The sequence below is a fragment of the Gymnoscopelus microlampas genome (genome assembly GCF_963454915.1).
Source record: "Gymnoscopelus microlampas genome assembly, chromosome: 2".
Lineage (NCBI taxonomy): Eukaryota > Metazoa > Chordata > Actinopteri > Myctophiformes > Myctophidae > Gymnoscopelus > Gymnoscopelus microlampas.
The window spans coordinates 47,104,866-47,166,008 of NC_139939.1; the positions used below are offsets into that span (position 1 = coordinate 47,104,866).

At 42.3% G+C, this 61,143-nt stretch overlaps 1 protein-coding gene across 4 annotated transcripts; it reads left to right on the top strand.

Annotated features, from left to right (window-relative positions):
* Nucleotides 1–2,140: 2,140 nt before the first annotated feature.
* Nucleotides 2,141–51,119, top strand: LOC311058284 (uncharacterized protein). 4 transcript variants are annotated; one of them, XM_084075684.1, is made up of 12 exons: nt 2,141–2,293; nt 2,868–3,074; nt 11,063–11,150; nt 12,153–12,218; nt 12,338–12,454; nt 15,314–15,671; nt 16,333–16,965; nt 29,916–30,092; nt 34,091–34,280; nt 40,591–40,664; nt 43,821–43,949; nt 48,393–51,119. In XM_084075684.1, exons 4-12 carry the CDS (start codon nt 12,210–12,212, stop codon nt 48,512–48,514), a joined length of 1,809 nt encoding a protein of 602 aa, XP_083931810.1. In that variant the 5' UTR covers nt 2,141–2,293; nt 2,868–3,074; nt 11,063–11,150; nt 12,153–12,209; the 3' UTR covers nt 48,515–51,119. The 4 variants fall into 4 exon arrangements, with proteins under 4 accessions (XP_083931810.1, XP_083931813.1, XP_083931811.1 ...); XM_084075687.1 differs by having other exon boundaries at nt 16,339–16,965; XM_084075685.1 differs by lacking the exon at nt 2,141–2,293 and having other exon boundaries at nt 2,824–3,074.
* The last annotated feature ends 10,024 nt before the right edge of the window (nt 51,120–61,143 follow it).

Consider the following 61,143-nt stretch of genomic DNA (forward strand, 5'->3'; position numbering starts at 1 on the left):
TACCTACATATTCATGAATGAGATACATGAACATCCAAAAGCAAATGACTGGGATGGAGAGGGTTGATGCAGGGGAGGTCACGTTAATGATCATCATCCATCGAATTGAACACCGGCCAAATATCAGAACAGTTGAGCACAGGCTTGCTTGTTATAGTGTGTAGTTTGGTGGTGCGCTATGATTCAAAACTGTATCTGTATACCACCATCATCAGTTAAGACCAACGAATACCTCTGATGAAAGAGAACACTAATAGGATATATCAGTGGTTCTCAAACGTTTTCATGCCAAGGACCCCCAAATAGCCAAATTGATGAATATTTGGCCACGGACCCCCCCACCAGAAAATGGTTCGTGCCGGGGACCCCCAGAAGAGAAGATTTGTGTTAAAAAAAAAATGATTCAACATTTTCAAACTTTTAAGATTTTTCCAAAATGTTCAAAAATAGCTGATATACAAGCTCGCGCTGAGAGCTTGTATATCAGCTATTTTCGAAAAGCCAACATATAAATGGATAAAGGGCTTAAAATTAAAACATTTTGCTAGGGACCCCCTGCTGGAACCCCCTCAAGGACCCCTGGGGGTCCCCGGACCCCACTTTGAGAACCATTTGCTATAGCACTATTTAACTTGAATTTACTTTTAAGAAAAAAGCGAGCATCAGCGTGGCTTTGAATGCAATATCTGCGCTTTAAAAGAAATACATGCATGCTAGTTAAAATGACAGTGAAAATCAAAAATGATACGTGCCTAATACTGCTTATATTATAATAGGCCTATAGTGACCTAGTGAGAAATTGTGGTGTGGCCCTTTAAGCATTAGTGACCACGCTTTGACCTATATTCCCATTTTAAATACGTGAATGACAAATTCGTTGTCTTTTGAGCGATTCGAGGGTGTACAATATCCCCTTATGGCATTGAATATATCCTCATAATGGCACGCACACGCACACACACGCATGCATAACTTGTGTGTGTCATAAAACAAACATACATCTAATTAAAAAAGAACTACGTGCCATTGTGCATAGCCTACTGTATACTCAACCTATTTCCCTGCACTTTATAATTTGAGATATGAGGTCTGCTTATTCTAATTGTTTTAATTCGTTTATTTAATCCAGTGGTTCACAACCAGTGGTCCCGGGACCACCACCAGTGGTCCTTGAGGGGGGTTTCCAGGTGGTTCCCAGCAAAAAAACAATGGACCCAATAGGTCTTTTACACTTGAGAGCATAAAATGAAACCAAATGGACCCTCACGGGTCCATTTGGTTTCATTTTACGCTCTCAAGAGTTAAATTATTGTTAAACATCTGCATTACTTTTATTAATTAATTTACAAGAAGTCTACACAATTGGAGAATGTAGAAGAATTATTATTTTTGATCAACGTTTGCCTGTTAACTCTATTTAGTACCAAATTACATCAATACAGCATGGAATTGTGGACAAAATATTCCAAAAGTCTTGGGTCTTATAGAGTCTAAATCTCATCAAACGGTGGTTCCGTGGCTCAAATGCCTAATAAATAATGGACCTAGATACGAAAAGGGTTCAAAAACACTGATTTAACGGGGTAGTAATATAGAAAATAACATAAAAGTGAATAATAATCGGGGTCTATACTGTAATGCGCCTCGTGAGGTTGGTTCAGCGGGTTCACATTCTCCGAAAGCCTAGAAATGTATGCTCCGTCGCGCGAGGGTGTCGCGCGGCTCCCCCCGAGCCCGAGGAGGAGGAAAATAGCAGATCTACAAGCTCTCGGTTTGGTTTACGGTAACCACGCTGTGAGCTTGTAGCTTTGCTTATTTTCCTTCCTCCTCGGGGCGCGCGGCGCGCGCGACACCGCCACTCGGAGCAGTATGAAGCGGGCTTCTCATTCTTCCACTGTGTCCTTAAAGACGGGTCACGTGAACCCGCCCCGTCCTCATGACGTAGCACTACACGCTACACGCTACACACACTACACACACTACACACACACACACACACACACACACACACACACACACACACACACACACACACACACACACACACACACACACACACACACACACACACACACACACACACACACACACACACACACACACACACACACACACGCGGCCATATCCGTTTTCACTGGAATTAGAACGAAGCGCCGTCCCGAGGCTCGTGAACTCATATGCCCCCACCGTCCATCCGTCAGTCCGTCTGTCTGTCTGTCCGTCCGTCACTCTGTCTGTCTGTCCGTCCAATCCATTCCATGCAGCGACGACTGACACAGTTCTGATGATTCAGGTCAGTTTTTAACTCACCAACTCACCAAACTCCATCTTTTATTTATTTAAAAAAAAAAGACAAAAAGAGAAGAATAGAAGCTTATTAGTCTAGATGAGAAGGAGCTGTTGCTCGTTTGCATTTCAGAGACGGTTACAGTGTAGCCACTGAGACACAGATGGAACAAGTGCGCCACAACACGGATACAAAATAACAACAAAGCATCCATTGGCGGGTCCACGCCCTCTCTCTCTCTCTCTCTCTCTCTCTCTCTCTCTCTCTCTCTCTCTCTCTCTTTCTTTCTGTCTCTCTCTCTCTCTCTCTCTCTCTCTGTCTCTCTCTCTCTCTCTCTCTCTCTCTCTCTCTCTCCCCCTCTGTGTGTGTGTGTGTGTCTCTCTCTCTCTCTCTCTCTCTCCCCCTCTCTGTGTCTCTCTCTCTCTCTCTCTCTCTCTCTCTCTCTTTCTGTGTCTCTCTCTCTCTCTCTCCCCCCCCCCTCTCTCTCTCTCTCTCACACACACACACACACACACAGACAGACTCATACTCACTCACTCTCTCTCTCCCTTCTCCCCCCCATCTCTCTCTCTGTCCAAAGAAACGAAAAGAAAAGTGTGATATCGCCTTTATGCTAACGGAAACAACACTACAGTGCTTTTGGGAGAGAGTCATGCGGACGGCACATGTCTACTATCAGAGGGGCCTGTAGTTGTTGTAGAAAGTTTACCAAATGGAATAAAACAACAGGATAAAGATGAGGAGTGCTGCTCCACTAGCCGACGCATCTGGTCTCATCTCCAACACGGTAGGAAGAGGCTTTATATGGGACAATTTACCTTTGTTTTACCTCCCTATAGATACATAGACTATAGTCATTAGTCCCCCCCTTTGTTTGTCCCTTTTATTATCCTCCATAGGCCGTCTGTCTGTGTGGATGGGATGGGATAGATAGCCTACCAGCTGTTCATTAAACACAACTATTAGACAGGCTAATAGGCCTATCCTATGCATATATATATTTGATGTCGCTGTTCGTCTCCTTTAATGTCCGTGGTCAGATCTGGAGGGACCTGGGGGCCGACATTTTATACACTTGTCCACCGTTGTGCTGTGTGTGTGAGTCTGAGTGTGTGTGTATTGTGTTGTGTGTATATAAGGTATAGATAGATTGGGGCTGTGTGTGAGTTGTGTGAGTTGTTTTTGTGTAGGTAGGAGGATGGTTTCATCTAAGGGGACAAGCGACAACACCTAATAAGGTATAGCTGTAGCCTGTACATACGGCCATATCATCACAGCTCTAACAGGCTGCACAAAGCTATCATTTTATAGGATACTTTGTGTCGCTTGCCGAAAACAAAATATCCATGCAGATCCACAAGCTAACGCGTCGCTAGCGAGTATATAGTGTTGTATCTGTTGTTCTTTTCGGCCAGCGACGCCGCTGTACGACGGATTACAAATGAGGCTTAAGTTTGTTCTATTGAGGCTATTTCTTTTCTTTTCTTTTTTTTTACACCACGTGCTTGTTGGACAAAACTCTGTAATTGTATGTAGTGTTGTGTTAGTGGTTGCATGGATGATGTTAAGGCTACAGAAGTGGTGCTACAAGGCTGTTCCTAAACACTTTCATTGGAGTGGGTGGGTGGGTAGCACCTGCAGCTGGAGCAAGGACAGAGGGTTCATGGTGGGTTGGTCGTGGGGTACCGTATAACTTCGTTTAGCAGCGGATTATATACCATGATATTCCTCTCAATAAGTTAGATTTAGGGGGCAAGTAATCATTATGTGATGTAAAAGCTTTTAGGCAGGGTGCATTTACGTTTAAAAAGTCGATCGATGCCTCTCTCTCCAGAATCCGCACGCTATCATCAGATCTGCCTTTCTCGTATGGAGAGGCTATACGGCGTGCCGTATTAACAATTAATATTGGACATCCGGTGGCACTGCCAACTGCGCCCCATTTTTGTCTGTCTGTGTGTGTGCGCTTTAAAAAAGGATTCCCGTTGATTCGGGCTGGAGATCAAAGCGGAACGGTGAGAGTTATATGCATTTTTCCCATTATTTTGGGCAGCATTTTTTGATCGGATGGTGTAATAATAGTATAGTAGAATATGTGAAAGTGTGTTGTATAGGTGCCTTTTTTCCTCTCGCTTTTTTGCATGCATGCCATGCGGGGGGAGTGAGTGAGTCGGTCGGGACACGCTGCCATGGCACCTATAGCCTACCTCATTATCTTTGTTGTGCCATGATCCAGCTGTGCATGGCAGAACCAGACCACCGTTTTACGGTGGTCTGGTTCTGCATGCACAGCTTGATCATGGCACAATATATAGTCTATACAGTATATAGTATGCCATAGTGCAGCCAGCCAGGGTCCCAACTAGACGTGGTTTGTTGCAACGGTCCACTATAGGCTACTACTCGGTTTGTAATCTGTTCGGGAATCATTTATTATTTTGGGGGACGCACGTATAGAGGATCGGATCGGTGCGTGGGAGATCTTCTATACTTTGTTTTCTCTTGTCACATCAGCATCGAAAAGGAGGGAGGGAGGAACACAGAATCCACAAGGACACAGTCAGGAGGAGAGGAGAGGAGAAGGAGAAGGACACATGAGAGGAGAGAGGACGAGGAGGGGGCATCGGGTTCATTTTAGGTATTAAAAGGCTAGCGGTCCTCTCTCTCTCTCTCTCTCTCTCCTAATAATAATGGCTCTCTAGTAGTGTTTCAAGTTCCTGCTGAGGACAAGAAAAAAGGTGTGTTTTCTGTGCAAGGCAGTGCTTTTGTCCTCCTTCCATGATCGGATCTTAATTTGGTAAATTGGCCTCCCAGACAGCCAGCCGCCCCCCCCTCAGTCAGCCCCCCGGTGGTGGTGGGTTCCCGTCTCGGTCGGCTCGCCACGCGCGACGATTCCACGCTGCTGCTGCTGCTGCGTGCTGCTCTAGTGCTATGATGATGATCATCAGTCACACAGTCTGTGGCTGTGCCAGAATACGCGTGTGTGTAATGTGTGTATGCGCGTGATTTTATTTTTATTTTTTTATCCCATTAAGACCTCAGGCACGATTCTATAAATGTCTTCTAAATCAGTTTTCTGAAAAACTAAAGATTTGCACAAATGTTCATGTTTCTTTTTTTTTTAATAGCAGATCTACAAGCTCCATAGCATAGTACGAAGTGACGCACTGTGAGCGTGTATATCTGCTATTTTTGAAAACATCTTTCTATAAAAATCATTCTATAAGTGTCTTCTAAATCAGTTTTCTGAAAAACTATAAAGATTTGCACAAATTGTCATGATTTTCCCCCAAAAATAGCAGATCTACAATCTCATAGCGTGGCACGAAGTGACGAGCTGTGAGCTTGTATATCTGCTATTTTTGAAAAAAAACATTCTATAAAAATCATTCTATAAATCTCTTCTAAATCAGTCACTAAAGATTTGCACAAATTTTCATGATTTTTCAAAAATAGCAGATCTACAAGCCCATAGCACAGCGAGCTTGCATATCTGCTATTTTTGAATAGCCAACCCAATGTGCTATATATGTAAAGCCAAAATCTAACACAGATGCTTTCCCGGTCTTATTGGGTTAAAGAAAGGTGCACTTTTCGGAGAGATTTATAGAACGTGTTGGTTTCGGTGCATGGAGCAACAGAGGGGATTAATGCGCGCGTAACCGTCGTCCCCATCCCTCCATCCCTCCTTCCTTCCTTCCTTTGCAGGCAAGCCTTCCATCCTTTCTAATGTTTTACATTACATTGCATAATGAGGCCTGTGGTGTGTGTGTGTGTGTGTGTGTGTGTGTGTGTGTGTGGTATAGTGCGCAGGGTTCGTTGTTTGGTCTAACTGCTCATGTTTATAGAATGTTGTCAAGTATGTAACTCGATTCATCAGCCGACGCTTACTTAGCCTATTTATAAAGGAGTAACCCATGGGAAGGTGCAATTCCAAACTCTAAATTGTATACTGTATATATGCTCGTCTATGGTCTTTCTCTACGCTGTGTCATTGATGCTGTTTTCGTTGCACACCTATCAGGTTATTTAAGATGTCTACACTTCAAATTGACACTTTATTACTTAATTATTAGTACTTCTAGTACCCTTTTATTATAACTTTTAGTACCATACTTGTATTATACCTTGTTTTTATACCGTATGTTGGACATTCAGTCTGGCAGAGTCTGGTACAACAACCTTTAACTGCAAAGGCATTATATGAGCATTATTTGACAAATACAATCTCTTCCATCTTGATTTCAAATGAAAAATCACATTTCTTGTTCATTATTGGTGTTTAAACTATTGCACAGTTTCAATTATACACATTCAGGTGCCCTCCCTGCTATATACATTTATGGCATATACTTCACTGTGGTCATTTAACTCTTTAAGACCGGGAACGAATCTGTGTGTCATTTTTAGATTTCTTTGGCTATTCAAAAATAGCAGATATACAAGCTCATAGCGTGGCACCGAGTGCCGCGCTATGAGCTTGTAGATCTACTATTTTTGAATAAGTGTGAAAATGTGTGCAAATCTTTGAAGATATATATTTTTAAAGCGAACATTTTTAACTCAAATCTTTGTTTCTGGGGGATTCTACAAATGTCTTCTAAATTCTAACAGTTTTTTTTAAAAGAACTTATGTCGCCATTATATCAGTGGTTATTTTTTCATGTCAAGGACCCCCAAAATGACATATATTTGGCCGTGGGCCACCATCTCAAAATATGTTGTTCCAGGGACACCCCAGAAGCAAAGATTTGAGTTACAAATGTTCGCATAAAAGAAAATCCATATTCAAATATTTGCCCAAATGTTCAAGATTTTTCAAAAATAGCAGATCAGTGCCTGTATGAGCTTGTATATCTGCTATTTTTGAATAGCCCAAAGTATAAAATAATGGTTAAAGTGGTTACACAGATGCGTTCCCGGTCTAAATGAGTTAATGGACACACCGTGGCGTGAACGTGGTCTTTATGCTGTATTTTCCTGTGCTCAGCCTATACGTTTTTTCACGATGCTTCCCATATGTCCCATCAACATGTCGAGCTCAGCGAGTTAGGTGTAAGTTATAGCTGGAATGAGGCTTATTCAACTATAAAGCTCATTTCACATGGAATCTCTTAAGAGCACCTCTGGCCGGGGGCCTTATTTGGCAGCATGTGCTCAGTGTACACAGTAGGCTAACTAGAAAAGTTGCACGCTCATTAAACTTGACAGCGCACTGTGTATGGACCTCCAAAATAAGGAAAACGTGTGTGTGTGTGTGTGTGTGGGGTCACATGCAAGCCCACACGTTTTGCTTTCATGAAATGTACATAGTAGAATTGACTAGCACTATATATACCCTAATCAGTGGTTCTCAAACGTTTTCATGTCAAGGACCCCCAACATTATATGTATTTGGCCACGGACCCCCATCTCAAAATATTTTGGTCCAGGGACCATCAGAAGCAAAGATTTGAGTTGACAAATGTTCACTTTAAAAAAAGTATATATTCAAAGGTTAACACAAATGTTCACGATTTTTCATAAAAATAGCAGCTCTACAAGCTCATAGTGCGGCACTTGGTGCCACACTATGAGCTTGTACATCTGCTATTTTTGAATAGCCAAAGTATAAAAGGTTAAAGTGGTTAAAATTATTGTGATGCTATATCAACACATTTTGCTGGGGACCCCCTGGTACCCCCCCAAGGAACCCTGGGGGTCCCCAGACCCCACTTTGAGAACCAATGCCCTATATACTTCGTCGTTCCCGAATGGCGACAGATTGTGAGCTTATAGATAGTCTATGATCACTATTTCTTTTAAATATTTTTGAAAGTTCTTCAGGATTTTCTCCTTTAATGTCATGCCCAAGATAGGGATACCATGGGTTAAAGTGGCTTTAAGTAAGCTACAGTTGTGCTGATGTCAAGAGGCCATCAGGTTCTTTGCTGGTAGCAGTGGTGTAAAGTAACTAAGTACATTTACATTTGACTTTAGTGAAGTATTTCCAATTGTCTATACTTTTACTTCTACTCCACTACATCTCAGAGGCAAATATTGTACTTTTACTCCACTACAATTATTTGAAAACTTAAGTTACTGGTTACTTTGCAGATATAAATGATTACATTATAAAACATACATTAACCACTTTAGCCCTATTTTATACCTAGGCTATTTGAAAATAGCCGATCCACAAGACGCGTTGTGAGCTTGTAGATCTGCTGTTTTCAAACATTTTAGTGCTTTTACTTTTGGTACTTTAAGTACATTTTGAGTACGGAGTACTTCTACATTGTGGTATTGATACTTTTACTTAAGTAAAACATTTGAGTACTTTTCCCACCACTGGCTGGTAGTTAGCTGAATATAGACCTGATGCTGATGGCTACAGTTCCAGGTGCTTATTAAAGAAGGCCTGGTGGAGGTGATGATGCCACTTGCATTACTCTGACTTTGTTGACCTGCAGTGGAATCCTACTTGAAGGCTGTGTTTATGGCCACAGTGGCCTGGCCATGCACTGACCTTTGGAATGAGGCTATGTTGAATCAACATCCAATAAATGATTGCTAGGTTGTTTTTTTTAATACACAACTGATTGGCTATATGGATAGCATTTTACTAACACCCGTAGCCAAAAAAAGAAGTAGAGATTTGCAATGGACAGAAATGCAACGGACCTCAGATAAACAACCACTTGACTTTACTTAAAACCTAACTAAGCGCTATACAGAAACGATGGTCATACGTTGAAGGGATATATGGATGAGAGCAGGTATAGTACAGTATATGTCTTGTCTTAAATTATCCGTTTTTTTGTTTTGTGTTGCTGCTTTTTGTGCCAGTAAAACACAATGTCACCTTATCTAGTTTGATAACTGACAGAGTGAAAGAATGAAAGAAACTCCTCAGGGAGAGCACATAATGTCTCAGAACCTTTTCCCTTTTAAGAAATATGCCACTTCTGTCTGAGGAGACAGAGGCTGTTGTTTGTCCTTTCTAAACATCGAGTGAGGAAAGACATTTGTATTATCTCGACGTCGTTGACGTATTGTGTCACTATGGCTATCGGTAACAACGACGACAGCAAAGCCCTGTATGTCGGCTCTTGTTTACGGTTTATGCGTGTTGTAGGATGCAAGCCATTTTCCCTCGTAGCATGCCAAGGAGGTGCCATAACCTCTCAGCCCGATTCCCATTTCCTCATTCTTGTGTGCCTGAGGTCACTGCGCCACAGACATTGTATAGCACTGTTCTCTCAGTCCACACTGAACCAGGTTCAGTTTGAGTCGCTTCCTCCTACATTCACATAGAGGTGTATTGTTGTGGTCTGCGGAGACTTGGGATCAGCCAGAGTGTGTGTGTGTGTGTGTGAGAGTGTGTATTTATATTGCTTTGTGTTTCATCATCTCAGGCTCAGAGGAGTGCCTCGAGCATAGAAGCCATGGGGCCTGCATCGCTGTTCTTCTTCTCTCCATGCTGTCCCTGTGTCAAAACAGGGACAAATATATGTTGTGACATATATTGATCAATTAGCATGGTTTATAGCTGTGATAAAAATGGAAAAAATCGATACGCCAATCTATCATATCGTACTCATTGCCGATGCGCGTATCGACAGAGGAAACTGTATCGATGCGGCAGGAAATGCTGTGTGTGATGTTTTCACCAATTGTGTGTGTGTGTGTGTGTGTGTGTGTGTGTGTGTGTGTGTGTGTGTGTGTGTGTGTGTGTGTGTGAGACTCAGACTGTCAGACATGAGTTTATTGCAACATTGTTGTTGTAACAAAACACGAAAGATACAAGAGACAACAGAAAAGGGCATTTAAAGTAAAAACAAAAGAGAGTATTTTATTTGCCCAGAAATGTAAGTGTTTTAATTTGTGCCATCCTACTTAATGCGTTGCCTTTGCTGTTATGCAGAATAGTAAAGGAGAGCTCTTGTTGCCAATTCTATTAGGGCATGGTCGTTATTGGTGGTCATGGTCAACACGTATCGCGACACGTATTGTGTCACGTTCTACGTATCGAGATGCTGTATCATATCGTGAGGTTGTAGGCAGTACCCTACAACTTTACAAACTGAACTGTCAGTACCCTCGACTTTACGAACTGAATGGTAAACCCTGGTAGGGCTTGACCATTCAGTTCGTAAAGTTGACGCAGGAACCAGGTGTTGGACACCGCACAAAGCATTCACGCTCATCACATCATGTCACGTTATGTAAAGAATCTCACGCAGTGTATAATACTCGTAGATACTCGCAGATCCACGGCCGGCACGCTGTGAGCTTGTAGATTGGCCATTTTTGCTATTTTTGTACACCACCATTGTACAATGAAGTATAATACTGGGTTGAGTGATTAATCAGATTAATAGATTTAGTTGATTATAAAAGAATCTGGATAATTTTTTTGTGTCGATTCGTTGTTATATAAGAAAAGACCTGAAAAACGTCTTCTTGATTATTCGATTAACCTACAGTACATGAACAAGATGAAGTCTTTCTGTCTCTATCGTCTCTGTCAGGTGGAAACCTCATTAGGTCCAAAACTGTTACTTTTCAGGATTCAAATTCAGAAGTAGCAAAAGTAGCAGATCTACAAGCTCGAAACGCGTCGCTTCGTGCCACGTTTCGAGCTTGCAGTTCTGCTGCTTTTGATGCTTTTGTGTGACGCTGTGGCATGATCAAGCAGATACAAAAATATGCCCGACAGCGATGATTATGTTTGGATATATTTTTGGTTAACTGCCCATGGCCCTAATCTGACTTCTTCTTCTTCCCCTCCAGCTGCTGGGGAGGCTGAGAGCTGCAGGAACGAGTCATGTGAAGAGGACTTAAAAGTTGAACCTCCCCAACTCGAACCACGTCACCTTAGGTAAGTGACTGCTTCCCTCTTCACTCCCCTCTGGCCTCCATCCATCCACCTCCCACTCCTCTGGTCCTCTGCCACAAAGCTGCAATCCATAGCCTTTCTTTAGTGAACGAAACATTGTTTTAATCATTCTGTATCCATTCGGTACCTATTCAACCTGGGAACGCATCTGTGTCATTTTAGATTTCTTTGGCTATTCAAAAGTAGCAGATATACAAGCTCATAGTGCGGCACCGAGTGCCGCACTATGAGCTTGTAGATCTGATATTTTTGAAAAATCTTAAAGTTGTGCAAATCTTTGAACATATATTCTTTAAAGCGAACATTTGTAAAATATTTAGTTCCAGGGACACCAGAAACAAATAGTTACAAATGTTTGGTTTAAAAAACGATTTGCAACGAATTTCCAAGATTTTTCCAAAAATAGCAGATCTACAAGCTCATAGCACGGCACTCGGTGCCGTGCTATGAGCTTGTTGATCTGCTATTTTTGAATAGCCCAAATAAATCTCAAGATGACACAGATGCGTTCCCGGTCTTAATGGGTTAATACGATGTAACTAACACAACTGCGGCGGTTGTAGTTGGTCTACCAGCTCTTCCATTGAGAAATGTACTGCCTATCATGTGGTCACGTATAGGACCACTACTGGTTGACAGGTGATATAGCACGGAAGCTCAAAATGCAATATATCCTCCTCCGCTCAAACTGGATTTCTGCGCTAGCTCAGCAGTAGAAATTTCGGTGTTCGCGTGAGGGATCTGGGTTCTAATCACGGGTAGAATACAAAAGTTATGGATTACAGCTTTAATCCTGTACCATACTTAACTGCCCGTGGGTGTCACGCATTGAAAATAGCCGATCGACAAGCTGTGACGCGTCGAGTGGGCTTGTAGATCTGCTAATTTCGGTGCACAACACCGCCGCACTAACTAACAAATCGGGCTTTATTCCTCTGCTTGTTTCCGTGGAGCTGATCTTTGTGGTTTGTTTGTACGTTGCAGCTGAACACACACACCATTAGCACTGTGACCGCGCCCTGACACCCACCTGCCTCGGGCATGCCTCAGGTAAAACACACCCCGATGACACTTAATAATACCTAATAATGCTGGTCTGAATGGGCTTTCACTGGATTCCACTGTGTGTGTGTGTGTGTGTGTGTTTGTGTTCTCTTCTACTCCTCCAGCCGGGCATGAATGGGATGGAGCCTGCTTTTGGCGAGGCCTACGGGGGCCACAGGGGCCTGCTGAGCCCCTACCCTCTGGCCATGTCGCCACTAGGGGGCAGGACCGAGTACGACCAGGTGAGGCCCCCCCACGCACACAGTATGCAGACAGACAGAGTCAGATCAGTCACTTGGCTTCGGTTCAAATTGCTCATATATACGCAGGTTCATTCTGTAAACAATAACACAGCTGGCCTATCGGTTACAACCTTTGTGAACTTCCTGTTTGTAACCGTTGCCCTGGGAAATCATATAAAAGGAGGATATGAACCGTCAGAGATAGAGCTGTTTGATATATGAGTTTTATTTGGTTTTATTGAATTGCTTACAAGCGTCACGCACAGAAGGTTAGAAGAAAACACAGTAAAGTCATCGACTTATTTCCACTGTGGTCCCCATTACACATAATCGAAAAACATAGACATACATAATTCAAACAGAACACGTACATTCTTTGTTCAAACAATAGCCTAAAATAAATACAATAGCCTAAAATAAACGCACTAAAGCCGAATTTATTATTAGCCTAAATGGATTATTATCAGTAGTGGTGTTAGTTTTAAACTTGCTTGGGTTGCAGACCCTGTGTAAGACATATGAGACTATATATAAGAGCTAAACAAACAGATGTGATTTGACTTGTAAACAGCTGACAGGATGTTGACAAAGGTTTCACATGTGCAACAATAGAATGTTGAAACCATCATAATACCATAGCATATACATTCAGCACAGTACACGTCCGGTGTCATCATAACTCTTACACCATAATAACGGTATGGCTTTGCTCTAAAAATACATACATTGTTGCAGCGATTGTTGCAGTTATACAGTAGGTGTCCAAATAATATCACAACTCTCTTTTTAAATTTAGCTGCTTTGTCGTTACAGTTTTTTAAAAATTGGTATTTCATTCATTTCTGGAATTAAAATTTCACGTTTATTATTCAGTATTCACTTTCCTGCCAGTGAATTGCTTTCTTATTCTAAATCAGTTCATATTGAATACTAATGGTAGGGTACGTGTTGTTAAAATGTGTGTTAAATAGCTCTATATTCTGAAAGTACTCATTGCTGAATAGAGTGTTTGTTCAGTAACAGGAGTCTCCATGTCTCTCCAGCTCTTTATTGAACGGAAAATGCATTTTCAGATCGGGATACTAATTTGATCCAATCAGGAAAGAAAACTCAGACAGGATACAGATTAAACATAGCCTCGTTCCCCAGCCTTACTCATCTGCGAAGAGAAAAGCCTGGTCACGACCTAATGCAGAGAGTGTCTATAGGGAAGGGACACTCTCAAGAGTTAAAGGGTTATTGTTTAACATCTGCATTACTTAACACATTGATTGCCTAGATCGAGTTAATTCGTTTTTCAAATCCATCGCTTGCGTGCCGCAATTCTGAAGAACGAGTTAACTCGTTCTTTGGAATTTTCATTGTTTAATCTGTGATCGCGCTATTCTGTTTATTTTTCATCATAGGTTTTGTTTTCCACTTACTTCACACACACCGGGATCCGGTTTCATGACGCAGATTCCGTTTCCGGTTCTCATTTTTTCCCCCCGGTCATTTTCGTCCAGAATAGGGAAAAACACGGGTTTTCACACGGCAACGGAGGGCTCCACTTCTATTTCTTTAGTCATCGTCGTGTATCACATCGTTTTAAGGCCGATCAGGGATTGTCGAAAACGTCACATCCGGTTATGACGTATTGACTGTTTGAGCCTGTATGGGGGGGGGGGGGGGGGGGGGGGGGGCGAGCGAGTCAGCGAGGTGATTAAGGTGTCTATGTGCTGCTCTCTGCTGGTAGAACTGTCGTATGTGTTTAAAACCGCAGTCAGACAATTTATTTGAATGAAAAATGACAAAATAAAAAATAAAAAAAACACGCAAATCGCTGGCACAGGCGTGAGTACATTATGAATAAACTCTAGCAGTCAATGTGTTAACACATTGGGTGCCAAAACCATATATATACGGTTTTGGCAATACAACCATGGAGTGCCAAAACCGTATATTATATAGTTTTTTGAACGTTTTTTTTCCTTCATAGCAACAGGAGATATCATTTTTCGAAGATTTAGACTTGAATCCACTTCCTGGTTAACTTATGACTTCAAAAGCCTGTATCTCTGCTCCTGTGTACTTTTTTTTTTTACAATGTTAATTTGACTATTTTCAACTGGCTGCAACTATGCGAACGGATTACCGAATGTTTTACATTTTTCCCCTCCGATTGTACGCCTCTATCTGTGTAATGACTGAAAATATTTTGTGACTACTTGAAAAAGGTTAAAAAATGGTTAAAAATCCCGGCACTCAACGTACATTTTTTTATTAAACCTCTGGCACCTCAAGTGTTAAGACCTGAGGCCGATTTAAAAAAAAAATCGAAATCCTAACAGTTTTTTAGAAAATAATGCTAATAATCCTGGGCGCTACACTCCCTCTGCCAGCCTAGGGAGAGCCCAGAGCCGAGCTCATGCCTCCTTCAATGCATGAGAGCTAACGAGCCTTAAAAAAACAAAACAAAAGAAAGAATAACCATATACTTTTTTTTTTTAAATCAAGGATCCCCATGACTCTGAGACTCTGAGTGTAGTGCAGTGGTTTTCAACCTTTTTCATACCAAGATCCATTATTTATTCGGCATTTGAGCCACGTCACGGAACCACCGTTTGATGACATTTAGACTCTCAGACCCCAAGACCAAGAATGTTTTATTATCGTTGGATACGATTTTGTCCACAATTCCATGCTGCATTGATGTTGGTACCAATAGGAGAGATAACAGGCAAATGTTGATCAAAAGAAAGAAATGTAATTGTGTAGACTTCTTGTAAATTAATGGGTAAAAAAAAAAAGTATATGTTTTTTCTAACAATATTTGTTTGCATGAATAACGTTGTGCTGTTGTGTTCTACCTTCGACCAGAGCGTGCTCCTGATGCTGGGCTCTCCGGCGACGCCGCGCAAGCGTCCCTTCGAGCTCCTGAGCGACCTGGTGGACGACGGGGGGACCTTCGGCGAGGACCTGCACCCGGAGCGCTGGGACGTGTCGGCCCTGGACGAGATGACCCGCTACACCAAGCTGGGCCTGGGCGTGGGCGCGGGGGGGGAGCCGGCCTCCGCCTCCGAGGAGGAGACCACCGTACTCATGGGCCGCTGGGAGGGCCGCAGCTGGGAGGAGGAGGAGGAGGAGAAGACGAGGAGGAGGGCGAGGAGCGAGGAGGCTGCCGGCCAGCCACGGCAACAGCAGCAACCGGCGGGATCGGGAGGAGGAGGAGGTGGAGGTAGGCCTGTCGCAATTATTACGTAATCGTCTAATCGCTATTATTTGAGATAATCACAATTATTTTTGCGTAATGTTGAAAAATGTTCATACGTAAATGCAGAAATAGCTGATCTACAAGCTTACAACGCATCACAAGCTTACGACGCATTGTAAGGTTGTGACGCGTTGTAATCTTGTCGATCAGCTATTTCTGCATCATCATTGCAAAATGATTAAATATATCTATATATATATAGATTAAATATTGTCACATTCCTAAGCCAATCATTTCATGAGCGGTTCTGGTAGACAAAGGAGACTCTTTATGTCTCCTTCCGGAACCGCTGCCTACCGGTCCGCTGGACATCAACTTATTGGCTTAGGAATGCGACAAAAACAAAAATATCCATGAATTCAAGTCATCCATTGGGTGACTAATCGATAGAAAAAACGGGTGGGGTGAAGAAAAAAAAAACGGGGATACTATCCCTAGGGGAACTATCCCTTTAAAGTTATTTATCGTATCTGCCCTGTGCAATGTTTGATTTACGAAGCCTAAAAGGCGAACAGAATTAGTTTTATTCATACGTTCCAATGTTCAATGTCAAACACACAATTAAATCGTTAAATCGCAATTATTTGAGTGACAATTAATCGTCATCTATTTGTAATGGTGACAGCCCTAGGAGGAGGACAGCTCGCCACCACCGCCGCGGAGAGGGCGAGCGTTTCTGTCAGCGCCGCCGCCGCGGAGAAAGGAGCTAGCAGTGGAGGGTTGGGAGCAGCAGGAGGGGTGGGGCAGAACGGGGCGATGATGAGGAGAGGACACATGGTGGAGGTGTACCAGGTGGCGCAGGAGGAAGAAGAGGCGGCGGCAGCAGCGGCGGCTGCGGCAGCAGCACTGGCGGCCAGAGCCGCCAGCGCTCTGGGCTTGGCCCTGGAGCACTGCAGCAGCGAGGAGCACAACTACTCCCTCTGCCAGGGAGGAGCAGGAGGAGAGCCGGGGGTGGACGCCCCCCATCCACACCACCATCACCACCACCACAACCTCCCCCAGACTGAGGAGGAGGAGGAAGAGGAAGAGGAGGAGGAGGGGCTGGCGGAGGACGCCACACCGCGGTCGCACAAAGACAGGGTCGAGGAGGAGAGCCCACCGCGTAAAGGGGATATATCGGAGCTGGAGGAGGAGGAGGAGGTAGAGGACGATGATGAGGAACAGGAGGAGGAGGAGGAGGATGAGGATGAAGGAGAGGAAGGGGCGGAGGAGACCACGGTGGAGGCTGAGGACTCCAGCTCGTCTGAGACAGAAGGCGGTGAGTTCCCCGTTGTGACGGCCAGGGTTGCCAGATCTGCTTATTATAATTTCCCTGCAAGATTTTATTTGAAAATAGCCGATCTACAAGCTCACAACGCGTCGCAGCGCGACGCGTTGTGAGCTTGTAGATCAAATCAAATCTTGGAAAAACATTTTGAACACAAATCTTGTCTTATGGGGGGTCATAAGTCTGACATCCCACTACTCTGACTACGTGGCTTCCGCGTGCGGTTAGGGATAGGGTTAGTAATGTCGGAACAATGACATGTCGGAACAATGACATGTAACCCTTATGGGGGTCCCTGGCACAAAACCTTTTAGGATGGGGCTCCACATTGATTGATTGATTGATTGATTGATTGATTGAATACTTCATTAACAGTTTGCAAAGACAATCACAGGGAAGTTCAGTTCAATGCTAGGTCCGTTAAGAGGATTTTAAACCCAAGAAGGCACTATGGCTTGTTTCCATTGGGTACCTTTGTACTCAATTCATCGAAATAACAGCCAAATCCATTTCAGTTTGGGGGTCCTTGACATGAAAACGTTTGCCAGCACAACACTGGCTGGTATCCAGTAGGCACATGGTACTGCCTACACTGAAACCCTGGTAGTAACTCCAGTAGTAACCTCAAAACTCACCAGCATGGCTCAGCTGGCATGTCAGAATCCAGCTGCTTGTGTGTTTTTTGGGTATTGACTGTTATGTTTCCAACAATGATAGACATGGATGGCACTGTCAGTTAGTTGGTCCGTCTGTTCTGTTTGTCCATCCGTCCACTACTGGCTGACATGGAATTTGCTTTACGCCTTCAAAGTTTTATCTCGAAAACAAGATGTCTCAAAATGTGATTGATGTGCAGATTAACTTGAGACTTCAACTTGCTGAGTGTGTTCATGCTCCCTAGAACATTGGTTCTCAAAGTGGGGTCCGGGGACCCCCAGGGGTCCTTGAGGGAGTTCCAGGGGGTCCCCAGCTAAATGATATATTAGGAACCAAATGGACCCTTATGGGTCTGTAACTCTGAGAGTGTACAAATGGAACCAAATGGACCCGTTAGGGTCAATTTGGTTCCATTTTTAACTCTCAGAGTTAAAATAACATAGATTTTACAATATAAATTGGGGTCCAAGAGATAGAAATGCCATTAAATGGGGGTCTGTAGCCTAATGCATGTCAAACTGAGGGTCCTTGAAATTAAAATAGTTGAGAATCACTGCTAGAGCCGTAAAAATCTTCTCTTATGGGGGTCCCTGGCATATCTTTTCAAATGGGGGTCCGTGGGCTAATAAGTGTCAATTTGGGGGTCCTTGACATGAAAGAGTTTGAGAACCACTGCCCTAGAAGATGAACCATACTAGTTTTGGTGACCCCACATGGCCTTTCCTGCACCCTTAGGACATGTTTATAGCTTGGCTCTGTCACGGTGCGTGTCAGGTGTGGACACAGTGGCAGAACAAGGCAGGCAGGCCAAGTCCAGTATTTATTAACACACAACAGGCTTACAGCAGGACATACACAGGCAGGCACACACAGTAACATTGACTTGGATCTGGCGAGCAGAATGAGTCCAGTCTTATCCACAAGGTTCCTAGGGCGTTGTGGGCATCACTTCCTGTCGATTTGATCCCTGATACCTGATCAAATCAACAGGAAGTGATGCCTACAACAACGCCCTAGGAAACTTGTGGATAGGCTGCAGGCTGATTAGTGAAGTGTACACGGGTGAGTATTGTCAGGCAACTGCATGGCTAATGAGAGAATTGACGATATTCACACAGCGGCCATTTTGCTCACATCATAATTGCCACAATAATGCCACCCGGGGTGGCATTATTTCATTAACTTAAAGGTAGGGTAAGTGATATGTTTTGGTTAAAACAAAAAGTATTTTGTTAAAAGGTTAAATCACTATATTCTGATAGTAATCATTGCTATAGAGTGTTTGTTCAGTAACAGGAGTCTCCCTGTCTCTCCAGCTCTTTAATAAACAGAAAATACATTTTCCGGTAGGTGTCAAAATCTCAGCCAATCAGGAGAAAGTACCCATTTTTAAGCTTCATTTTTATAGTGTTCCAGTTCCAGTGCTCATTTCTTAGTGTCATCACTTCCAATTTAACTTGTTTAATCTGTATCCTGATTGATTTATCTATCCTGATTGGATAAAATTGGAAATTAAACTGAAACTGAAACGAAAATGCATTTTCTGTTTCATAAAGAGCTGGAGAGACAAGGAGACTCCTTTTACTGAACAAACACTCTATAGCAATGAGTACTATCAGACTATAGAGCTATTTACTTATTTTAACACATTGGGTGCCTGGATTTTTTAATAAAAACTTACCGTGGGTGTCAGCATTCTCCCCATTGACTGCGCTTTGCTGTTTAAAGCTCTAGACTCCACGACGAGCAAATCCACGTAAAAAAAAACATCCATTCATGTAGCGCGATGACCCTGGCTACTAGTGATGAGCGGGTCGACCCGTAACCCGCGGGACCCGCGGGTCAACCCGCGGCGCGGGTGGGTTGAGACAGAATTTCAGAGGCAATTATGCGGGCTGTGGGTGAGCGGGTCAGCCGCTCTCACACGCAAAAAAAATTAAAATGATCTCATGCTCTTGTTTTGTCTGTATTCCTAATAAGAATAAGAATAATAACAATAAAACAGTTTGAATATACTTGGGGATTCTTTTCTGACCATGATTTTACAGAATTAAAAAAAAAATCGCGGGTCGCGGGGCGGGTTGAGCCATAGATTTATATATGGGTTCGCGGGGCGGGTTGAGGCGGGTTGGGTTCCGTCGCGGGGCGGGGCGGGTCATGAAAAAACCCGACCCGCTCATCACTACTGGCTACATCCTGGAACAATAACATTTCACTCGCGAGTTACAACGGGGGGGGGGGATCGCGCATCGCGCATGACTGGTTTTCCCCACCGGAAACAGATTCGGAGATACAGAGGTTTTAAAGAAGGAAATAGACAGGAAGCGGATGGGGAGCCATGTTTTTTTTTTTCGGTGATCCATCTGGCCTATCCTTCTGAGGTTCACAATGGGTACTCCCAGAGCTGCTCTAGCCCCTCCCGTGTGGAAAAAAAACAAAAATACTTTTTGCACCTTTTGCAAAACCGTATATATACGGTTTTGGCACCGCATGTGTTAACCAAAGAAAATCACTTACCCTACCTTTAATAGCAAAATGGCCGCCATGGGAATGTGGTGAATTGAGACAGGTGTGTAACTGGGAATGAGGTGAGATTGCAATGTGGGAGTGGCCAGAGTAGAAAGACAGAGACAGACACAGAGAGAGAGAAATAGACAGGTGGAGAGACAGATCGTGACAGGCTCTGCTGGTGGCTAACCGTCTATGAGAGGGCCGGTCTGTCTGTGTGATTGTCTGGAGGTATATGCTACTCATACGCCAATCTGGGAACCCATCGCCAAATGAAAAGGAAAAACAGCGCCCTCTGCTGTTTTTTACTATCTCACTTGGCTCTGGGAGGAAGTCGACGTAGCACACGTACGCAAGGAAACCGGGGTTTTGGTCTGCCTTCAGCCTTTCACTTCCGGTGGTGCGACTATGTTTTCATTCCCACTAACAATATTTCTACACGGAACACTAACACCACTTCTCCCAGAGAACATGGATCGTTTTGGTTATAAGCCCACTTGTTTCTATGATGAAAGAGCAAGTTAAAATGTGAATATCTTTACGTGGTTTTGTCTTCTCCGAGGACGCTATTGTTAAATGAGTTTCGGTTTGTTTCTAGTGGGGAAGGATCGGCAGACACGTAAATCCCAGCCACTACATTTGATTGGGTAAAGCGCGGCCTGCATCCTGATCTGAAGGCACGCCCACTTGTAGGCCAGTGCGTACGCGATATGACGAACCCCCCCGACAGATTCAAAAGCAGAGCAGAATCTGTTCTTGAGAGATTACTCATACGCTGACTGAGCCCGGGATCGAACCCCATGACCTTGTACAGCTCTACCGACTGAGCTACCCGAACATTTACATCATACCTATGTCATAGATGGCTGAAGTCACAGGCTGGCCACATGAAATCCGAGATCAACATTGGAGCCACACTGTTCCCATGTGGATCCACGAGATCCACATGAAATCGATTTTCACTTGTATACAAGATACGCCATATTAACAGATGTCATGTGGATATATACCCTTTTCTAATTAGTGTTTATAATTAGCGCCCTTAAGGCTTTGTTCCAGTGAATGGAAATCTTAATGCTACAGCTATGACATTCTGGACAACTGTGTGCCTCCAATTTAGCTGAAGGTCGTTTTCGTTTCTGTTTCAGAATGACAATCCCCCCCCGTCCCCCGTCCTCCAAACGCTCTATTGTCATCTCCCCCTTTCCAAATGCGAGCCAGGCCTAAGTGCCCAACATCATTGTCTGACCTCATTAATCCATGAAGACCGGGAACGCATCCGTGTGTCATGTTTAGATTTCGTTGGGCTATTCAAAAATAGCAGCCGTGCTATGGGCTTGTAGATCTGCCTTTAAAACATATTTTTATCATGAAACTTTGTGCAAAGCTTTGAATATATGTTTTTAAAGCGACATTTTTTAACTCAAATCTTTGCTTCTGGGGGATTCTACAAATGTCTTCTAAATCCTAACAGTTTTTTTTTGGAAAAAACGTATGTTGCTATAATATCAGTGGTTCTCAAACCTTTTCATGTCAAGGACCAACAAAATGATTTGTATTTAGCCGAGGACCCCCCCCATCTCAAAATGTCTTGTTCCAGGGACCCCCCCAGAAGCAAAGATTTGAGTTGAAAATGTTTGCTTCAAAAATATATATATATTCAAAGATTTGCAAAAATGTTCAAGATTTTTCAAAAATAGCAGATCTACAAGCTTTTTAAAAAATAGCCAAAAGTATAAAATAATGGTTTAGGTGGTTACACAGATGAGTTCCCCGGTCGTAATGGGTTAATGGTCTTGTGGCTGAATAGAAGCAAATCAAGGGCTTTGATGTGCATGAGTCGGTCACCCTTTTGCTACTATCACATTCTCATACTATTCTGGGATCTCGCTTGTTGGGGGAACATTTGTTGCCTGCATTTGCTACCATTCATTCACAAGAGCATTAGGGAGGTCAGATCCGTGATGTCGAGCGATTAGGCCTGGCTCGCATTTGGCCGTTCCATCTCATTCCAAAAGTTGTTGTTTGACAGGGTTAAGGTCAGGGGCGCTGTGTGCAGGCCAGTCAAGTTCAGTGGTGGAAAGTAACTTGAGTACATGTACTCAAGTACTGAACTTAGGAACAATTTTGAGGTATTTGTACTTTACTTGAGTATTTCCAATTTCCAATACTTTAACTTCTACTCCACTGCATCTCAGGAGGCAAGTATTGTACTTTTACTCCACTACAATTAGTTGAAAACTTCAGTTACTAGTTACTTTGTAGATTTTGATTATTATTACAAAACACACATTACCCACTTCAGCCCTATCTACATTTCGGACATTTGAAAAAAGCAGATCTACAAGCTCACAATGTGTCGCGATGCGACGCATTTTGAGCTTGTAGATCTGCAATTTTCAAAAGATTTTTCTACATTTGAAAACTTGAAATGAGACATTCTACTCAAGTAAATCTTGAATACTTAAGGAAAAAAAAAGTGAGTACTTTTTCCACCACTGGTCAAGTTCTTCCTCACTGAACTCAACAAACCATTCCTGCATGGGGGGGGGGGGGCACGGGGGATTGTCATTCTGCAACCGGAAACAACTGCATACAATGCTCAGTGAACTCAGAGACTATAGCAGCCTTCAATGGTTTAAATACAGTTTGGCTGGCTACCATCCAGAGTGGCCAGTTAGTTGAACTGGCCTACTTTTCCCCCACAGCCAAAACTGAGCAGCTGACTGGCCAGAGAAGATGGCAGTGATTACTCCCATTATGTTTTCTTTATAATTCCCTTATCTACTGTTGTGCTCATTTTGATTGACCCTGGATGTGTGTCAGTGAGTGAGTCATGGTGAATACTGGACATAGTGACAGTGGCGTGCACAGACATTTTGAGGGGCAGGTGCTCAAGTAAATTATACTTTTTTTTGTTTACTTGGTCTGCTCTTTTTTCCCTCTACACCTATACCTCTTTGCCAAAAATAGCCGATCTACAAGCCCACAACGCCTCGCAGCGCGAGGCGTTGTGAGCTTGTAGATCTGCTATTTTTGGCTAAAGTTCTCCTCAGAAAAGGGATGCTAGGTTTCGAGTGGTTATGGTAAAAAGAAAACTCATATCACATAAAGATTTGGCGGACACCCTGTAGTAACTCTGAGGACCCCCTAGGGGTCCCGGACCCCCTGTTGAAGACCCCTGCTGTAAACTGAAAAGAAAAAAAAACTTTTTTATTTTTTTCAAAAGGGCACTTCTGGTCAAGAGGGCAAAGGGCAGGGGCTTGAGAACCACCTAGAGTCTATCTGTGCACGTCCCTGCATAGTGACTACGTTTCTTCGTGTTAGCGAGGTTTATAACGAAACACGATCCCTGTAAACTTTCCCGTACATCCCCGGTGTTTTTGTCCTCCTTAGGGCTCTGAATTGGATAAACAAATCTCGGCGCATCTCATTGCAGAGGGTAATGGATACGTCCCTGGCACACTCTCAGAGACCTGCCTTTTTGGAGAACCTCTAGCGGGTCATATTTCGTACCGTCGCGAGACGGCCATTGTTACTCTCCCTTTTGAGGCTGCGTGTATGTGTGTGTGTGTGTGTGTGTGTCTGGCTGGGCTATTCTTACCCGGATAACCCAAGGCAATTGCGGCAGACTGTATGAAGGGGTGAATAGTGTGTGCAAGTGGTGTGCGCGCACGCGCACAAGTGTGTATGCGCAAGACAGACAGAGAGACGGGTAGAGAGAGAATGGGGTTGAGCATGTCGTGCAGACAAAGACTGTCTCTCTCTCTTTCTCTGCAGACTAGGCCAAGCATGGCTGTGTTGTTACATAAGGGGTTTTGTAGTTTGTCGCACGTACGGCCGTGTTACACAACAAAAATATCATTTTAAATGGAAAAACAGTTGATGCCCATTGTCCGTTGACACTTTCATTACATAAGGGGATTGTGTGTCTCGTATAGCTCACAGCTGTCTGGGGGTCGACGGTGGTCCTGGGTCTGCTACTGACCACTTAACGGGAGAGGTTTAATTTCACTGTTGTTTTTTTTTTTTTCATCCGAGTCCGACCCACTTTTTTTGTCAGCTGTCTGAACTCTCGCTTTTGGTGACGTGTTCATTTTGTTCCTTTCACTAGCAGCGGAGCTTTTTGCACGCTGTATTATTTATGATTTCATTATTCACGGCTCTGTGCATGTGAGGCTAAAGGGTTTGTAATGGGCTCTGTGTGCGTCTGAGGGAGGACGGGTGGTTGTGAATAGGCTCAATGGGCGGTTATCTGTTTTTCCATACCTTCCTGATATTTCACTGGGGTATACTGTACACTACTGTCAATATTTGTATACAAAACGAAACCAAAACAACTTTAAAGCTGAGCTGCTGGTGATAGAAGTCATTGTAGCATGTATGACATTGTCTAGATCAGCGGTTCTCAAAGTAGGGTCCAGCCCAGGGACACTCAGTTCCTTGAAGGGGTTCTAAATTGACCCTTACTATTCTGTACCTCTGATGACCGTAACGGGTCCATTTGGTTCCATTTGTACACTGTCAGAGTTAAAGGAATAGTTCAGCCTCAAAAAATCTTTTTTTCCTATCGATTAGTCACCCCATGGAGACTTGAATTCATGGATATTGTTTTGTTTCTGTCGCATTCCTAAGCCAATAATTTGGTAGGCAGCCTGTCGGCCATCAAACTATTGGCTTAGGAATGCGACAAAAACAAAACAATATCCATGAATTCAAGTCTCCATGGGGTGACTAATCGATAGAAAAAAAGTCGTTTTGGGGGTGAACTATCCCTTTTAAGATGAGTCCTTGAAATCCAAAAGTATGAGAACCGCTGGTCTAGACTACAATGCGGTGTCTAATATGCAGTTAGCTGTAGCCTTCTTAGACTAGCCTTGCCGAGCTTAACCACCCTATATATATATATATACTTACTTGACCGGGAACCCCCAGGGTTCTATATCCGATCGATATCCGAGCTCACAACGTTGCGACATGTTGTGAGCTTGTAGATCTGCTCTTCTTGCCGAATGTTTGACCCAGATTAGGGACGCTACGTAGATTATGCAACATATGCAGGGAAAACACAGACAGAGAGGGACGGGCGGAGATTTCGCGCATTTATAGATAGATTCTTCACTGCAATGCCATTTTCCAATTTCAACCACCAGATTAATGCTATAATTATATTACTTCTGGATACCTTGAACTTTTGTTCTATGTGTTTTGCTATTCAGGTGTGAAATTAATCAACCTCGTTCACCACTGTGAAATACCAAGTGAAGTGATGTTGATTTACCTTCTTGAGCATAAAGAATGATCAATAATAAATGTGAGAACATGAGATGAGCCTATAATGACTTGCATTTAGGCTTTATCCACTTAACCCCCAGAATCCTTATTGTGGGGAAAGCTTTTGCAGAAAATATCAGATTGACAAGCTGTTGTGAGCTTGTCGATCTGCTATTTTCAGCGAAAGCCTTCGCCAAAATAAGAGAAAACAGACAAGAGCCCTAAAGGATAGGGTAGTTAAAATGCCTAAATCTGAAAACGCCATTTCCCATGACTTATTCATTTTCACAGACTTGCATCCCAAGATTAGATGTCAGCAGATAAAATAAATCCTGACATGTAGTAAAATGTGCTGGGTCTAGCTGAAAACTGTTATTTAAGTTAGGCTATGTAAGACGTTTGCTTATAAAAATGTGTCAACACTCCATTGGCATCTGTACCTTGAAAATATTGTGTGAAGATATTAGATAACAACAAAGTAAGCAAGTAGGTGGGAGAGGCTTATTGTCGGTATCAGCTGAAAACACAGGAGTCTATATCCCCGTTTCAATGTGCTGGAGCGCTGGGAGATGGAATGCCGAGGTGGAGCGCCACACCTGCCATCAGCTCCCAGTACTTACCGCACGACTTGCCGCAACCAAGCCGTGGTACTCACAGCTTGGTTTGATTTGATTTATTTAGCACAATGTAAAAACAATACAAAAAACAGTACACAGAATATAAAAAGAAAAGTGCCTGGAGGAGGCAAGAAGCCCAAAGGGCTTATACGAGGCCTCTACATGTACAAGTATTAATAGAGCATGATTTGTAAACAACAAAAAAAATAGAATAATTTACAAATAACAGCGGGTCTTTAATTGTGTTTTAAAAGAAATAAGAGTGGCAGCAGACCTGCTGTTGTCTGGGAGTTTGTTCTAGATATGTGATGCATAAAAATTGCTGCTTCTCCACGTTTATTTTTGGTTTTAGGGACAGAATGCAGACCTTTCCCAGATGACCTGAGAGATCTGGATGGTTCATGATATCGCACAAGATCAGAAATGTATTTTGGCCCTAAACCATTCAAAGCTTATAGCACAATCTGCGGGACCCAACAATATTTCACTGCTAGTACCTGTATAAGTCAGTGACATATAAATACGTCTTGAATCTTGAATCTTATGAATTATCCACTTAAACCCTTATTTCAAATATAGTGAAACAATGCATCGTGATGCATTTTGAGCCTGTAGATCTTCTATTTTCACGATAGAATGTTTTGGGAAAATGTCAACATTTCAATACAGCAATGCATTTATTTTGAAAAAAGAAAATGTACTTTTGCAATGCAATTTGTACCGTTGAATACTCCAGTACTTTAACTTAAGTACAAATTTGACTGAGCAACATTTACTTCGACGTTCATATTTGACGGGGAGTCTCTGTACTTTGACTGAAGTTCTGGAGTTTGCATACCACCACTGTGTGTATTTGCAATGCTGCGTAGCTTACTGCAGATTTGACAGCTGAAGCTCATCCCCTTTGGCCATGTTTTTATTTGATTGGCCTTTATTTAATCAGGGAAGGCCATTGAGAGTGCGCTCTCTTTTGCCTGGACGCCCTGAGTACAACACGATCACAGCATATACACAAAACAAACAACAACTGAATTTTAAATAAAGTGAAATATAGAGAACAATATTAAGAAAACATCATAATGCAAATACATAAGGGCTACCCAAAGCAGGTGCAGTCCTTGTATAGTGCATCCTCAAGTAGTACCTTAATGTCTCTATAGAGACCAATTGATCCAGTTTCAGAGAGTCCTGGAGTTTATTCCATTTGTCTAGGGCAGTGGTTCTCAACCAGTGGTCCGGGGACCACCAGAGGTCCTTGAGGGGGTTCCAGGTGGTCCCCAGCTAAATGATGGAGAGGTGGTAACCAAATGGACCCTTATTAGATCTTTAACTCTTGAGAGTGTAAAATATTTGGTTTAATTTTACGCTCTCAAGAGTTACATTATTGTTAAACTTAATTAAAGAATCGTTACTTTGATCAACATTTTCCTGTTATCTCTCCTATGGTATCAAAATCTTATCCAACGATTACAAAATATTCTAAATGTTGGGTCTGAGAGTCTAAAGCTCATCAAATGGTGGTCCGTGGCTCAAATGCCAAATAAATAATGGACCTTGATATGAAAAAGGTTGAAAACCACTGGTCTCTAAGGCATAAAAGATGAAGGCAGTCTTTCCTTGTTCACTGTTCATTGATGGAGTGATAAGTGTAATGTGTGTCTGTGAGCGCGTTAGATATCCCGTCATTTTTTTGATTTAAAAACAAGATAAATACAATGGGAGCTTGGCACACAGGGCTTTATAAATAAATAAAACACTATGTTGTTCTCTACGAATGGCGAGAGAAGGTGGGGGAGCTGGCAGTGGCTCAAGGGTAGTGTGGCCGGTAGAGCGGCCGGATGTTCGATGTTCGGCCGGAGTTCGATCCCCGGCTCCCCCAGAGTTAGTGTTGAAGTGTCCTTAACCCTTTAAGACCGGGAACGCATCTGTGTGTCATTTTAAGATTTCTTTGGCTATATAAAGATAGCAGATATACAAGCTCATATGAGCTTGTAGATCTGCTATTTTTTAGAAAAATCTTGAAAATTTGTGCAAATCATTTTTAACTCAAATCTTTGCTTCTGGGGGTTCCTGGAACAAAATATTTTTAGATGGGAGGGGGTCCGCGGACAAATACATATTATTTTGGGGGTCCTTCACATAAAAAAAGCCATTGAAAATATAGCAATATAAGAAAAGAAAAAAAACTTTAGGAAAAGAAAAACTGTTAGGATTTAGAAGACATTTGTAAAATCCCCAGAAGCAAAGATTTGAGTTACAAACTTTCGCTTTAAAAAAGTATATATATATTCAAACTAAAGATTTGCACACACCACGCTATGAGCTTGTATATCTGCTATTTTTATAGAGCCAAAGAAATCTTAAAATGACACAGATGCGTTCCCGGTCTTAAAGGGTTAAGCAAGACGCTGAACCCCTAATTGCTCCCGATCAATGAGCAGGTGTGGTGCCTTGCATGGTTTCCTCCGCCATCGGTGTATGAATGTGTGTGTGAATGGGTGAATGTAATGCACAATCTATGTAAAGCGCTTTGCATAAAAGCGCTATATAAATGCACCATTTACCATTTAGAAGGCCAGCCCAGTTTTTCATATAAAATACAGTGATGACATAGTGAGAAAGCCATTGCCGGTAATGAAGCCTAAAGCACTGTGGTAGAGTGCTTCGAGAGGCTTCAATATGGATACTGAAGTATGCAAATATAGAATATATAGGATAGTCTTCAATATCTCCATTGTCAAACACAGACATAACTACAGCTTGAACAATGGCTTTTCTGTTCGAAAGAGAGAAACATGCCTTATTTCTGTAAAGGAAACCAACTGTTTTGTTAGGTGTTCCACGTGGGTCTTAAAAGAAAGCTTTACAGCTAACCAAATGCCCAGATATTTATAGGAGGTGACGAACTCAATTTGTTCACCTTTAAATCAGTGGTATAAAGTAACTAAGTACATTTACTTAAGTACAATTTTGAGGTATTTTTTTTAACTTTACTGGAGTATTTCCAATTTCAAATTCTTTTACTTCTACTTCACTACAGCTCAGAGGCAAATATTATACTTTTATTCCACTACAATTATTTGAAAACTTTAGTTACTAGTTTCTTTGCAGATATAAATGATTATATTATAAAACGTACATTAACCACTTCAGCCCTATTTTATACGTAGGCTATTTGAAAATAGCCGATCTACACCCGTTGTAAGCTTGTAGATCTGCTATTTTCAAACATTTTAGTACTTTTACTTTTGTTACATTAAGTATATTTTGATACCAATACTTTTGTACTTTTACTCTAACATTTTGAACACAGGCCTTTTACTATATGTTTTATTTACGAGTATGTTTCTATTGTGTTATTGCTACTTTTACTTAAGTAGAATATCTGAGTACTTCTTCCACCACTGTTTAAAGGTATGAATACCTATAGAGGGGTTTGTGTTTGGGGACCTTGTAAATAGCATACATTTAGTCTTGTTAGAGTTTAAGACCAGCTTGTGATTCATAAAGCAGTGGTTCTCAAACTTTTTTTATGTCAAGGAACCCCAAAATGATATGTATCTGGCCGCGGACCCCCATCTCAAAAATATTGGGTTCCAGGGACCCCCAGAAGCAAAGATTTGAGTCAGAAATGTTCGCTTTGAAAAGATATATATTCAAAGGTTTGCACACATTTTCACGATTTAAAAAAAATAGCAGATATACAAGCTCATAGTGCGGCACTCGGTGCCGCACTATGAGCTTGTATATCTGCTATTTTTGAATAGCAAATGTATAAAAGGTTAAAGTTGTTAAAATTATTGTGATGCTATGTTACACTTTGAGAACCAATGTTATAAGGGATCATGTGTGTGTGTGTGTGTGTGTGTGTTTGTGTTCTTGCAGAGGTGGAAGCGGAGCCGGCCAAGCGTCCGGGGGAGCGTCCGCAGAAGCGCCGTTGTTTCTGGGAGTACCGGCGCGCCCGGGAGTCCGCCGCCAAGAAGAAGCTGGGCGGAGGAGAGGTGCGCTGGTCGCTGTCCTGGAGCTCCAGTACTCTACCGAGCACACTGTACCGCAGAGAGGGTGAGCATACCAATGATTCCACCACTCAGCTAGTGAACTGCATCACAATGACTATACATCTCAGAGAGAGCCTCCATGCTGGGGCGGACTGAGAGAATGAGGCTGGGAAGCTATAGCCCCAAGTCAGGCCACATTTTAACAACTTAAACCCTATATAATTGGTCAAACAATGAATAGCAGAAATAGCCAATCTATAAGCTCACATTTTTTTGAACATTTTGGCCTAGGGATAGTTTTTTCTATCCGATTAGTCACCCCATGGAGACTTGAATTCATGGGATATTTTTTTGTTTTTGTCGCATTCCTATAAGCCTATAATAATTTGATGACCAGTGGATCGGTAGGCAGCGGTTCCAGTAGGAGATACAAAGGAGACTCTTTGTGTCTCCTACCAGAACCGCTGCCGGTCATCAAATTATTGGCTTAGGAATGCTAAAAAAATATCCATGAATTCAAGTCTCCATGGGGTGACTAATCGATAGAAATAAAAACATTTTGGGGGTGAACTATCCCTTTAATGAAATGCCCAAAATAGGGGACACCAGGTAGAAAGTGGCAAAGCGGCATCTTCCCGCAAGAACATTTTAGTCAGGATGACTTCATTTATTGCAATCTTGGGTTAGGGTTAAAAGTAATCGATTTTCAGTAGATATCGCAGCCACACCCAGCCTTTATAGCCTGTTAGAATCAAATGCACTGGCCAGGGTTGGATTGGTAATCAATATTGTACCAGGAACTTCAGGAAGGTTTTCTGGCTGCCCATTATTTGACCGGTATGTGTGCCATGACGCACCACCAGGCACACACAATGATCCAAGAGGGTAAAAAAACAAACAATAGCTGTCATAGTGTAATAGTGATACGCAAATTGCTCTTTCTTCGACCCGCACCACAGTTAATAATAGTTCGAACTGACCAGCTTCACCGCATCTATTTTCAAAACCTGACCCGAACCCACAACCCGCAACTGTCATAAAAGACAGACACTGTATTTTCAACATGGAGGGGCTAAGAGAAGGTAGAAATAAATACGAGGAGAGAGAGAGAGAGAGTGAGAGAGAGAGAGAGAGAGTGAGCGAATGAAACGAGATACCATAATATATGGACCCATGCACACGCACGCACATACTGGGTCTGTATATACTGTCCTTTTATTAGAAGGCAAAAACCACATTCTCTTATCACTTTGTTAATGCAGCCTGCCTCCCTTGTTACATCGGGCGCTCTCCATAACACACCCACACTGAGGCTGTTCCATTCCGTTCACGTTGTTACTTTACCTCCATCGTTCCATTCGCTCTCTCTCTCTCTCTTTCTCTCTCTGTTCTTCCATTTCGCATTGGACTCTGACCAGCAAAGCTGAGCTCTTGAATTTGAATCAGGATGCACAGGATCAGTGTGGTTCTCAAAACAAAGTGAGGTCCAGGGACCCTCAGCGTTCCTTGAGGGGTTCTAAATTGGACCCTTAAAGGTCTGTATCTCTTGAGAGTGTACAAATGGAACCCTTACGGTTCCATTTGTACACTCTCAGAGTTATGGGAAATGAAAATGAAACTGTTTTAGAGCCCTAGTGAACAGGTTCAGCCTGGCCAGTTTGACAAGCTGAGGGAAGAACTTGCTGCTGCAAAGCTTCATGTTGTATCATGTCTGATGCACTCCACCACACAACCAACCCTAGCATCCCTATTCTTCTGGGCATGTCATAATAGGCCAACATTGTAACAACAATATGATCACAGCCCACTAGTGGGCCCCGCCCCACAGGTCGGGTATCGCTGACCTTTAATGTATGAGGGACGCAGGCTATGAAACCATGCAATGCCACTGTCGTCATGACAGGGGAATGAATGGCCACGCTGAAACACATCTCCTGTCACTTCACTCTGTCTTCTTGTCACTCCGTTGTCATGTCTCACAGAGGCGTACACACACACACACACACACACACACACACACACACACACACACACACACACACACGTGTTGCTTTTACTTCACCTCATTGGGTAGGCTGCATGCTCGATGCTCGATAGCTGTCAGTTTCACATCAGTCAGTGAAGTACTCACTACTCACACACACACACACACACACACACACACACACACACACACACACACACACACACACACACACACACACACACACACACACACACACACACACACACACACACACACACACACACACACACACACACACACACACACACACACACAGCTATCAGGCAGCCACCCAAATGAGAGGTTTTCAGCCCCTCATTATTTACAGTATAGGTTATATAGGGCCTTTCTTTTCTTCGGCCTCTCCCTCTCTGCTCCACCCTCTCTTTTTTGGATTATAGAATATATCGTTGCTGTCGGCCAGAGACACCTCTTATTTCCATATTTTAACGCCCTACTTGATCATCTACATTCTATAGTGTCACACAAATGCATCAAAAGTAGCAGATCTACAAGCTTGAGACTCGGCACGAAGCAAAGTGTTTTGAGCTGTGTTGATCACATTTCATGATAGGCAGAGGTCATAGCATTAGGTCAGTGGTTCTCAAACATTTTCATGTCAAGTACCCCCGAATTGATATGTATTTGGCCACTGACCCCCATCTGAGTTTGTGTTTGTTGTCAAACATTAGTCTAACTGTACGTGTCACATTGCAACGCGTGTCAACTTTTTCGATTTTTCCTAATGCATTTTCAGCTGGGTAGCGTACCAATTTTCTGCAAATGCATTTTCTGTTTACTAGAGCATTGGTTCTCAAACTGGGGTCCGGGGACCCCCAGGGGTACTTGAGGGGGTTCCAGGGGGTACCCAGCAAAATGTGTTAATATAGCATCAGAATAATTATGACCTTTTATACTTTGGCTATTCAAAAATAGCAGATATACAAGATCATAGCGCGGCGCCGAGTGCCGCGCTATGAGCTTGTAGATCTGCTATTTTTTTAAAAGCTTGAAAATTTGTGCAAATCTTTGAATATATATATTTTTAAAGCAAACATTTGTAACTCAAATCTTTGCTCCTGGGGGTCCCTGGAACAAAATATTTTTAGATGGGGGTCCGCGGCCAAATACATATCATTTTGGGGGTCCTTGGTGTGAAAAAGTTTGAGAACCACTGTACTAGAGAGCTGGAGAGACAGGGAGACAGACCCCTGTTTCTGAACAAACGTCCCATAGCAATGATTACTATCAGAATATAGAGAGGTATTTCACACATATTTTACAAAAGACAATCATTTGCACCTAAGGTGGTAAAGAAATAATAATAGTAAGAAAAGAAAGAAGTGAACTAATTAGAAGTCAAAGGAAATGTTTGTCTAGTTTTCTTTGGGACAGTGTAGTGACTAGAGCTGTCATGATTACAGATTTAAGTTGACGATTGATTGTCACACAAATAATTGTGATTAACGATTGTGTTTTTGGCATTGAACATTGGAACACATGAATACAAATTTAATTTCTGTTTGCCTTTTAGGCTTTGTAATGCACGGGACAGTTTTGACAAATAACTGAAATATACAAAGAAATTACTGACATATTTAAAAAAAAAAATGTTTTGCAGAAATAGCTGATCTACTATTCAGCTATTCAGCTATAAAAGGTTTATTTTTATACTGTGTTATGTAAATATATTCCACTGTTTGTCTGTCTGTTTTCTGATTTTATGTTTTCTGTGAGGACTGCGAATGAAAACTAGCATCTTTGCTAAATCCGGTGTATTTACGTCCATGTGACTAATATGCATTGTCCTGTCCAAATAAACAAATAAAGTAAAAAAGTACAAGCTTACAACGCATCACAAAGTGACACATTGTAAGCTTGTAGATCTGCTATTTCTGCTATTCTTGGAAAATGTTTGAAAAAATATGAACATTTTTCAACATGGAAACGATTATGCTAAATAATTGCGATTATCTCAAATAATCGCGATTAGGTGATTATGTAATAATTGTGACAGGCCCAGTAGTGACGTAAGCCTTGCTGCATCTGTCCTCCAGGAAAGAAGGGGAGGCGTAAAGCTCGTAAGACGGACGCCAGTGACCTGACGCCCAACCCCCAGAAACTCCACAACATCGGCGAGCAGCTGCAGAAGCTCAACGCCGCCATCGACGGCATGGGCCCGGTCAACGACCTGCCCGCCGTGGCCCGCGCCCGCTCCCGCAAGGAGAAGAACAAACTGGCATCCAGGTACGCTGCTCTATTAGGTAACTGGCGTAGTGGGCACTGGGCACCTGAGAACTCTGGCCACCATGCTTTTATATTTATGTTAATATACTTTATATTTTATGTTTTATGTTTTATGTTTTATATTTTATATTTTATATTTTATATTTTATATTTTATATTTTATTTTTTATATTTTATTTTTTATATTTTATATTTTGGGCCCAAATACATGTAATATTTTGGACATTTAAGGCCTAATAGCTAGTCATTTTGAAATGACTAGCTAATGAAACACTTCCTATACCCGGAACACTGACTCGCTGGTCCAGGCTTTTATTTTTTAGCAAAAATAAAAAATAAAAGCCTGGAGATCGAGGCACAATCTGGGAACCCATTTGGTAAAACAAAAAGGAAAATTTAATATATTTTTTCCTTTGTTTTTGCCTCTGGGGGCACCACCTCCTTTTTTGTGTAGACACAGGAACTCGGTTTATTTAGGTTTGATTTACTGTGCATGTTCAAATCATGTCTACTTTTTCCCGACCATTTTTCAAAGCAATAAGCAATAAGAAAAAGTAGCTCACAATGTTTAGTTTCCCACTGGACCTGTGTTCCTTTCTATAGCTTATCGGTTCATCTGTGACCTGGAAGAACTTGCTGTCGATTAGAAAGTAGCCTTTTCGTTAACAACTTAAACCCTATACTAACCATGTACTTATCTGACAGTCTCTGTTTTCTCGCCGAAAATAGCCGACCTACAAGCTCACAACACATCGCAATGCTTGTTGTGATGTACTGCTCACGTTGTGAGCTTGTACATTTGCTAGTTTTTGCCGAATGTTAGCTCTAGAAAAGGGATGCGAGGGTTCAGAGGAGTTGCCATTGGTTTTAACTTGCAATTCATCAATCTATGAAGTACTGAAATGAAAAACCAAAATAAAACCTGTTGAAAAATACACCGTATATTAAAGAAATATTTGGCCCAGTGGCTTTGTTCCTTTCGATATTGGCACCTGTAAATAAATGCAAAATGACAACAAACTTCTAAATAGGGATGTCCACGATTTTATCTTCAATATGGGGATTGAGAATTGATAATACGCCTGAAGATATTCCGATCCTTTGTATAGACTTTTCGTCACAGTTGACAACATAAACATTCCAAACAGGTCCCAAGTTAATATCCTGTAGCAGTGTTTGTGAATATCAGTAGCTGACAGCTAATAAACTGGGACCCAAACTGTTCCCTAGCAACGCAATTCCACTGACAAGGTCTATATTTTACTGCATTGCGCTTCATCTACATCAGCTGTTAAATAAACAGACATTAACCTCAGAGACACCGAGACAGCAAAGTTAATATGTTTACTGTTTAGCGGCAGCTATTAATGTCTGCATTGTGGAAATGTTTTGAAGGGTAATTATTTACAGCCAGATTCAACCTGGACCTAAAAAGTGTCGACTAGAACAGTGGTTCGCGACCTGAACCCCCAAAATAATCATATTTGAACTGGGGACCCCCAAAATAATCATATTTGAATTGGGGACCCCTCGCCCAGACAAGCACTTGGAATCGTAGGAGTTGAGGCAATATTGCAAAAATACCTGATCTACATGCTCACAAAGCCTTGCATTGCGAGGCGTTGTGAGCTTGTAGATCAGCTATCTTCAAAAATACATTTGGCAAATGTTTGACCAGTTTTTATAGTATAGTTTGTTGATTACTTTTGATGCAGTAATGGTATTTTTTCATTGAATTTTTAAAAAAGGTCTTAATAGTCATTACATTGTCACTTCACTGTCATACAGTATGTGGACCCCCAAAAAATCATGTGGACCCACAGGTTGAGAACCATTGGACTAGAACTCTTATTATGCAAAACAATGAAGTCTACCATTGCATGGGCAGAATAGCTGCAGACCTTGGACCAGAGCTACTAACACAAGACAGCAATGACTTGAGATATTTCAGACACGTAGCACACCAGATACACAAAGCTGTCCAGCAGCCACTAATCTCTATCACTAATCACAAAAAAAAATGTTTTTACATTGACACCATGGTAACTGAGAAATGTCAACTGGAGGCATAAGCATTTTGTTAAATGAAGGGTATCAGCCCTTGAGTACTGAACTATTCCTTAAGTGTAAAATGGTAAATGGTGCATTTATATAGCGCCTTTATCCAAGGCGCTTCACAATGATTGTGCATTACATTCACCCATTCACACACACATTCACACACTGAATGCGTAGGAAACCATGCAAGGCACCAACCTGATGAGCCACTGGCCTTGAAGTATGCATTGTGCAGCTATATATAAAGTTGGTATCGGGAGAGAGACTGTGTGTTGGCAGACACTCAACATGAACCCATTCAATCCTGGAACGCATCTGTGTCATTTAAGATTTTAGCTAAAACAATTATTTTATCCTTTGGCTATTTAATAATAGCAGATATACAAGCAATATTTGATATTTTGGGAGAAATTGTAATCACCTTTAAAGACATGCCTAAAGTAGGAATGCCAGGTTGAAAGGGGATAAGTAACTCGGATCGGGACTGACGGCTGACACTTGCTCTGGACGTCCCTACTTCTAAATCCTGCATGTAAATGAATTGATTTGATTTGCATTATGATGGTGCAACCTTGTACACCACTGTTTCCTAAACAGTGGGTCGGGACCCATTTGTGGGTTGTGGATCTATTTTTGTGGGTCGCGAGTAAATGTCCCCCTTTTTTGTTTATTTAAAAAAATATATATATATATTTAAAATATTTTCAAAAAATATATATTCAAAGTTTTTCATACTTATTTTTTTTTTTTTACATAAAATGCATAAATTCCATCAATTTAACTTTTAACACATTGGGTGCCAAAACCGTATATATACTTCTTTTCAATTACAACTGTTGAGTGCCAAAACCGTATATATACTGTTTTTCCAATTTCTTTTTTCTTTTTTCCTCCATAGCAACAGGAGATATCATTTTTCGAAGATTTAGACTCCCATCCACTTCCTGGTTAACTTATGACTTCAAAAGCCTGTATCTCGGCTCCTGTGTACTTTTTTTTTTACAATGTATTTTTGACTATTTTTGACTATTTTCAACTGGCTGCAACTATGGAACGGTTTTCCGAATGTTTTTAATTTTTTCCCCCCGATTGTACGAGACCTCTATATAATGAATGGATGCATTTTTTTTACATGGATTTGCTCGTCGTGGATTCTAGAGCTTTAAACAGTAAAGCGCAGTCAATGGGGAGAATGCTGGCACCCAACGTAAGTTGTTATGAAAAAATGCTGGCACCCCATGTGTTAAGAAGAAGTGAAAATAGCCGATCTACAAGCAGCTTGTAGATCTACTATTTTCACTAGTTTGGGTCCCCTTCAAACATCTATTTTCTCTTTTGGGTCTTGAGCTAAAAAGTTTGGGAACCACACGGTATGACAGAACAATGACTGTCGGATGGACGGATAGATGCATAGGTTGTTGTGGGGGGGGGGGTTGCAGGATGGAGGGAGACAGGCGTCAAGGTGGAGGAGACAGACGGCAGAGCAGAGGAGAGTCATGTAAAGTTCAACTGTGAACGGAAGCAACAGATGACAGGAGTTGTCGTTAGTAGAGGAAAAGGAAGAGAGAGGCAGGCGGGGTTCTTCAAGCAGACAAATATAGCAATGTCATAACTTTGCTTTTTGGCTCATTGCCACAGTACAGAGGGGGGGGGCAACAATTCTGCTGGCTTTCACGTACAGTACAAGCATTATGTCTCCTCCGGCATACATGTGTATGCTTTTTTATGATTCCAAACACTGTTGTCTTCTTAAGTTCTTTTCATGACACCATCAAAAACCGGCGTGCTGAGGTAGTTTGCTTGAGGGATGAGAAGACAAACAAACAAACAAACAAGCGGTGGAGGATGAGCACATCAAACATGAGTTGTTTGGCGCTATGTGTGGCGTTCACTCTTAGCAAGCAACAAAGCTACAGGCAACAACCATTCGTTTTCAGTGGAAGCCAGCAACATGAAAATATACAAGCTGATGCCCAGCAAACACTTGTAGCTACAAAGAAGATACAACATAAAGTTGAGCTGGCTTCAACTTCACACAAGCAGCTACAAAGTTACAAAGCGTAAACATTTCCACTCATCTTCTCTCTTCACACAATTCCTGCTTGTAATGAAGGGGAGGGAGGAGAAACAAATTACTTCCATCGGTCAGTTCCCTGATCTTTTAAACCCAAGCCGTTATTTTTTCCGTTCCACTTTTCACGGTTGTCGGACACACGCTTGATGACACCAACAAGCTTGTAGATCGGCTATTTTCACTAATTTTGACATTTTTGGAAACCTTTTTGCCTATGCCGACATGCCCAAAATAGGGATGAATTATTAATCGATTTATATTATTAAATTATGAATTTGGAGTGGATCCAGAGGGTCTCCAGCAAAATTATAGCGTCCCATATCTGCTATTTTTGACACCCTGCATTGTATTGGTGGAGCTCCCCCTTTAAAAAGAGCCAGCCTGGTGTTGATAATGGGAGCAGAGGAGAGGCGGGGAGCTTTGGACTCAGTCACCCCTCCAGCTTGGGAATACATCTTCCATTCATTGCTCTCCAAGAGCTCGCAGCGGGAGCCATCTGTCTCAATAACGCAGAGCCATGTGGGGAGCACAGACAGTGGGAACTGCACAGGGGGATTTCCTCTCTGCCTCCGTTCTACTAGAGCGTGAGGCAGTTGTGTGTCCCGAGATGTTCCTCTCCTTAACTCACCTGTGTGTGTGTGTGCAGTGGTGGGGAAAAAAGTGTTTTAACTTAAGTAAAAGTATCAATACTGCAATGCAGAAATATTCTGTTACCAAGTAAAAAGTCCGGTGTTAAAAATGTACTTGAGTAAAAGTACAAAAGTATTGGTATCAAAATGTATTTTAAGTACCAAAAGTAGGAAGTACTCATTTTGCAAAATGTCCCGTTTCACAAGTGTTCATATGTCTAAAATGTATAAAAAATCTTTTGAAATTAGCAGATCTACAAGCGCACAACACGTCGCATCGCGACGTGTTGTGCGCTTGTAGATCAGCTATTTTCAAATAGCCAAACTCAACTACTAAAGTTTTCAAATAATTGTAGTCGAGTAAAAGTACAATATTAGCCTCTGAGATGTAGAGTAGAAGTAGAGTAGAAGTAAAAGTAAAAGTACAGAAAATTGGAAATACTCCATTAAAGTAAAAATACCTCAACACTTTACTTATGTACAGTACTTGAGTATATGTACTTACAGTAGTTACTTAGTTGTATTAGAGATAGCCTGCACCTCAGCCTAGAGCCTTTTATGACCACGGCCATTAAATACCAACCGCTCCTATACAGTACCATCTCAGAGCTGGGCTATAGGTGCAGGCTATTTGTTTTTGTATTTGGCAGCCTAGGACATACATACATACATACCCACAGACTGGTTGTTAGAGGGCTTCAACAACTTGGGAGGCAAAAAGGCTGGCAAAGTATTGTGCTGTCTCTGCCATAATTGGCAGCCGCCATGCACATATGGAGGAGACGCTGCTACTTATACCCATAGAGTACTGAGTGACATGCTTATTATATCCTGAAGACATATGCCATGATTTTGTGAATGTAACCTGCACCTTTAACCCATTTAATCTGGGAAAGCATCTGTCATTTTAGATTTCTTTGGCTATTCAAAAAAATAGCAGATCTGCAAGCTCATAGCGTGGCACCGAGTACCGCGCTATGAGCTTGTAGATCTGCTATTTTTGAAAAAATCGTTAACATGTGTGCAAATCTTTGAATATATATAATTTTTAAAGCCCTGGAACAAAATATTTTGAGATGGAGGTCCACGGCCAAATACATATCATTTTAGGTGTCCTTGACATGAAAAAGTTTGAGAACCACTGATATTATTATAGCAACATAGGTTTGAAAAAAACAAAACTGTTCGGATTTAGAAGACATTTCTAGAATCCCCAGAAGCAAAGATTTGAGTTACAAATGTTCGCTTTAAAAAAATATATATATATATTCAAAGATTTGAGTTACAAATGTTCGCTTTAAAAACAAAATATATATATATTCAAAGATTTGCACAAATATTAATTTTTCCCAAAAGAAATGCAGATCTACAAGCTCATAGCGTGGCACTCGGTGCCGCACTATGAGCTTGTATATCTGCTATTTTTTAATAGCCAAAGAAATCTAAAAATGACACAGATGCGTTCCCGGTCTTAATGGGTTAATATTTGTGTCCTTGTATGCTCTCCTTTATGTGGACATGAATAAATTGTTAAAATGTGTGTTCCCAGGGCCTGTCGTCTGAAGAAGAAGGCACAGCACGAAGCCAACAAGATCAAACTTTGGGGGCTAAACCAGGAATATGGTCAGTACTAAATGCTACAACCAAACTCTCTTTCTTTCTTTCTTTCCTTCTTTCTCTCTACCCCTCTCTCTCTCTCTCTCTCTCTCTCTCTCTCTCTCTCTCTCTCTCTCTCTCTCTCTCTCTCTCTCTCTCTCTCTCTCTCCTACAATTTGCCCAGTCATGGTTGGTGAGTGTATCGTGTCATTTGTTTCAAATTAAGACTATTCTGTGACTCACTGCCCTCAATCCTTATAGTCCTCAAATTCCACCTTAATCACGACTGAAAAAAATCACCCAAAACGGGGGAGGGGGGGAGGAACTGCCTAATCTTTTTTATCGTCTCTTGTTGGGTGGAAACCTCATATGTCCAAAACTGTTACTTTTCAGGATACAAATTCAAAAACAGCAAAAGTAGCAGATCTACAAGCTCGAAACGCGGCGCGAATCTGCTATTTTTGATGCTTTTGTGTGGCGCTGTAGTTATGATCAAGTAGGGGGTTCATTTACGAAAACACAAAAAGTACTGAGATGAGAGGTTTCTGCCCCCGACAGCAAACGTTATGATAACCCACAACTTTTCAATTCCACGCCACCAAAAATCTGGCCGCCCTCCACTCCCACCATTCCTTTTCGGTAAGCTAGCTTCTTATAATTCAGCCCGGGCCACTTCCTTTGTCCTCTTTCCCCGGGAGTTCAGCGTTCCAAACATTCCAGTGCTTTTTGGGCTGGCATTCCGTTGTGAAGGTTTTTTACTGTTGGCTCCAGTGTTCCTCCTCAGCGGTTCTCCTCGCTGCTTTGGCAGAGGGCCAAGATTCACAGGCCTAACCTCACGAATAACCCCCCCCCCCCCCCTCTTCCCCACTTCCTCTTTTCCTCTTTCTCGCCTGTTCCTTCCTTCCTTCCTTCACTCCCATGACGGGTCTTTTTTTCCCCCATCCGCTGCCTCTCTCTCTCTCTCTCTCTACCCCCCCCCCCCTCCCTATTTTCTCTTTTGTCTCTTCATCGCTGTAATTTGTATAAAATAAAGCTGTAAATACATATGTGTTCATGGCTAGCAGCGAAACTCAACGGGTGAACTTCCAAAAAGCCAGGACTTTGGCAGCGTTCCAGTTCCGGGGAAGCCTGACCTCAATTACACTGACTGCGTGGTGTGTGTGTGTGTGTGTGTGTGTGTGTGTGTGTGAGTGTGTGAGAGAGAGAGAGAGTGTGTGAGAGAATGGGTCGGAACGGGCAAGTGCAAAGTAGGAGCGAGTCTCACACCACCTTTTCTCCCTCCTAGAGAGACGAGTCGAGGGTAGAAGCGGAGTTAAATCCATAATAGAATCATTGAGACAGACAGAAAAGGTTGCCAGGGGTCACATGATCTGGGAGAGGGAGGAGCTTTGCATTGAGGAAGAAGCACACCGTGCCAGCATGCATTATCAGCAGCAACAAGAAAAGACACGACCTCTGTCTGTCTATCTGTGCCAGTGTGGTTTAACCAACCCGTGGGCCTGGGCCCCACTGGTGGGCCGTCAGGATATTGCAAATGGGGCCCGAAATAATTGGGAAAACGCTAAGATTTTATAGACATCATATAACATCAATATTAAAAAGATGAATGTAAAAAGATTTCATGGCATTTTCTTCTTTAAAACCTTGATAAATTAGTTTTCATTGTGATGCGAATAAATAGGAACTTAAAGGGGCATGACACCATTTGTAGTTTGTTTTCCAGTGCAGGTTAAAAACTACATCAGAATAGGCTCTATGCACAGCAGCCATATTGGAAAGAAATTGGGCCTCTTCTTACTTCATTCAAAGGTGTTAGAGTACCAATGATACTAATGAAGGCTCTGTTCCATTTGGGTGTGGGTGCTGATATCGTGCATGTTGGCTCACTAGAAACACTCCATTTTGGTTCAACAATGGCACCTCATGGTGGGTGTGTAACTCTCAGAGTTATGGGGGTCCTTGAAAATAACAACCACTATGCCACACTAAATGGAACAGAGCCTTAATTAGTATTATTGGTAACACCTGTGAAGGAAGTAAGGAAGGGGCCCAATTCATTCCCAATATGGCTGCTGTGCATAGAGCCTATTAAAAACATGGCAGACTAGTAAGCAACACAGCTGCACCAAACAAATTAATAATGAGTGTGTTAGGTGTGCCTAGAGCCATGGAGCATGCCAATGTGCAAGCATGATAGACAGGATTGACACACCTAAAATCTAACACACGGGCCGTGAACACTTTCTAGGTATTCAAGACGAGGGCCCTGATCCAGAATAGGTTTATAGGAACCTCTGGTCTATGCTGTTTGCATAAAAACTATATCATTCAAATGAGACAAACTGGAATGCAAAACATTAGGTTTAAATCGGGGGTCTTCAACAGGGGGTCCAGGACCCCTAGGGGGTCCTCAGAGTTAATACAGGGGGTCCACCAAATCTTTGTGTGATGTTTTTTTTTTACATTAACCACTTGAACCCTAGCATCCCTTTTCTGAGGAGAACTTTAGCCAAAAAAAGTAGATCTACAAGCTCACAACGCCTCGCAGCGCGAGGCGTTGTGAGCTTGTAAATCGGCTATTTTTGGCAAAGAGTTATAGGTGTAGAGGGAAAAAAGAGCAGCAGAAGTTTATCTGAAACACAATTTTATACAATATAGAGGGGGTCCCTGCTTCATCTCTCTCTCAGCTAGGGGGTCCTTGGCCTGAAAACGTTGAAGACCCCTGGTTTAAATAAAAAACTCTCTGGGAACCCATTTAAAAAACAAAACAATCTGTGAACCCATTTAAATAAAAAACTATCTGGAAACCCTTTTTTTTGTTGTTGTGTAAAACAGGAACATGGGTTTTTCTCCTCACCCTTTCTTAGTCCACTTCCTCCCGGGTACTTCTGTGTTTATTCCTACTAACAGTCATAGTGCTGAGAGATTAAAAAATCCCACCTGTGTGAAGGTAGCGGCGCCTTTGATACATTTTGTCATCAATAAGTGTTTATAATGTGTTTATAGCCACGTGTCACGTGAAGCTTGACCAATCACTTTGTTAACGTGTCTGACCAATCAGAACGTTGACGCAAAAGCCAGGTATAGAGAGCTAATATCCGCTCTATACCTAAAGGTATAGAGCGGCTAGCGCCGCTAAAAATAAATAATAACAAAAACATCCCTGCGGTTGTCGATGCACAGAGAACCTGCTGGGGGCACTGTTGCGGATCAAGGAGGTGATTCGACGGCGGGTGGAGAGCAGCGAAGAAGAGGACACGGACGAGCGAGGGATGACCCAGCGCCTGGAGGACATCCTCAAAGAGTCCAGTGGTGAGACCCAGTTACTGTACCCCGTCTAGTCCACTAACTGTACCCTGTCTAGTCCACTAACTGTACCCTGTCTAGTAGACTAACCGTACCCTGTCTAGTACACTAACTGTACCCTGTCTAGTCCACTAACTCTCTACCCTGTCTAGTCCACCGACTGTACCCTGTCTAGTCCACTAACTGTACCCTGTCTAGTCCACTAACTCTACCCTGTCTAGTCCACTAACTGTACCCTGTCTAGTCCACTAACTGTACCCTGTCTAGTCCACTAACTGTACCCTGTCTAGTCCACTAACTGTACCCTGTCTAGTCCACCGACTGTACTCTGTCTAGTCCACTAAGTGTACCCTGTCTAGTCCAGTGATGCAACAGTTCATCCATTTAATAGATTATGAAAAATAATCAATCATCAATTTCAATAAAACAATCGATTTTCAGAGGGAGATACATTTCCCTTTTTCTCCCTTTTTTAAATAGTGACACATTGTGAGTTTGTAGATGTTGTATTTTTGCGATTTTTGTACAACACTGTTACATAAAATAGTGTTAGGTGATTAATCAGACTGATTGGTCAATTATAACATCCATTTGATGTATAAAAAAGAAAACAAATTACTTAGAAAAATATGCTTCTCGATTTTTCGATTAATCAAAAAAAAGCAATCAATACAAAAATGAGACGGTGTACAGGAAAGCGATCTAGAACGTGTCTGGAGAACAACCCGTGTGTCAACATCGACAAGACCAAGGAGCTGATCGCTGACTACAGGAGGCCCGGAAAAAGAGCACGCCCCCATCTATATCGCCAGCGTCGAGTTCCTCGGCGTACACATCACAGCGGGCCTCTCCTGGGACAAGCACACCGGCCATGTGGTGAAGAACATAGATATAGAAAACTACTGTAGATACCTCACTGGCCTCTGCAGTTCATTGGAGCGACCTGTATCGCAATACCTTGTATCGCTTCCGCCCTCCCTCGGGAAGTTTCCGCATGCGTCACGTCCCCTTCTGTGACGCACGCGGAAACTTCCCGAGGGAGGGCGGAAGCTGGTGCGCGCCCGAGATACAGACGCCTCAGAGCCGGAGGAGGCGGCTACCTTTATATGTCTAATGGTGAAGAAGGCACAGCAACGCCTGTTGCAAATTCCTACAGGCCCTAATTCTACAGAGGCACTACTGGGAGTATCCTGACCGGCTGCATCACTGCCTGGTACGGGAACTGTACCGCCCTTCAGCACAAACCACTGCAGAGGGTCATGCAGACAGCCCAGCACTTCAGCGGATGTGAGCGTCCCTCCATCCAGGACATAAATGATGGATGTTGTGTCAGCAAAGCCTGTAGAATCATCAAATATCCTATGCCACCGCAAACACAGACAGTTTAAGGTGCTAACCCCATGGCAAGTGGTTTTTCACCCATAAGGCTAAGGGTAATATCCTCCATAGTAGTATCAGGTCTTTGAGCAGCAAGCATATGCACCTACGACGCCATCTCCCAGGTTCTACATGCCCACCCTCTCTCCCATCTTGATAACAACAAAGAGGGGAACTGTGCTAGTCCCCACCAGGCTGGCTAGCAAGCTGTTTTCTGACGACACATGTGGTGGGCCTATTTTTTCACATCACTGGCAAAGAAAGTAAGGCAAGCGTGTCAACGCCTTTACCACCTCAGGCAGCTGAGGAAATTCAAGGCGTTGTGAGAAGGTCCTGAAATCTTTCTACTCGTCTTTGCTCACAACACAGATCATCCTGTCAGGGGACATGTCTACATGGTATTGGGGCAGAGCTCTTCCCTGGACCTACGTGTGCTGCGGAAGGTGGTGGTGATGTCGGCTGAGCGTACCACAGGGAGCTCTCTCCTGCCCCTGCAGGACATAATACGACAGCAGGTGCTGAGAATTATGAAGGACAAACATCACCCTAGTAACGGACTGTTAGATGAGAAATGGGAAGAGCTGGAGATGTCTCACTGCCCTGCGGCTGTCAGAGCCCTGAATGAGAACAAAAATGGAAGAAATAAAGAAACGACTGTTAAATATCTACTCAAAATTTTACTTGGACCCTATTCGTGAAGAAACCAGAACCAAGGGCAATACTCTCCAGAAAAGCGAATTACCCAGGAAATCGGGTCATGAACCATTGACACCATAGGCCTGCTGCCTGTCTGCATACCACAAGCATGCACGCACGCGCATACGCACGCGCATGCACACACACACACACACACACACACACACGCACACACACAGCTATCACGCAGCCACTCAAATGAGAGGTTTTCAGCCCCTCATTATTTACAGTATACGGTTATATACTGTAGGGCCTTTCTTTTCTTCTGCCTCTCCCTCTCTGCTCCATAAATATCTACTTTTACACATAATAGTCACACATATATACATATGTGTAATATTTAGAAGTAGGATCCGTGCACACAAAACCTTCAAGCACCTCAAAATGAGGTATGAGTCGACTAACGTATACTTTGCTATTTGTCTTTATGTTCTACTTACTATTGGTGCTATTGTTACTGTAATTGTGTCTTTGTTATTGTTGTTATTGCTTCTGCAATGTTGGGAGGACCCAAAACCATCATGTGCAAGACTAGCAGTGTTCAGCGTTCTGTTCAAAGTGACTCGACAGTTCTATGATTGGATTTAGCACAGTCATTCATTCTAATGTATTACTATCAGAATTTAGAGCTCTTTAACACTTACAAATCACTTACACCCCTTTAATGTTTACTTTATCCTGTTGGATTTATCCACTGTATATGCAATGTTGCCGGCCACCACACAATCTATCATATCGACATCAAAACAAGTGGCACGTTAAGCTGCTCTGTATTCTACATATACAGTAAACCCCAGTTAAGTATCACTTTCATTTCTTTGTGGCTTTGGCTTCTAAAATAAATGAAAGGTTTTGCTCTGGAAGCTTAGTTGATAAACAGACAACCAGGAGATCACAAGGCAGTGCAAAAACATTTCCAGTAAAAAAGATGGCTGTTTAACTTTATTTGGACACCGTTCACCGTTTGTAATGAGATGGTTTAGCTTTGTTTTGTGCGTCCAAGCGCTGACGTCAGTTGCGGTACGTATATGATATACGGTTGCTGTGTCCAAGGTTCGTGATGTGCACTGCAATCTTAATGCGTATTATAGATATGATGCCACACTATGGTTAACCACTAACACTCCCATGTGTACACGGTTACAAAACCACACACAGACACACACACACACACACACACACACACAGCTCTCACCCCATATTGTTGCTGTCAGACAGAAACCTTTTCTTTTTTGGTAAATGAATGCCCTGCAAAAGTAGCAAACATAGCCAACGTGTTGTGACCTATTGAATGTGTTATTTTCACTATTTTTGAAAAGGTTTGAAAGTGAAAGATAGAAAAAAAACTTAAATATTTAACCAATGAAAAGTATTAACAAGAGCTAGTGACTAAATAATAACTACATTGGATCCATTGGTAAGTAACGGTTTTGGACATACGTTTCCATCCATAAGGTTGTAATCCAATATAATAAATATGTAAAACGTGTGCTTAGTGCTTATAAAACTCATTGTCTTAACACATCGGGTGCCGAACACGGTCTGAACCGTGTGTTTACATAGTGGCGCTTCCGCCGCTTCGGTGCCGAACACGGTCTGAACCGTGAGTTTAGTCTTTTCGTTTTTTTTCCTTTTTCTCCGCGCGGGCGGGGCTAGAGCAGCTCTGGGAGCACCCATTGTAATCCTGCAAAGGAAGTGCCAGATCGCTCACCGGAAACAATTTTTTTTTTCCCATCCGCTTCCTGTCTATTTCCTACTTTGAAACGCCTATATCTCCGAATCTGTTTCCTGTGGGGAAAACCGGTCATGCGCGATGCGCGATCCCCCCCCCCCGTTGTAACTCGCCAGGGAAATGTTATGGTTCCAGGCTGTAGCCAGGCTCATGGGACAACATGAATCGATGCTTTTTTTTGCGTGGATTTGCTTGTAACGCACGCGGAAGCTTTAAACAGCAAAGCGCAGTCAATGGGGAGAATGCTGGCACCCACGGTAAGTTGTTATGAAAAAATGCTGGCACCCGATGTGTTAAGTTCGCTTGAGACGGCGCACCTCTGTCGCGGGTCAAAAACTATACTTTATAGGCCCAAAAAAATGCCCCGCAATTGTTGTAGGCGAGAGGCACTTCCACGCTGGTCACAGAAGCAGGCGTGGTTATAGCACATGGTATAGGCTATGTCGCGTATCTACCGGCTACAATTACTTTCTCATTCTCCCTTATTATAATCACAACAAATCAAAATTCTGCTATTCAGCCCAGTGTTATGTGCAAAACATTGTCATCATCGTGTGTGTGTGTGTGTGTCTGTGTGTCTGTGTCTGTGTCTGTGTCTGTGTCTGTGTGTGTGTGTGTGTGTGTGTGTGTGTGTGTGTGTGCAGGTCCCTTGGTGGCTGGACGGACCAAAGACTTTGTCCAGAGGATCTTAGCGGCCAGTGCCGTGGGGCAGAGCAACAAGGGCAAAGAGACGGCCCAGGCGGGAGAGGACGAGGAGGCGGGCTAAAAGACAGCCCAGCCCCTTGCACAGCCATCTCTACCACCACCACCACCACCAACCCACCAGTCTCATCGACTACTACTACCACAGCCTGGACCTTCACAGCATATACACACTCTTTCAAGAGGAGGAGAGTTGGAAGAGAAGGCAGTAAGCCCCAAAACAATGACCGACCCGGTCTCTCACCACTCTTCTGTCCTTGTAGACTGCCCCCCCCCCAATTCACCACCAAGCTAGTGCTGCTGCCCACTTATCTGTATTCTATATTGTGTGTGTGTGTGAGAGTGTGTGTGTGCGTGCGTGCGTGTACATATACTGTATGAATGCATCTTGCAGTTTTATCTCTTTCCCTCCGTGTGCTGTATTTGTATCCCATTGTGCCTATGAATAGACATTGCACTGTTTTGTAGATTTGGTTGTAGTTGTTGGCAGGGGATGTGTAGTGAGCCGAGGGCAAGGGGGCATTTGAGGATAGGAAGTGCTTATAAGGAAGCACGAGGTTGCCCGGCCCTGGTAAACAAGGAAGCAGCTGCTGTTTTTTCCATGGCGGGCGGGCACACTACTGTCGCCCCGCCCTTGTTAGGACAGACATCGTGTCTGCACGGGCCACACACCGATGTTTCATTGGCATTCAGAAGAAGACAATGACGTTTTCATTTTAGTTATATTTCACACCCACAGGCGGTGGCTAATTTCTTTTGAAGACACCAGACACCGGCCCCAGGTGGAGTTTTTATTTCCCAAAACGTATAAAATACGTTAAAAAAATTATGTTACGTGAAACAAACAATACAGCTATAATGCACCTTCAAACTGACCAAAGATAAGACTTAAAACTGCTGAAACCCCTGAAGCTGGGAAACCAATCACACTCGCCAGTCTCTCTCTCTCTCTCTCTCTCTCTCCTCCAAATGCTGCCAAACATTGACGTTCACCGCTGTGTTCTCGGAAAAAAAGAAAAAAAAAACTAAATCAATTACTTAGTTATTGATTGTTTTTTTTTAATGTTTACCCTCATGCGTCATGTAATGGATGACGTTTTATTATAAAGGTCTAATTCATCAATCCGTTCACCCAGTGCACTATCATCAATAGTTCCTGAGAGATGGCGTGGTGCGGGTGTGACCGGCGTTCAGGGGAATGACCAAAACGTGTCCTGATGTGGTCAGACTTTTTAGCGCTGTCTGCCTGTCTGCACCGGCTGTATTGTTGTCCTCATATTGTCATCCCTAAGCCCTCTTCTCAGCCCCCGGCCTAAATATGTAACGCAACTTCCTGAATTATTTGACGTGTAGTCAGACAAAAACTATTATTGTTAGAGCTAGAAAGCAAAATCGTTCGTTGCTGTTGTGGGCAGAAACCTCTTATCTCCATATTTTAACTTTTCGTGTTTTTTCGTAAATTAACGCCCTACTTGATCACACTACAGCGTCAGACAAAAGTATCCAAAAACAGCAGATCCACAAACTCGAAACGCGCCGCGAAGCGATGCGTTTGAGCATGTCGATCTGCTACTTTTGCTATTTTTGAATTTGAATCCTGAAAAGTAACAGTTTTGGACATATGAGGTTTCCACCCGACAGAGACGGGAAATATGTGTTATTTTTGTTTTGCATTTTGTTATTATTATTATATCCGGCAAAGCGGCACGGCCCACTTAGTGGGAGCCGATCTCCTAGAGATGTTGTGAAATCTTGCCTACCTTTTGGTGGTCTTTTGATTGAAGACCGAATTGTTCCGAGGTCTCTAAAAAAAAAAACTTGATGGACATAAAAAAAAAAATCAAGGACCTTTTTGAATTGCACTGTGGTATAGGGGGAAATAAGCACCTTTTCGAGGAGGGGGGTCTTAGATCCTCCAAAAAGAGAAAAAAAGAAACACTCTTGGCACCTTTTTTTTATAAAAGACATCTGTGGATTTGAGAGACTCGTCCATGGTTGATGGTTTAATAGACAACCGGTGGTTCTTGGGTTTCTTTTCCGTATGGTGCTATTGTACAAATGAAAAAAAAATGCAATGCAAACCTTCATGGAGGCTTCAGGTGGTAACAGCTGGCTGGATTTTGGCCTGAGAGCACATAAAGGTGTAATAGGCGGTTTTGTTTGCGTAATGATGCCTTTCTGAAGTGCCTAGGGCTCAAAGCCACAGGGAGTCGTGTTATTATGCCTGTTCTTTAAACTGGAGAGTTAAATTGACCGTCGCCCCCAGCGTATGACCTGATTTGACCTGACTTTAGGTGATAAAAACCTTCTTAAAGTTGACCCTACCTATCACATACTGTATGACAGTGATTCTCAAACCTTGTCATTTCATGGACCCCCATTTTGGTACAATTCTTATTTCTGGGACCCCGATCTATCACAGTAAAATCCTCAGTGTTTAATTTAACTCTGAGTGTGTACAAATGGAACCGAAATGGACACTTGTGGGTCCATTCGGTTCCTCTTGTACACGCGGACTTACAGACCCATAAGGGTCCATTTGGTTCCTATAAGTTATCAATCAGTTGCTGGGGTCCCTCTGGAACCCCCTTGAGGACCAGTAACGTATGCAACCAAAAAGAAGCCCAAACCAAAATGTTGATTTGAAACATGAAACCACTTGTATTTAACCCATTAAGACCGGGGACGCATCTGCGTCTCATTTTAAGATTTCTTTGGGCTATTCAAAAATAGCAGATCTACAAGCTCATAGCTACGAGCTTGTAGATCTGCTATTTTTGAAAAATCGTGAAAATATTTTTTTTATATTTTTTCCGAAAAATTGTTAGGATTTAGATTTTTTTTAGATGCGGGTCCTCAGGTCTTAATGGGTTAAAAAAAGAAAAAGCGGCTATCAATTGCCCTTGGGAAACTCGAGAAGAATAGTGTCTTTGTATTAAGCAATACCCATTTGTTTTTTTTTTGTTTTTTTTTCTTCTCAAACTGACAAGCTCCTGTCTGGGATGTGTTCCAAAGTTGTCCAAGTTACGCAACATTCCACTGCCTATGGAAATTCTATTTTCTTGGCTTAGTTATTTTGAAGGGCAGTTTATACCTTCAACTATATTTATTGTCCGGAGGTATCGTTCGTGACTTGCCTTGAAAAGGCATGAATGCATTTATAGTTCCTCCTGACCCCCCCCTCCCCATTCACCTTATTTTCCCTTTCCCCTGATGATTTCTGGGAAATATTATGGTTGATCTTATGAGTGTGTCTTTGTGTGGTAAACAGAGGATTCCTGTCCATTCAGCTGGTCTGGTTGTTAGAGTGCTGCAGCTGGTGAACAGAGAGCTTGTAAGCACTGTTCAACGAATCTGATGCCAAAGACAGATGGTCTGTGGATTAGCAAGAAAAGATACTGTGTGATAAAAAACCCACCCGACAGGAGGCTCTGATATTCCCCAACCGCTAGAGGAAGGAGCTTTTTTTTTTTTTTTCAACACTCAAGAGAGGCACGACGACAAAACTGTTTAGATGATCTGTTTTTGAATGTGATCTCTGCCTGCCATGAAAGTGACACCTGATCCAGGAACAAGTTCGCTAGAAGAACCCTTTTTTTTTTTTGCACCCTATTTGATTAATCCATTAACACCGGGAACGCATCTGTATCATTTTAAGATTTCTTTGGCTATTCAAAAATAGTAGATATACAAGCTCATAGCGCTATGAGCTTATAGATCTGCTATTTTTTGAAAAATCTTGACAATTTGGGAAAATGCCAATCATTGCATATATATATTTTTAAAGTGAACATTTTAACTCAGATCTTTGCTTCTGGGGGTCCCTGGAACAAAATATTTTGATATGGGGGTCCGCGGCCAAATACATATCATTTTGGGGGTCCTTGACATGAAAAAAGTTTGAGAATCACTGATTATAGCAACATATGTTTTTCAAAAAACTGTTAGGATTTAGAAGACATTTGTAGATACCACAGAAGCAAAGATTTGAGTTACAAATGTTTGCTTAAAAAAAATATATATATTCAAAGATTTTCTCAAATTGTCATGATTTTTCAAAAGAATTGCAGATCTACAAGCTCGAGCTAAGAGCTTGTATATCTGCTATTTTTGAATAGCCAAAGAAATCTGAAATGATAGAGATGCGTTCCCAGATTGAATGGGTTAAAATGGGGCCGTATTCTTAGCTCGAGCTCTGTACTGAGATGAAGAAAAGGATTGAGTACCTCCCATCTCTCTCTGTCCCAGTGGAGATATGGGAGATCTCTGGAAGGCCACGGTGCCAGAACGGTCACATGGGGTGACTGAGGGCAAACAACAAAAAAACTGCAGTTGGTAGAAGTTATACTCTGCTGTTGGATCCTTCTTCTCTTCTGGGGATGGTTGGTGGTTTAGGAGTTGAAGAGTGAAAAAATCTGTATGAATTCAGATATTTGACAGATGTTTATACCCCTCCCGCAGAGTGGAGTAATGTAATCCTACCATCTTACATACCATCTGCTGCGTACATTAATTCTGTATGCCAGAAACTACACTGGAAAGAAAACACTTGGACTGCACTCCCGTTTATAATAAGACACCGGGTGGATCTTCTCCATGAAGCCAAGAAAAGGGCATGTTGCTTGGATTTTACTCAAGTCAGCTTGCGCATGCAGCACACTTGAATTGACCATTAAGACGTTGTCTAAAAAACTATTTACCGCGGGATATCCCTTTAACTGAAACGCTTTAATGGGGGGGAGTGGTCAAGTCTTGGCGGCGGGCGGCCACCCAGTCTCTGTCTGCTCACATTCCTGCCACCCCGTTTCCCAGAAAGCATCTGTTTTATTTGTACAGTAACAGTACCTGGAAGAAAGTCAGAGTAGTGGCGGGAAACTATACAGTCAACTGAGAGCAGCCTATTATCTCTACCTTGCCTGGCTTTGTTTCATGTTGTTGTCTTTTCCAGTGGTGGACAAAGTAATCAGTACAAATTGCAAAGTCCATTTTCTTTTTAATATCAATGCATTGCTGCTGCACTAAAATGTAGACATATATTTGTCTTTGAAATGTAGTGGATTGAAAGTCAGTATCGGAAAATGCATATTATAGTAAAGTACAGATACTTAAAAATGTACTTAAGTACAGTACTGAAGTAAATGCACTTGGTTACTGTCCACCACTGGTCTTTTCTTTACAATGGTCATGGCAGGCTGGGTAAGGTAAACAAAGGATCGCGGACATCATAAAGGTTAGTAGCAGCCGGTTATGTACACACAGTACAGATTTAATGCTCTCGGCTTACAAATTTAGCCAGCTCTTACCTAATATGGACAATGTCTTAGGAGAAACTCGGATCCAAGACACTTCCTCGTTGAGCGTTGACTACAGGTCAGGAGACGGAGGAGCACTAGCCAATCCCTCCTCCTCTTCCTCCCGATATGGTCACCTTTTTGGAGAAAGGTTGGGAATGCCTACAGTAGAATGACTGTACTTTCAGCTGTAAAATGTTGCTTTTTTTTTTAATCTATTAAGACCGGGAACGCATCTGTGTCATTTTAAGATTTCTTTGGCTATTAGCGCGGCACCGAGTGCAGTGATATGAGCTTGTAGATCTGCTATTTTTGAAAAATCGTGAAAATGTGTGCAAATCTTTGAATATATATATTTTTAAAGCAAACATCTGTAAAATAGTTTGTTCACGGGACCCCCAGAAGCAAAGATTTGGGTTACAAATGTTGCATTAAAAAAATATGTATATTCAAAAATAGCAGATCTACAAGCTCATGGCGTGTCACTCGGTGCTACGCTATGAGCTTAATGGGTTAAAGAATTAAAACAGCACAGTGATATTCTGTGCAGAAGTGTGCACAGATGGTGAGAGTTAGAATGAAGTATTTCTTTGTGCTTATGTGAAAAGCACTAAAAAAATAAAAACCCACACTGAGTCGTGGCTGACTCAAATGGTCAGGTAGTGACCCAGAAAATTGGATTGTAAAATAGGCCTCGTCCCTCCACAGCCACAGGCTGGTTAAATTGTGGCTGTGGCTGCGTGAGTGTGTCCACTCTATCAGCCTCTGTGAGAGGCAACAGAGCATCATTTAGAGAGGCACCTACTGTACTCTTTTCTAAAACACATCATTAGTGTTCCTCCTGGGAGGCAAAATACTGACCCGAGGACGATTTGGCTGACTTCAATGGGACCAACAGAACCCTCGTTATTGTGTTTAACACGAGGTTCAGTCAAATGGCAGCACACCTAACAGTCAGCGCGTAGTAGTAGGTTGACGTTAGTCACGAAACGTTAACAGAGAAGTACAGTGTTGAGCCTTATGGGGGAGTGGAGAGAGGCGTGTGTGATGATGTTGACGACGAGCTTATTTTGCTGTCCGTCTCAACCTTCTGTGGTCGACTCACTCCGTCCGTGGTCCACGTGTGTTAGTGGTGGAGCCACGGGAAGAATGACGCTTTGTTTATATTCCATCGCGTGTCAGCGTTGCTCACCGAAAATAAATGATTTTTCGAGCTAACAACACGCCACAAGTTGAAGTGTTAGCTTAGAAAATGAGTTGTTTTCAGCAAAGTGACACGCTCATGCAATGGAGTTTAACTGAAGCTTAATTAATTGAACTGAATTGAATTGAATGCCTTTATTGTTATTGTACAATGTTCAACTAAAATTCAGTGCGACCCCTCTGTGGTACCTATACAATATAAACTAAATGAAATTAAATGCAGTCGGTATGCATGGGGGGGAATTGAGCATTATTCTGCTCTTCTGGGCCTGTGCGTTGTGGGCTGAATAGACGGAGCGGTAAGTCTACCCTGGTGGGATGATGCTGACCTCGGAGTGCCTGTCCCTGCTGTGCTCCGGCTCGCACATTGTCCTCTAATGGAGAGACAGCCTTCTCCGGTTTCAAAGCCAAGCGGTGCCCCAGCCGCCCAAGGAGACCAGCTAGGGCAAAAACAGCACTTAGTCAGGGAGGCCTGGCTGGTGGCTTATTAAGCCACTGATTCTCAACCCTCGTTTCAAGGACCCCCAGTTTGATGTTGTTGCTGTCGGGGCGGGAAACCTCTTATCTCCATATTCTAACTTTTCGCGTTTTTTTTCGTAAATTAACGCCTACTTGATCATACTACAGCGTCACACAAAAGCATCACAAGCAGCAGATCCATAAGCTCGAAACGCGGTGCGAAGCGATGCGTTTTGAGCTTGTAGATCTGTTACTTTTGCTACCTTTGAATCCTGAAAAGTAACCGCTTTGGACATATGAGGTTTCCACCCGACAGCGACCATATGCATTAGGTCACGGAACCCCCGTTGGATAGGTTTTAACCCGCCCATCTCTGGGACACCAATCTGCATGTAAAATCCTCAGTGTTTATTAAATTAAGGGTCCATTTTGGTACCTCTGGTGGTCCCCAGACCAGGCGTTGAGAAACAGTGCGGCTTAAAGTGATAGTTCACCCCCAAAATTACTTTTTCTATCGATTACTTACCCCATGGAGACTTGAATTCGTGGAGACTGTTTTTTTTTTGTCGCATTCCTAAGCCAATAATTTGATGACTGGCGGCGGCTCCGGTAGGAGACTCAAAAAGTGTCAACTTTGAGTCTCCTACCGGAGACATTAGCATCTTTCCGCCGGTCATCAAATTATTGGCTTAGGAATGCGACGAAAACTAAAAAATCTCCCTGAATTCATGGCTTCATGGGGTGTGTAATTGATAGAAAATAAGTCATTTTTTGGGTGAACTATCCCTTTAAGCCCAGTAATAAAAATTTAAAAACCCTCAGTCTGAAGGACACGCTTCACGTGCCCGTCGTCCTTTCAGTCACTGATCTGAAAACGCTTTGCTCCTGTCCGTTAACCGTGTGATTAGACCTGTCTGCAGGGGTTTTCATGTCAGTGGACATGATGAGGGGGTAAAGATGCTGACTTGTGACTTTCAAGAGTAACCAAACCCCCCCCCCCCATACCCTCTGTAGAGTACAACAGATTTAGCCTGACATGGCCCAGACTAATATCACTGCGTAGATATTCGTCTGGAATCTCTGTGTGGAACCTACATTTCCAAGGGGCGGATTGAAAAAGATACCTCTGGTGATAAACCCGCCCCATATTTGCATACTGGGCCCTGATTGGTGCCCCACAACTTCGGGGGCAGGGAAATCCAATCACAACCGAGCGGGGCCAGACCAAATCTGCCGAGGACTTTTTTTTTCTTTTTTTTTTTTTGCACTGGCAGATTCGTCTGGTTTCCAGGCTAACAGAACCAACCAACAATAACGGATGGCTGGTTCAATAATCTGCTTTTTCCACCATTGCCAACAGTCAGTTATTTGTGTTGTGATTAGAGCAGTGGTTTTCAACCAGTGGTCCTTGAGGGGGTTCCAGGGGGTCCCCAGACAAATAAATAGTTAGGAACCAAATTGACCCGTGTGTGTCTGTAACTCTGAGAGTGTACAAATGGAACCAAATGGACCCTAACGGGTCCATTTGGTTCCATTTGTACACTCAGAGTTAAATGAACACTGATGATGATACTACAGTCTAGATTGGGATCCCCAAGAAATCAAAATGGTTGAGTCCCTGGCGCATCTTTTCAAATTGGGGTTCCTGGGCTAATATGTGTCAATTTGGGGGTCCTTGACGCAAAAAAAGGTTGAAAACCACTGGATTAGAGCATGAAAATAAAATAAAGGGCCAGTCAGGGAGAGACATGACGTTGAGCGACTGCAAACAAACCACAGTCTCCCCGTTAGAGATGTTCAAAAAAGAAAAAAAGGAGCTTGTTCGTCCAAAAACCTAAAACAAGGAAAAACTGGAAAAAACATGACATCCCTCCTGGATCATGAAACCTATTGAAGAGCATGACTAGTGACTCTGGAGCAGGAAGGCCTTCCAAGAGAATAGCAAACATTCCACAACACCATGTCATATACATACTGTACAGCAAAAACCCTACATGTCTGTCTCTCTCTCTTTCTTTCTCTCTCTCTCTCTCTCTCCTTCTTATTGCCTTCCATTTCTAGCCCTTTCATCATGGCTTTCAATAACCCAGTAATCACATTAAACTACAGTAATACGTAGGAACCTGTTCATTAACCTATCTTTGTGTACAACTCCTTTGTCAGTTAAGTAACCTTTAAGAATATAGTAAAAAAAAAAGAAAAAAGCAACAAGGAAAAAAAAAAGATACAAAGTGCCGTACAAATAGAAGCCTAATATTTTTTGTTTTTTTTTGTTTTGTGTGTGTACTGTACACCTGTATAATGTATATTTTAATATTTATATACAGCTGTTGTATTAAAGTATATTTTTAAAATAAATTAGTTGTTTGTGTTTTTTTCCCCACTGTGTCATGTTAGGTCCAAATCATGAGTTTATTAACAACAACAACTCAGGCTACTACAGGTAAGTTAACTTCGAAAATAGCAAAACATCTGAGTGTAGACCTAACAGTTAAGCCTATATTCTTCTTAAAGCAATAATATATAGCACTTTAAATGCTGTCGTTGGAAAACATTACTGAAGGACTTAAGCCATATTTTATACTTCCTTATACCAGTGGTTCTCAAACGTTTTCACGTCAAGGGCCCCCAAACTGACATACTGTTGTAGGCTCGAGTCGACCCCCATCTGCTATTTTTGAACATGGAAAATCGAAAGAAAATTGAAAAAGCTTGAGAACCACTGCTGTAGCCGGTGAAAATGACAGTGAAATTCTAATTTATAATTTTGCTGGGGGCCCCCTGGAGCCCTTTCAAGGACCTCTGGGGGTCCCTGGACCCCACTTTGAAAACCGCTGCCGTATACGCCCCCCAGAATAGGGAGTCCAGGTTGAAAGTAAAGCTGAAAGGCCTCATGGCAGCCTCCTCTCACTACCAGCATCAACTGGTAGAAATAATGAACAGCACCTCCATGCGGTTGTAGCAGGTATGACAGGTGTCCTGGTGGAAGTGGGATAAAGTCCTCATCAGAGGAAACATAACAAGGCTGTGGATGGAAAGCTCATTTTAAATCCTGGCACTTCGCCTGGCTTCACTACTGGAATGCTTCCCATACTGGTTTGGTTGTGTCCAGGCAAGCACTGGCAGAGCCAGTCTGTCTCATGTTTGGGCACATAAAGCATACCAAACTCTCTATATCGCAGCTAGAGATCTGTTCTTCCTTCTTCTCCATTTGGTTCCTCCTTATTCCCAAACCTTTTGAGCTCGAGGCGAGACCCAAAACGTTCTCCCTGGGACCCAAACGCACAAACGTATATTCTGAATTAACTGCTTAAGCCCCTTTTCAATAGTGAAAATAGCTTGCTATTATCATTATTTATTTTTTAAATTTAATGGAATATAGAGAGGGGGATTCTTTTGAACAATGCCATTCTGATGGGAAACATTCTGAAAAAATAAATTAAATCTTGAATCTGGAAATATAATATAAATATAGGCAGTGGTGGAAAAAGTACTCAAATATTTAGTAAAAGTATCAATACTGCAATGTAGAGGTACTCTGTTACAAGTCAAAGTATGGAATTCAAACTTTACTTGAGTAACTGTACTAAAATGTTTGAAAATAGCAGATCTACAAGCTCACAAGCTTGTAGATCTGCTATTTTCAAATAGCCTAGGTGTATAATAGGGCTAAAGTGGTTAATGTATGTTTTATAATGTAATAATTGTATATAATCTGCAAAGTAACTAAAGTTTTCGAATAATTGTAGTGGAGTAAAAGTACAATATTTGCCTCTGAGATGTAGTGGGGTAGAAGCAAAAGTATTGAAAATTGAGTAAATGCACTTAGTTACTTTACACCACTGAATAGAGCCTTTAGCATACAGCTCTGAAAGAAAAACAAAGACACAACTACATGTTTACTTAAAAAAAAATGAATCTTGGTTTATTGGGAGTTAAAGTTGTTGTTTTTCACATTAGCATCAAATTACCTTTTATTTTTTTAGAAGCAGATAGTGCCCCATTCTGTTGGTTTTGAGTTATTGTTCTTCATTGCACAATGCCCAGCGTTTAGTGAGACATCAACCTTGATTGGTCCCTTGTTAATAATAAAAATACAAAGTGGAGCAGTAAAACAAAAGCCCCTGAAAACTACTACACCAAAAAAACTCTTCATACAGTAGACCAGGGGTCTTCAACGTTTTTCAGGCCAAGGACCCCCTAGCTGAGAGAGAGATGAAGCAGAGACCCCCTCTATAATGTATAAAATTGTGTTTGAGGTTAAACTTTTTTTTTTTTTTTTACTTTGTCTTCTTTTTCCCCCTATACACCTATACCTCTTTGCCAAAAAATAGCAGATCTACAAGCTCACAACGCCTCGCAGTGCGAGGCGTTGTGAGCTTGTAGATCTGCTATTTTTTGGCGAAAGTTCTCCTCAGAAAAGGGATGCTAGAGTTCCAAGTGGTTAATGTAAAAAATGAAAAAAAACATCACACAAAGATTTGGCGGCCCGCCCTGTAGTAACTCTGAGGACCCCCTAGGGGTCCCGGACCCCTTTGTTGAAGACCCCTGCAGTAGAAGAATGAACAAAGACATGATGGTACACTTGCTCCTTCATTTGGACAGTTAATCACAACGTTGACAGGAGCCAGGAGGATGACAGTACACAGATAAACTTCAGACCTTTTGCTTTAGCTTGCCAGCAACACCATATAACTCATATCGTTGCTGTCAGGCAGAAAACTCATATCTCCATATTTTAAACTTTTTATTTACTTTTGTTTCTTGTAATTAATGCCCTCTCTGCCTGCCAAAAACGTTTATAAACGTTTTTTTTTAAATATCAAAAACAAAATTTAAAAAAATCTAAAATTATTCTTTATTTTTTTGGTTTTTCCGTTTTTCACAAAGAACCAGGAGATAACATTTTCCAAAAAGTTGCTGCTCCATTCACTTCAATGTTAAAAATAAACGGAGAAATAAATAACATTTTTCCTATGTTTTACCATGTAAACAGCTGGCAGTTTTTGAGTACTATTTTTGAAAAACCCTGGCAGTTTAAGAGTTAATGCCCTACTTGACCAGTTTTGGACATAATGAGGTTTCCAACCCGACAGAGACGATTATGTGCGTTAACACAGAGCTGAGGATATACCCGAGTGAAAGTATATATATATATTTGTCTCATGTTTGGGCACATAAACTTGCAGTTCCCAACCTTTTTCTGGATCAGGGCCCACTTGAAAGCCTCGAAAGCTTTCGCCGGCCCACCCACCCACCTCTCTGACCACTTAACACTGCCGTGTTTAAGAGGTCAGAAGACTAGTGGTCAGAGGAGAGCATGTTTTATTTTCAACGATCAATCAATCGATCGATTGTGTTTCCGGCTTGGATAAATGGAACCAACGTAGCCTAGGTTCCAAACCATAGACCCCGCCCACTCTCTGAGTGGACTGCCTCTGCTTCAGGCTGATAATCAGGCTAGAACTAACGTAGTGTAGGACTACTTTTTGAGTTCCTATGTATCGGTAGCAGTGTTGCCAGATTCTGTGAGAGAAACACAGAACTCCGGAAATCTCATTTGTAATTTATTTCAGGAGTCAAATGGAAATGAGATTTTCCGGAGGGAGGGTTTACCAGGCTAACTATGGGCCACATGAGCACTTTAACATATACATCAGCTATTTGAAAATAGCAGATCTACAAGCTCACAATGCGACGCGCTGTGAGCTTGTAGATCGGCTATTTTCAAATAAAATCT

Excerpts from the sequence above, each read along its gene's own strand:
- LOC311058284 (XM_084075684.1), top strand. Across the intron at positions 34,281-40,590 it reads AAGAACAAACTGGCATCCAG|GGCCTGTCGTCTGAAGAAGA; the intron begins GTACGCTGCTCT and ends GTGTGTTCCCAG. Across the intron at positions 43,950-48,392 it reads CATCCTCAAAGAGTCCAGTG|GTCCCTTGGTGGCTGGACGG; the intron begins GTGAGACCCAGT and ends GTGTGTGTGCAG.